Genomic DNA, 61,461 nt, shown 5'->3' with positions numbered 1-61,461 from the left:
AACACGAGGCAGTTTTATCTTGACCTGGCAGTCTACGGGGCAGTTTTACCTTGATCAGGCAGCCGTCCATATTGTCCGGCTATAGACTCTGACCATTTGAACGTGAGAGTACTTAAGACCTGTGTGTGCCTTGCTTTCTTAAGTTGATTTAGTCTTCTAGTTTAATATTACTTGTCGTTAAGTAATTCCTGAAGCTACAGCAGTGTTGTGTGGCCTGTGGCTATTTTTAGACAGTGTAGAAATCTGTGATAGTGTTTTTTCCTGCATTTTGTAAGTTGGGTTTTTGATATTTTATACATTAAATATTTTATCTAGTTCATCTTTGTGTTCTGCCACAACTGTGTTCGCTGATTAAAAGGTCGTATGTAGATTGGATGAGTGTTAATTACAATAGTATCACTAGCTTCCCTAGACATTAAATTCGAGCCCTAGTGGGTCGTTGTGTTAAGTGTTCATCCACTTAGGCCGTAAGGCATTTGCATATGACCCCGAAAAAAGAATCCGGGGACGTTCTCCTTCTATTTGGCTGATAGATAGGTTAACGTTACAAAGTGGGAGCTCGCCGAGATTTAATCTGTCGTTCCAGTTGTTGGTTATATCAGTTGAATACTAAGGTTAGTTGGATTTAGTTGTTTTAATATCCAGTAGCGCAGTGTTCTTACAACGCGCGCTCAGGCTAGAGTATCTAGGTCAAATAAGCAGACGTGTCACGTCCTACATTTAGAGGTCAAGTACACGGCCCAACTCACCGTGTTAAGTTAGTGAACCTAGGCTTGTTGTGATTTGAAAGTTAGTGTTATGGAGTCTTTTTTGGCTAATCCTACTTTTGAAGAGGTCGAGAAGTTGAGTAGAAAAACTTTGATTAGTGTTGTTAAGGAATTGAAATTGGATTATTCTGTTACGCAGAAGTCAGAGGTGTTGAGAGATAAAATTTTGTTCATTTCATTAATGAAGGAGTATTTGATGAAAGTTTGTTGGCTGGTGTGTTGCTCCGCGAGGAGAAACCTCTAGAGAAGGTAGAATTAGAAGCTAGAATTACTTTAGAGAAGGAGAAAGTTGCTTTAGAGAAGGCTTTAAAAGAAAAGGAGTTTGAAACTAAAAGTGCTCTAGAGAAACAGGAGTTAGAGGCCAAAATTGCTTTAGATAAGAGGAGGTTGGAATTAGAGTTTGGTCAAGTTAGTGATGTCACTTCTCCGGTAGATCCAAAAAAGTTGTCGGTAGGGCAAGTGATTGCCAAATTTGGGAAATTAGTTCCTAAATTTGATGAAACAGATTTGGTCGTTTTCTTTAACTCATTTGAGAGTTTAGCGAAGACATGTGAATGGCCGGAAACTTCCATTACTGCTTTATTGAGCTCTGTCCTTACTGGGAAAGCTGCAAAAACATACCAGGCACTCTCTCACGACGTTCAAAATAACTATAGTTTGGTCAAGACTGCCATTTTAAAGGCCTACGCACTGACGCCCGAGGCCTATCGGACAAAATTCCGAACACTCCGCAAGTTACCCACACAATCATATGTGGAATTTCTCTTTGAAAAGGAGAAAATATTTTCAAGGTGGCTACACTCGGAGGAAGTTTCTGAGTTTGAGAAACTCAGGTCACTTATCCTAAGGGAAGAATTCCTATCGTCCCTGCCTGAAGAGATACGACTACACATACTGGATAACAAGATAACTGACATCCAGAAGGCTGCTGAGTCGGCTGACACATATATGTTGGTGCATAAGAAACCACCAGTGTCAGGAAACCGCCTCAACCCCGTGCTTCCCCTTTTTGGCAGCAATCATCCTGTTGGCCAACATTTGAAGGCATCACAGTCCAGAGAGAAACCAAGATCAACTCTCAATCGTCGAGCAGTATGCCAGTTCTGCAAAAGGTCTGGGCATCTTGTCAAGGACTGTTACAAACGTCTTCAGAATAACAGAGAGGTGGTGCGTACTTCCGCGCACTATGCTCTATCCCCTCAAGCAGCCAGTTCAACTATGAACTCTAGAATTCAAAAGGACTCTAACCCTAAGTGTCCGCAAGAAGGTAGTCAAGTCTCCACACATTATGTGCAGTCACATTTTGACTGTTCTCGCCACCATCCAGTTTCTTCCGAGTCTACCGATCTCGAGGGATCGAGAAAAGTTGACTTTTCATCTTTTATTGCCGAAGCCATCATTAGCAAACCAGGTGATCCGTTGTCTCAGCGGAATATCACCGTCCTAAGAGACACCGGAGCGTCACAATCACTCCTTTTGAAAAGTTCAATGGACTTTTCACCAGAGACGAACACCGGAAGGATTTCCATTATCCGGGGAGTGGGGACAGAATCTACTGTCGTCCCTCTACACAAGTTCGCCTTGAAACATCATCTCGTCGAAGGTGAGGTCATTTTAGGTGTGATAGATAGTATTCCTGTCCCAGGAGTACACCTACTTCTAGGGAATGACCTTGCGGGAAGCAAAGTATACCCCTGTACGGTTTCAGACCCTTTGTCAACAGTTCCAGATAATGATTATGAACTGTATCCTGCATGTGCGGTGACAAGAAGCCAGACCAAACAATTGGCTGACACAACGTCTGAACCACATCTACCATCATCGTCAAGAAATTCGACTCCCAAACTGGAGTCTATGCTTCCAGAAAACACAAGTCTGGGCTTACCCCTGAGGATATCTCAGGAAGACATCATTAAAGCTCAACAAGTCGACGCGGAACTCAAAGCAACGGTCGAAAAATCTCTATCATCTGACGATGGAGAATATTTCTCCGAGAACGGCCTCTTCTTTCGTCGCGCTATACCAGTGAATGCCTCACCAGCCGAACCATGGTTGAGTAAAAACCAGCTGTGGATCCCTCCACCTTATCGGCATGAAATACTTAAGCTGGCACATGACCATCCAATGTCAGCGCACCCAGGTGTCACTAAAACGACGGCGAAGATCAAAGAACTGTTCTTTTGGCCCAAAATGAGAAAAGAGGTGTCGCGTTACTGTAGAAGTTGCACGAACTGTCAGTTGGCCGGAAAGCCAAACCAGACAATTCCTAAGGCCCCTTTGAGTCCGATTCCTGTATTAGAAGAACCCTTTTCAAAAATCGTCATGGACTGTGTAGGTCCCTTGCCTAAAACCAAGGCGGGCAACGAGTACCTACTTACCTTTATGTGTTCAAGTACCCGTTTTCCCGAGGCGATTCCCTTACGGAACATTAAGGCAAAGACTGTAGTCAGAGCCATGACCCGGTTCTTCACTACCTTTGGATTACCTAGAATCGTGCAAACAGATCAAGGCAGCAACTTCACCAGTCACCATTTTCAGGAAGCGCTAGCCAAGCTAGGCGTTACCCACATCACCAGCTCAGCCTACCACCCTCAGTCTCAAGGCGTACTTGAGAGGTTCCACCAAACCCTCAAAACCATGCTAAGGACATTCGCTAATAGTAACACCCAATGGGATGAGTCTGTTCCTTGGATTATTTTCGCCGCGAGGGACTGTGTCCAAGACTCTTTAGGCTACTCTCCTTTTCAACTTGTGTTTGGACATTCTGTCCGTGGCCCCCTGAAGCTGATACACGAACGTTGGACAGGTACCAGTGATCATCCAGTGGAAAACTTCGACGATTTTCACGTTCGACTGAAAGCCGTGTGCGAAATGGCTCACAAGAACTTAAGAAAGGCCCAAGTGAGAATGAAAGGACTGTATGATAAGAGTTCTTGTAAACGAACATTCAATCCAGGCGACAAAGTTCTTGTGCTAGTGCCTAATCTGAACAATGCGTTATCCTTGAGATATTGTGGACCCTTTACAGTGCATTCAAAATTAAGTGATTTGAACTATGTTGTCAATACGCCCGACAGAAGAAAGAAACAGACAGTGTATCATGTCAACTCACTGAAAAAATATTATGATAATTGTAACAATTTTCATTCCACAGCTAAAATTACTTTACCTGTATGTTCAAATGTTTCTGATGATGTGATACATGATAAATTGAAACCCCCAAAATTGGTAAATTCTTCCTTTTTAGATAATTTGAATGTCCACCTTATGCATTTGTCCACAGAGGAAAGCCAGAGATTGTCTCAGTCATTTGAGACATTTCCCTCTATTTTTGGGGATGTCCCCAAAGAAGCGAAAGTACCACCTCATGATGTAGACGTAGGTGACGCAAAACCCATTAAACAACACCCCTATAGAGTTAACCCGGAAAAAGCTGCTTTGATAAAAGATGAAATTGATTATATGCTCAAGAATGATATCATTGAGCCCAGTTTCAGCAACTGGAGTTCCCCATGTCTCCTAGTCCCGAAAGACGGTGGATCTTTCAGGTTTGTGACCGACTTTAGGAAGGTGAATGCGCTCACCAAAGCTGATTCCTATCCTTTACCTCGGATAGAAGACGTTATTGATAAAGTTGGTCAGGCTAAGATAATTTCCAAAATTGATTTACTTTCAGGATACTGGCAAATCCCCTTATCTGACCGTGCAAAAGAAATATCTGCTTTTGTAACCCCTAATGGTTTTTATAGATACAAACGTATGCCCTTTGGTATGCGAAATGCTGGTCAAACTTTCCAGAGGGTCATTAACTCTGTCATTGCTGACGTAGACCAATGTGAGGCCTACATAGATGATATAGTTGTATTTTCTAATACTTTTGAAGAACATATTGTTCAATTGACTAACCTTTTTAGAAAATTGTCTGAAGTTAATTTTACTGTAAACTTACATAAAAGTGATTTCTGTAAAGCTTCAATTACCTATTTGGGTTATCAAGTGGGAACGAACCAAGTTCGGCCCATTGAAGCTAAAGTAGATGCTATTGTAAGGTTACCACCTCCCAAAAATTGTAAAGAGATCAAAAAGTTCCTTGGGATGGCTGGTTACTATAGGCGGTTCTGTCAAAACTTTTCAGCTATTGCTGAACCTCTTACTGCATTATTGAAAAAGGGTGTTAAGTTTGAATGGTCAAATAATTGTCAGGAAGCCTTTTTAACCATTAAGTCATTTTTATCAAATGCTCCTGTTATGGCTGCACCAAATTTTAGCAAGCCCTTTAAACTTGCCATTGATGCTAGCAACTTAGCCATTGGCTCAGTCCTATTTCAAGAAGACAACATGGGAATTGACCATCCCATTGCCTTTTTTTCCAGGAAGTTAAATGAGAACCAAAAGAATTATTCTACTATTGAAAAAGAAGCTTTAGCTTTGGTTTTATCATTACAACATTTTGAAGTCTATGTCTCTTCTTCAACCAATCCAGTCAGAGTGTTTTCTGACCATGATCCCCTGAAATTTACCTCTAAGTTAGGACAGACAAATCAAAGAATATTAAGATGGTGCTTATATTTCCAAAATTTTAATCTGGAAATTTCACACATTAAGGGTAGTGATAATGTTGTGGCTGATTGTTTGTCAAGGATGTAAAATCTTGTTACACACATTGATCATATGACATGCTTTGTGGTTCATTAGGACCATAAACAGGTTTTGTTTGAGTGTCACTCATATGAAAATGAGTGGTGTGAGTTTTGAATTTTTTTCAAAATTCCAATCCTGTTGAATATTTTGTTTATTTTCAGGTGAACCTTAATTAAAGGTGGTTTTTGATTATATGTAATCTTTTATAATAATATGTCTCACATGACTCAGTTGATATTGTAGCTAGTCATTGAAATAAAGGTCTTACCCTGGCGGGTTTACCACTTTTAATATCCTCATGGAAATATTGTAATACTCTTTTTTGAGGGATTTTGATGTATAATTACTTTTTGAAGGGTTACTCCCCTTTCACCAATTGTAAAAGTTGGAGTTACTTCCCTTTTATGTTTAGGGATATTTTCATCTGGTATTATGATTTTGATTGCCTACATTTGTAAAACATTTTTGTTATTTCATTGCCAGATTGGTCCCTTATGTATGTTTTTGTGGAACCTATCTGTCACTTCCAAAAAGGGAGGGGATGTGACCTACTTAGGTCGAGTCATTTTTATTTTGACATTGTATAATTCCTTATATGGAATGATGGTGTAACACCTGGGGTTTTTCCACTGACTTATTAAGGTGTTTGAGACATAGAAATTTTCCATTAAGATCTGATTGAATGATTCTGATCAGATGATTATCCCAACCAATGGCGACATGAGTTGAGGATAACCTCCCCTGTCACAGAAGTCTTTAATTGCACTGCACACTCGCAACACGAGGCAGTTTTATCTTGACCTGGCAGTCTACGGGGCAGTTTTACCTTGATCAGGCAGCCGTCCATATTGTCCGGCTATAGACTCTGACCATTTGAACGTGAGAGTACTTAAGACCTGTGTGTGCCTTGCTTTCTTAAGTTGATTTAGTCTTCTAGTTTAATATTACTTGTCGTTAAGTAATTCCTGAAGCTACAGCAGTGTTGTGTGGCCTGTGGCTATTTTTAGACAGTGTAGAAATCTGTGATAGTGTTTTTTCCTGCATTTTGTAAGTTGGGTTTTTGATATTTTATACATTAAATATTTTATCTAGTTCATCTTTGTGTTCTGCCACAACTGTGTTCGCTGATTAAAAGGTCGTATGTAGATTGGATGAGTGTTAATTACAATAGTATCACTAGCTTCCCTAGACATTAAATTCGAGCCCTAGTGGGTCGTTGTGTTAAGTGTTCACCCACTTAGGCCGTAAGGCATTTGCATATGACCCCGAAAAAAGAATCCGGGGACGTTCTCCTTCTATTTGGCTGATAGATAGGTTAACGTTACAGTATGGATTCACATAGTCAGACATTCATTGAGAGTAAACATCTGGTAAGACGCGTATGGGCTTACACATTTGATACAAATGCCGAGCCTATGCCTTTATTCGTGCTTACACATTTGGTACAATCACCGAGCTTATTTAAGGTATGGGACGGAGTAGGTTAAGCGGTAGAGCGCTGGGTTGCTAACACGTAAGTTTTGTGTTCGAGTCCGAGTTCAATTCTCTAGAACGTCTCTAAGTCCAACCAACTCTGATGGGTATCTAATTCGTGTAAGGGAAAGTAGCAGCGCTTGTTCAAAGTGCTGACATTACTGTCTCTTCATGTGTCGAGGTTAACAAACATCAAATGTCTTTCATCTGCCCACTAGATCGCTAGTTCTAAAAAGGATTCTTTACTCTTTTTCCGACCTTATTTGATATTACAATGTTACATACACCTGATGTCACATGACATGTCGAATTTTCTCGCGTTCACACAGATTTATTGTTGCAATAGAAAACTAAGATAAAGCAACAGTAGTAGTAGAGGCGTAGCGAGGTTGGGCGGGGGGTGACACCAAGGCGAAAAATAGTAAAATATATAGAGAAAAACTTAAGGGGGTGCAAATCAAAAGTTTGAGAGGGGGGGGGGGGTTACACCATTAAGTGCTGCACCGGGTGAAACCCGACCTCGCTACGCCACACTGAGTTGTAGTATCCGAGAACTCACTTGGGCCGTATTCAAGCAAGATCACATAAAAAGGATTATAATCCTAGCGACGCTAATGATCAGTTTTTGGTATAAGCCTTTGTTTATTTCGCAACGTCTATTGTTTGGGTTGTGGGATATGTTGTAACTCAATTTTAAACAACTTATAATGCAAACATTGTATTTATTTAATTTTTCTGCGATTAAAACGCTCAACTACTTATTTTTTAATCTTTTATAAGTTTTTCTACGATGAAAATGCAATAGTATTTAATTTTTAATCTAATTAAACATTAGGTTCGTCATTAAACGTTAAATAAAACATAGAAACATTTCATTAATAAAGGGGAGATAACGACATTAAATACTAGTGTTAACAGTGTTGACAGGCCTTTGAAGATGAACTGTTGGTCAAGGTTAGGTGGTTTCAAGCCTGAGAATCGACCACGGTCCGTGAAAGGGCAGATCATTTGTCTTTTAGAGATGGCAAGTTACACCACAACCACAACCACAACCACAACCACCACTACCTACACCATCACCACCACCATCACCACCATCACCACCAACACCATCACCCCGTTTACCACCACCAAACTCTCATACCCCTATCTCCACACCCTACATTAAAAACCAACCCCGCAACATTTCTGTCGGCTTGTTTGCAATACCAACACTTTAGATAAATGGCAACTGATATTCTAAAAACATAAATAACGTATACAAAACTTGTTGATAATATGTCCAAGTTAGAATCGGCGTGGTCGAGTCGGTAAAGCTCATGGCTACTAAACTGAAAAGTCTCGAGCTCGAATCCTAAGGGCAGATGAGGCTCGTTAGGTGGGGTCTCTCCACTCTTCTAGGAGAAACAACTCCAAAATCAAACATGCTTTGTAGTTTGTTCTTGGTTGAACAAAGGCTATGGAAGCAAATCCACAAAAAGAAAAGCAGGAGACAATGGCCTCAATGGCGCATAACCAGTAGACACGTATCCTTAATTGTGTTGAAGGGGATCCACGAACAAATTAAGAACGAAGAAGAGGAAGAAAACGAATCTATAAACACATTTTATTTACACAGTTAATAATATGAACATTGAATTCGCAACCTAAATCAAATCTATAGTAAAAATTCTTCTTTAGACCCAATGTAGGTTGAGTTTCCGAAAAATAATAATGAGGTGGTGTTCCTAATCAAGATGTGTCTTGAATTCTGTGTGTTTGTATCTGTCTCAGCTATTAAAAAGATACATCTTGAATACTGTGTGTGCTTGGATCTATATGTCGTGCAGAGGTTTTTCCAGAGCATCTCTTCAGGGGGGAGGGGGGGGGGGGGGGGTTCTCTGACCCCCCCCCCCCCCCCCGAAGAAAGTCTACCCCCCCCCCTAACCCTATTCCGAATGAAATGGAGTGTGCATAGAAAACATGAAAACATACTTTTACCAGTATACCCCCCCCCAGGAAAATGTTGTCCGGCCCCCCCCCCCCCCCGCGAAAATATCAAGTGCCTCCCCCCCCCCCCTTTCCAGGAAGATACACTGCTGTCTTGACAATATGCTAAATTTAAAGCAGTTTTCTTAGAAAAGTATCATTTTTCATAAAAATAGCTATATGTGTTATAAAATGAAAGTAGATGTGCAAATTGATCAGTACATAAAACTTGAAAAGGTCATATCATAACATATTTGTAACACTGCCTCAGTAGCGATGTGGTGTGATGTCACCCACTGAGGTGGAGTGTTTTAAGGCCTGACCTTGAGAGACAATAAGGATCTGTATCCGTAGCAGGCTCTTCTGACCGTTGTTTCCGGGCTAGGAAAGCTGCCATCTTCTCCACTAGATGATCGAGTTGCTCCTTCGTGAGCGTCAGCGGCGTCTCCTGGCGAACAGCTGCCGTTAGCGCGTCAACTTTGAGAGTCCTGTTAGCTGTTGCAGTGATGCGACTGGGGACTCAGTTGTCCCGTCCAGCATTTTAACAGCTTTCAGGACGTCCCCCGACTTCCGGCTGGCTTCCCTGGGATTAGTCGTCACGTGTGTTGTCTGGATGAGTAATTAATTAATGCTTGCATACGATTACAATATTTTCAAACTAGCTGCATACCCGTGCTCCGCCACGGTAAATCATTTTAAAATGTACCAACTTGGGAACATGACAAAGCAAAGAAAAACATAACCACAACACAACCACAACACAACCACAACACAACCACAACACAACCACAACCACAACACAGCCACAACCAAAACACAACCACAACACAACCACAACATAACCACAACACAACCACAACACAACCACAACACAACCACAACACAACCACAACCACAACCACAACCACAACACAACTACAACCAAAACACAACCACAACACAACCACAACACAACCACAACACAACCACAACACAACCACAACCACAACCACAACCAAAACACAACCAAAACACATCCAAAACACAACCAAAACACAACCAAAACACAACCAAAACACAACCAAAACACAACCAAAACACCACAACACAGCCACAACACAGCCACAACAGAACCACAACACAACCACAACACAACCACAACACAATTCGAATGGTATTGAATCGGACAACTCAAACCTCTTACATAGCGTAAGCTAGTACAAGTACATGTACTAGTACTAAAACCAGGCCTTTGACAAGTCCAATAACAAATCTATGGCATATAGCCCTAAAACAAATGTAAACAAACGATAGGTTACATCTCTGAATACACTAACACATGTAGGATATAACATAAATACACGGGTGTCATGTAATAGAAGGTTACGGCCAGTATACAATACTGACAACAAGTATTATAATCTATATATATATATATATATATATATATATATATATATATATATATATATATATATATATATATATATATATATATATATATATATATATATAATTCTCTTCTTGGATACCCTAGAAAACACCAAGCTGTAAGCGCGCCTAGCAGCCCCCTCTCTTCCTCTCTAGGCATATCTCTACCACCCCCACCCTCACATGGTCTGGTGAGCTGCGGTTCACGCTAAATGTTTACAATCGTAGAGCCGGGTTTAGTGACGGCTATTAGGGGCAGATATTTTAGTTTGAAACGATTTTAAACTTAGGGGAGGTAACTAAGAGGAGGCTGCTTTCACGGTGGGGAGGGGGGGGGCTGTAGGGTAGGGGTTGTGGGAAAGGAGGGTGGGGGTAGTATCGTCCTTAACGACCAACTGATAGTGTTTTAAAGCAAATATTTTCATTGGCAGCAACTAAATAGCGGCATATGATACGCCGCGGGTCGGCTCGTTATAAATACTCCACCTATCTAGTCCATTACATGCAGAACTAGTAGGAAAATATAAACACACGTAATATAAATATAATTAACTCTCCATATCTAGTCCGCACAGTGCGGCACTAGTATGATAAAAAAAGCAAGTAATATAAAAGTACAATACCCTCATTATGTCTATATAACTAAGTTTACCTATGCCCAAGTCAGCAACTCAACGGTCCTAGTCTTTCGCAGCCTGGGGTTTGAATGCCGCAGACACAGGCGCGACTACCCAGAGTTCCAGAGGTCACATGACATGGGAACACAGGGAAACATCGCTCACCGAAGAGCATACAAAATAACAGTTAATTGTAAATTATCTCCCCCACCCCTCACTTGACAGGTAACCCGTGGTATGTGTTACATATTATATTGAACAATTAAACAAAATACAAGCAATCGACACTATAGATAAATCTAGCTAAGTCTAAATCGAAACCAGTATAAATTTAATTAAGGTTAATGCAAAGGAAAGGGCTGGATTAGGGTTAGGGCTAGGATTTGGATTTGGATGAAGGGTCACTTCCCTCCCTCCATCCCAAAAAACTGCCATCCTCTGACTAAGTAATACTCGTTTGAAAAAGACATGAAAACGAATTCTGTCAAGATAAAATAAATACGAAAACATCTTCAAAAACAGTGAAAGATTAGAAAAAAAAATTGATACGGTAATAAACGCAATTCTTAAATATTTAGATACATTGCACAATAAAATAAATACCTTGAGAATTTAAATTTAGCATGAACGTCCTAAAAACTATAACCTTTAATGTTGCTGAGAGTACAACCTTTTCTTGAAAACTGAGCAAAATTGATTGATAAAATTAGCATTGAGTGTGAGGTACACAAAGATATTGATGACACAACACGTTGTACTGAAGACATTGGCGACCTCCCACATGAGAATACCGAGGTTGTTGTAGGTTCCCAGCTGTACACCAGGAAGAACGTGATGGACCACGATGGTGACGAAAAATCTGGGAATGTTGCAGGCGGTTTGGATGATAGCCAGTAGAATCACGACTTTAACTAGGCGTTTCTCCCGTGCTGAGAGATTGTTGACATTCTTGCAATCTTGAGAACTCCGGATTCTTGATGACGACTTCAAGGAATAGATCATCCAAACAGTGCAGAGGATGATCAAAACTTGGGACGTCACGGACAAGACCACGCCTTCCATGATGTTTATGATGAATTGCGACTTCGCTGATTCGACAGTAAGATGCAGTTTTATTTGCATGTAGTAAGTATCCGTCCCGTTTTCGTCCTTTTCGCCAGTGCTGTAGCGGCCCCATTCAAAATGGGGGAATGTGTATACTGGAACAAGCATTGCGATGTGTACGACACAAATTGCGATGATGAACATGACACATTTTGTTTTTGTAAACACCTGCCTTACACGAAACGGTGAGACGACACAGTAGCATCTTTCTAAAACAATGATGGTAGTTATCCAGCAGGATATGAAGTAGCCCACATACCTCGCCCAGCTAAAATAAAATCTACCGATATACCAAATATCGATAAGATTTCGTGGGTATATTATAGCGACTAAATATGAGATACACCCACCCAGTTGTAAAGCCGATACCACAAGATCTGTAAAAGATAGCGCCCAAAGTCCAACACTCATGCTGTCCTTGAGACCAAGTCGAATGAAGACGAGCACGTTGACGCTGTTGGACAAGACGCCTGCTAGAGATAGCACACCATGGAGGATGACGCTGAGTGCTAGCATTATGACATTTAACATGGAGTTGGATATCATGAATTCTCTTGTCTCATCCACCCATTGCCTTACTTGCTCATTAAAGTCCAAGGATTTATTGGCCATGTCAGCCATTGGTGTCATCGTATAGCACATTTAAGCTACAACTTTATAAAATAAAATAAAATTAGTTATATTTCGTGAGAAGTACGATTAGAAATTAAAAAAAAAAATTTTTAAACATTTTCTTAATATACATGAAATAAAAATATTCAAAAATTTTATATATTAACTAGCCGTCCCGGTCAGGCCCTGCTTATGTCAAAAACCTTTCTGTTAAAGACCATTACCTGTGTGTTTATTAATCATCATAAACCCGGAATAGCCCACCCAAACCACAACCAACCAAAACCTAAACAACAAAACGTAAACATAACGCTAACACAATTACAAATACAAACGAAAACAAAAACCTAACAACAAACCCAACCACAACCACAAACACCAATAAGAACACAAAGAAAAAAAACAAAAAAGCAAACGAAAACAAACCAAATCCAAACGCAAAACCAACCACAAACACAAATACAAACCCAAAAAAAACACAAACGAAAACGAAAAAAGAAAGAACAAAAACGAACCAAATCAAAACGCAACCACTAACGCAAACCCAACCTAAACACAAAGAAAACACTAACGCGAACATAAACGCAAAGTGCTCACAGTCTAGCCCGGGGCAGAATCGCCTGTTTCGGCTTAATAATCGACTATGGTACCCCAACTTATTCATAGTCTTTTGCACTCACTTAAACGAACGTAGGTGCCAAACCAAACCAAATGAACAATTATAATACTCCAAGCTTATTCGTAAAATACCTACAACATTTGCACTTGATCAATCCCCGCTAATTATGTAATTATTTTTCCCAACACCAAAACAAAGTAATAAAAAATAAATTCTTTTCCACTAATGCAATGTTTTATAAAGGGAAGTAATTGTGTTTTCCTAATTTATTTAAGGGAATTAAGTGCTAAAGGACTAAATATAAATAATTTTCAGACATAATTTGAATTTTTGTAAAAGATGATAATTTTTTAAAATTGTCTTTAATGAACATGCCGATAATTATTACTATCAGTTTGAAAATTGAAACTTTTTTCCCAACACTTTCAATAGTAATTTTTTAACTTATAAATTTAGACTATGAGCACGATAATAATATAACACCTAAATCCATCGAAGTATGTCAACGACAAACTTATTACAAACATACAGAATTGTGCTTTATTTATTAGATAAACATTCGATTTCAGTTTGTTATCGTAAATGGTAAAACAAATTTATTATAAAACCAAAATGAAATCTAAATAGTAAAAAATATGTTTAGCTTGTAAAGATATCTGGCGCTAATTGTAGATAGCAATGGTAAACAGCCTAATATTGATACGACACGCAGTGATTTATAAGTATAACTAACTACCTATTTTTTGGTACTTTGTCCACATATATTGATAATGTATAACGCCTAGGGTCTCACCTCAAACCAATACGGTTAACGATTACAACAATGTGTTATATGAGCATCATCCCTATCAATTCTTGTATTGAAAATATTGACGCGTAAAGACATATCTCCATATAGCCGCCAGTCTGCTTAATGTAATTAATGTCTCATCGTAATAAAAAGGCCCTATGTTGTATTTGTTGAACATGTTGTTTTTTTTGAGAGAATTACTTCGTCTAAGTTAATTAATTGCATTTACAGAGGCATACAGGTGTATAGTAAATGGTATTGATTATATAACTTGAATTGTTTTAAAGTAGTCAGTTTATTTAGGTGCCGCCTCTTGGAATAAAGTCATTATAGTTTTCGTGGCAAGATATAAAATTAAAAATTACATTTCATAATGATACATGTATTGATTATATAGGTAGATTGTGTTAAGGTGTAGAAAATTCGTTTTATATTATTTTAACGTTAACGAACAATAGCCGGCGTATACTTGTTTAGAGGTTTTAAACATTTGTAATTAAAGACGCATGATTTTAGCGCGTGAATTGTATTTGTGTTTGATAATTAATGATGTAAGAAGGAAGTAAACATTTTAGCTGTTAAACAAATAAAAAAACTAGGTTTTAGAATGAGTATCTTCTATAACGTACGTGTTGTTAGAAACACGTATTTAACGAAATAATGCTTCTATTAGTCAAATTTCATATCTTATAAAGTTCGACAAATAAACTGCAACTAATTATTTAGATATATATCCAGCTAATCACAAGCATATAACGTATGTATGTAATCTCAGATAATAGATACCAGAAATAAAATTAGAAATAGTGACTTGAATATTTACACGACATGAAGAATATCCAAATATCTTAAGAATATTCAAGTATCGATAACGTTCACAGATAGCCTAGTTAAAAAGCATATTTCTTTTTTAAAAATTCTGACTGCTTTAAAGTTCCGATGAAAAATGACAAAATATAACCTAGAGCTTCAATATTTATAATAAATACTGGTATTTTCAAATAACAAGAAATTTATAATAATAAAAGTATCAATTTTAAATAACTTGAAAAATTCATAACACATAAATTATAACAATCTAATACCTTAAAGAATATGTTTCTGTTCGTACGTGTAAGAAATGCGTTAACTTATATACTTTAATAAAATTCTTGACTGTTTTTTAACAGCATTTATAGGTTTGTCTTAATAAAGTTAAGCTTTTCTTTTTTTTTACAATAACTATCCAAACCTAACATTAGACTATTCAGTAAGCCTTTGACGTTAAAACGCAAATGAAAAGGCCAGTAGCACTTGTAACACATAAAAATGTCTCAATTCATCTACAAGTAGAGCTTTTAAAGTAGCGTTTGACGTATTGTATATTGTAATTTTAAAACCAAATTTATCAAAACAAATATTTCTCCGCAAATTAAAAAAAAAATATAAAAACAACAATTTTTGTTTAAATTATTTTCGATTATTATGTTTTGTGATATTTCGGCGTAGAATGATTTGTAAAATAAAATCTAAAATAAAGCTTTCTTTTCTGCTACGCCTGTAGCTGTATAAAATACGAGGTATAATTTATAACAGGTAGTTAAGTAAATTGAGATAGTTTACCAAGACTACACAATAGACGGAGAAATGGTCTTTTTCCGAAAATAGCAAGATAGTCGGGTATCAACGACTTTAAATTAACCAATCTCTTTAATCGATCACCGGGCATTTTCGGATCGCGTTCAAAGAAAATGATTAAACAGGAATCACGAAATTGCCTTTCCTACCCGAAACTTTCTAGACTGGCTTTGAATTTTCTTGGACTGCGAAGACGAAATAGCTTCAAAAAAAAAAAGTAAAATTGCATGCAATTATGTTTCACCGATGATGGTAGCATTTCGATCTTGTATGAATTACAGCGTCAAAGATCTAAGGTTCTGCGCTTGTTTAGTATTGATCGAGAGGCACTAGATATTATAGTCTGGGAAGTCGAGAACTTACGCACTGGTCACTCTACAAAACAAATAGAATCTTCTTTCTAAAACGTGATGTATCATAAGATTTCAGATTGACTCAACAATAACCATCACGTATTTATCTTTTGATTCATCGCTGTGAATTATAATGTGGTGCGGGATTCCCTTCAAGACAAGGAAGTATTACGTGTCAACATGAATGCGAAATCTAGACCGTTGACTTCGATTTCAGCCTGCTTTTAGTTTTGGGTTTGCTTCCATAGCCTTTGTCCGACCAAGAACAAACTACAAAGCAGCAGTTATTTGTTTGTTTTTAATTTGGAGTTGTCTCTCCTAGATGTGCTGTTGTCCCCCAACTATCCAGCCTCATCTGCCCAGGGTTTCGAACTTGGGACTTTTCGGCTTAGCAACTATCGACTCCGCCTATCAGACACGTCTACCGAAATGGAAATTTTCATTCAATTAACAGATGTTCACATAATATATCTAGCAAGAAATAGCGATTACTGCTACAGCTTGCCATGATTTGTATCATGTTTAACATTACTCGTCGTTATAAAACATGGGAATGTTATCCACAATTTTGACTTCAAAGAAGAAGATGTGCTTGTTTTGTTTCCATTTTTGCTTGACTAAAAAAATGTGTACATCTTTAAAACTTTACCTCTTTCTTATAAAATGTGGGTGGCTTGCATGAGCAAAAAGATGAATCAAATTTAATGCAATTACAAGTGAAAAAACTTGAAACATTTTTATACAAAAAAATTCAGTAATCTAACAAAATATAATCATTTAAAATAAAAAAGAATTAATACATTTCTAAATATTGAAAAAAAATGATTGACTAATTTTATTTTTTAAAAAATTTTACAATCTTTGAAAAGGAAACCCAATACAATTTGGAAAAAGAAATCAAGTTAAAAATCTTGAATATAACTTCCAAATATAATAAAGAAATCAAAGATCACAATTGGAAAACAGCCCCCCAACATGAAAAACATCTAAATACGTAATCTTAAAACAAATCTTCAATTCCAAAATGAAATCAAATTTTACAACACTGAAAAAAAAAACCATAAAAAATTTCAAAACGAAATCAAAGACAAGCATCAGATGCCGAGTTCTTTGAAATAGACGAACTCTACTTTATCTACTATATGTCTTGTCTACAAACGTGAAATGATGATGATGAGAAATTAAAGACAGCCAAAAATACTAAGCAAGACTTTAGCCAGGAGATGTCTGAACTAACAGAACTAACCAAATTTCATCCACAAACGAAGACTGATAAAAAAAGTAAATGGAAGTTAACAAAGAAAAGCAGACACCATTCATTTTATTGGCTAAAATTACATGATCGTAAGACACAGTGATGCTAAAATTATCTCAAGACCTCCGCCATTGGAAGGCCGATATTTTAGAAACAATCAGATGCATGATGGAATTTACTTAAGAACAAACAAGGTGTATACACTGGTGCATGATGGAATTTACTTAAGAACAACAAGGTGTATACACAGGTGCGTGGTGAAATTTACTTAAGAACAACAAGGTGTATACACAGGTGCGTGGTGAAATTTACTTAAGAACAACCAGGTGTATACACAGATGCATCATGGAATTTACTTAAGAACAACAAGGTGTATACACAGGTGCATGATGGAATTTACTTAAGAACAACCAGGTGTATACACAGGTGCATGATGGAATTTCCTTAAGAACAACAAGGTGTATACACAGGAAAAAGGAAAATACATATGGTACGATGCCTTAATTTTGTATTGGAATAAATGACACGTTCATAAACAAATCAAGACGCTTTATTGGAGCACTTAAACTCAAAGTAAAATCAATCATAGGCCTACCTAATAATCGCTAAGATTTTAGTTCGCAGTTATAAGAAAAACAAAACTTTTAGGCTAATTTTGTTTAAACCAAGACGTTTAGATTAATTTTGTTTAGACCAAGATGTTTAGATCAATTTTGTTTTAGAAACAAGACGTTAAGATTAATTTTGTTTACACCAAGACGTTTAGATTATTTTTGATGAAAGAAAGGACTAGCGAAGTGAAACGAATCTAACAATGAAGGTGGATCACACAAAACTAACGAACTTTTCTCGCGCTTAAATAATATCTACTTTTTTCTAGTTAAGTAAAGAATAACTTGCAAGCTAAGTGTGATGTATTTGTTTATATAAAGTGTGTGTGAGAGTGGCCTCCCCTTTGTAAGTGGTGTGCCAGCGAGAGAAAGACGTGTGTAAGCAGTGTGTGATATGGTCAGCAGAGGGTAACCTGAGTTTGTCTTAAGAAGGAGGAGTGTTTTGTAGTTGAAGGTTATCTGTGTTTCTCGGTTGTACTTGAAAAGATTATATTTTATTGTGATCAATGAACGTTGGACTCTGTGTTTAATTGTGTTATGGCTAGTTCCCAACAGAAAGACGTCAACTGAGCATAACACTAAGGCATAGCCCCTTTTAGGTAACAAATGCAATTATTTATTTCTATTTACATTAAACACTGAGTTCCAAGGTGAACCTTTAAAACATTTGATGCTCCTGATTCATGGAATTATCAAACGATCGATGGCAATGTTTCCCCCAATCAATCGACGGCTAGAGAATCTTCTCCACTGCAGATCATTTAAGTACAGATTCGCTTGGTCAGGTAGGAGGCGACTAGTACACTAGCAACAACCAGTTCCAAATCTGGAATAAACAGGATCAAATTATTGCAAGTCCATATTGAAACTAAATCTATATAATACAAATCATTATAAAAATACAAAATAGCCAGTTTAAATTAAAAAAAAACTAGTTCGACAAAATCATGTACCTACTATAGCATCTACTTTATGCTAATAAACTGCATTTATTTCTGTATTTAAATTACCTAGCCAGTATACAGCAAGGTCAGCCAACTTACCTCCCCCACCCGGAAATAAATTAAAGAAAATCGTTGTGGACATACCAAAACGCAACTGATTCGATCCATCGAGTTTTTGTCTTTGAGAATGTTCAGGATCTGTTGATAGAGTCATCATATATATATATATATATATATATATATATATATATATATATATATATATATATATATATATATATATATATATATATATATATATATATATATATATATATATATATATGAAGAGTTGATTTTCAAAACGCGATAAGCGCCATTTTTGAAAAAAATGAGATAACGTGCCCATATTGTAAAGCTAGTCAGTTACTATTAGGAAAACTTAATTTTAATCTTCACGGCGCAAAATTTTCATTTTATTTCTATTTTGTAGCTTAACAAAAGCTGGATATACCTCATTTTGCAACGAAACGCAAATTTTGGGACAAAAAAAAAAGCATCTTTTTATGCAGTTTCATTTCAAAAACCATTCTAGTCCTATTTATATGAGGGTTATGAACCTAAAGACAAGCTGTACTCTTCAAATTAAAGTCTCTCGTTAGAGACTTGCATCATTTTGAAAATTGTTCAAATAACCGAAATTACTCACTAAAAACACTTTAAAGTAACAGAAAAACATGGTACAATTGTAGTGAGATGATAACACTGGGAATATAAGTGGGTCTTAATAAAATAATAAACTAAAATATTGGACATCAGATGTATTATTAGAAAAAAAATGGATATACAGCGTTTTGTAGCTTAACAAAAGCTGGATATACCTCATTTTGCAACGAAACGCAAATTTTGGGACCAAAAAAAAGCATCTTTTTATGCAGGTACATTTCAAAAACCATTCTAGTCCTATTTATATGAGGGTTATGAACCTATATTGACAAACAGTTTTAGCAAATTGTACAATGGCTTCGTGTAGGAGAAAAGTTCGATTTTCTAGAAACCCAAATTTTGGATATATTGCATTTTGAAAATCAACTCTTCATATATATATATATATATATATATATATATATGGTTCCATGACAAATGATCTCAGGACAAATGATCTCAGGACAAATGATCTCAAGGACAAATGATCTCAAGGACAAAAGATACCAGGACAAAATATATCAGGACAAATGATATCATGGACAAGATATTTTGTCTGAGATCATTTGTCCTGAGATCATTTTTCCTGTCACCATATATATATATATATATATATATATATATATATATATATATATATATATATATATATATATATATATATATATATATATATATGTATGATATACTATATATATGTGTGGGTGTGTGTGGGTGTGGGTGTGTTTGGGCGTGCGTGCGTGTGTGCGTGTGTGTGGGTGTATGTGTGTGTATGTGTGTGTGTGTGTGTGTGTGTGTGTATGTGTGTGTGTGCGCGCACAAAACCAATGTAATCAGCACATACTATAACTGCAGGCTACCCTTGACGTCACGGATGATCTAAAAAACGATACGAGACTTTTCAGTCTCACAATGTCTTGTATATGGTAACATCTATTTATAAAACTTTCTCAACAAGATATATGGAATTATCTGAATACATCGGGCACTGTCTACTTTCATTAAAATATTTATTGTTCTTATATATTACTTGACATCCATATAAATATGTAGAGGCAAAGAGAAGATTGATCTAAACTCCACTTTATATTGAATAAAAATTGTTAATTATATTAAATATGGTTCTGTAAATAAATCGTAATGTTAATAAATATGGATATATAGTAATACATAGTAATATTAATATCATTGATTTTTCTCTAAGAGAGGTAACATTTGCTGAACTCCGAAAGATAATAGTCTCATGTTTGTTTCCCCTTGACCACAAACAGACTTTTCAAAAAGGTAATTTATGAAACAATAAAAAATTTTTTTTTTTAAATTAGAGTTTAAAATTAAAATGTATATTAATTAACTGCTATTAAGAATATTTCTCCTCTAGTTTTATTAATAATGATAAACTTTATGTAACTATAAACCAAATAAGATTACGATAATATTTGCAGCAAGCCTGGAGAATGGCATAAAAACTACACTCTATGAAATGTTCAAATATAAAATGTGACTATCCAATTGGCTCATCCTTTTTTCAAATTTCGGTATTTTTCTGTTTTTTCCCCTTTTGTTATTTGGGCAAACGAACTTAGCTGATGATGATATTAATGTGATGTTTATCTCAGTGGCGTAGCGAGGTCGGGTGTCACTCGGTGCGGCACTTAATGGTGTCACCCCCCCCCCCAGAGGCGTCCCGGGGACAAACTTTCAAGTTTTTGATTTGCACCCCCCCCCCTCAAACTTTCGATTTGCACCCCCCCCCTCAAGTTTTTGATTTGCACCCCCCCTCAAACTTTCGATTTGCACCCCCCCCCCCCCCATCACATTTTTCTCTATATATTTTTACTACTTTTTGCCTTGGTGTCACCCCCCCCCCCCTAAATTGTGTCACCCGGTGCGGTCCGCACCCCCTGCCCCCCCCCCCCCTCGCTACGCCCCTTGTTTATCTGATGATGATGATAATATGATGTTACCCACATCCTGCCTGGGGATCGGCTAGCTTCAAGTATTTGGTAGTCAAGGAAATTATAAACATTTTTTTCGTTGAATAAATTAAGATTTCAATAGCAACTTCTAGTCCGCCTATGTTAACGATGTGGGTTATTTGTTTTAGTAACAAACACACATCAAAAGAGTGGCAAGGATAACTTCTTATTGGAGAAACAATAATAGAATTCATAGTTGACTTTCAAATGTAGTGTCAAAAAGTGTGATTTAAATTTTAATGTGTTCTTGTACATTGACAATTGTGTTATCAAATACCATACATTTTTTAAAGCGAGGTAGCCTCGGCTAAACTGCGAAACAAAGTGATTTCGTTTGTGTTACCCTTTGACAATAATTTACCAAAACGAAATACTCCTGACAACTGAATCAAGTAGAAACTCCTGACAATTGAATCAAGTAGAAACTCCTGACTATTGAATCAAGTAGAAACTCCTGACAATTGAATCAAGTAGAAACTCCTGACTATTGAATCAAGTAGAAACTCCTCACAACTGAATCAAGTAGAAACTCCTGACTATTGAATAAAGTAGAAAATCATGACAATTGAAACAAGTAGAAAATCCTGACAATTGAATCAAGTAGAAACTCCTGACAATTGAATCAAGTAGAAACTCCTGAGAATTGAATCAAGTAGAAACTCCTGACAATTGAATCAAGTAAAAACTCCTGACAACTGAATCAAGTAGAAACACCTGACAATTGAAACAAGTTGAAACTCCTGACCTCTGTGCAGTTGGCTCCGTTTAACAGATCCTGATGCTTAAGTATTTAAAAAAAACTGCTTTCAATTTAAATATAACTATTATAACCCTATACATAACCCCTAGTTTTACCCAAGCTATACTATAAGTAATACGTAAGACAATGCTAACTGTTCCATACCATCAGGATCGTGAGCCTCAAAGACGTTGCTAACCACTTGCCCGATCTCTTGACCATTATCCATGATTTTGGCAGTGAGGCGAAAGTTTAGGGTAGGTACGGCAGGGAACCAGATCTTGATATGGTGACCGGTGGAGCAGTAGCACTTCGGCTCTGTACGTGAGCCGTTCCCACAGGTGCTCATCTGGCATGGGTACGCGAACAGTTGGCACTTCTGTGGAGACAAGGGGCGTGTTTACATAAAGTATATTTTGGATAGTCTTTGGATCATATAGAGAGCAAAGTATACGCATGACATTTTTTTTTTTAGCTTTGGGATCATGAAGAATTTTCGAGAGCAAAAAGCATTAGCTAAACACACTAACTAGAAATGTCACAAACACACTAATTAGACATGTCACAAATACGCCAACTAGAAATGTCACAAACGCGCCAACTAGAAAAATCACAAACACACTAACTAGAAATGTCACAAACACACTAACTAGAAATGTCACAAACACACTAACTAGAAATATCACAAACACACTAACTAGAATTGTCACAAACACACTTACTAGAAATGTCACAAACACGCCAACTAGAAATGTCACAAACACACTGACTAGAAATGTCACAAACACGCAAACTAGAAATGTCACAAACACACTAACTAGAAATGTCACAAACACACTAACTAGAATTGTCACAAACACACTTACTAGAAATGTCACAAACACACTGACTAGAAATATCACAAACACGCAAACTAGAAATGTCACAAACACGCCAATTAGAAATGTCGCAAACACACTAACTAGAAATGTCACAAACACACTAACTAGAAATGTCACAAATGTCTACCCACCTCTTGCCAGGATGACGATTGGCTACAGTCCGCACTTGATTCACATTGAAACAAAGTGACGTGGGTGCACGCACTCTCTGGGCGTTCAGCTTTGTCTTCAAAGGTCCCAAACACATAGCCAGTAATCTTGCAAATGGCGTCGCTGTTGCATTCTTTCTCAAAGCCTAAAATACTCATTTCAAGGGAACCAGTGCTATGCATGGGAGCTGGGTAAAACAACATCAAATACTCAGTTCAAGTGAACCGTGCTAAGTACGGCATTTGGGTAAAACAACATCAAATATTTAGTTCAAGTGAACCATTGCTACAGCATTTGGGTAAATAAACATCAAATACTTAGATCAAGTGAACCGTGCTAAGTAAGGCATTTGGGTAAAACAACATCAAATACTTAGTTCAAGTGAACCATTGCTACAGCATTTGGGTAAATAAACATCAAATACTTAGATCAAGTGAACCGTGCTAAGTAAGGCATTTTGGGTAAAACAACATCAAATACTCAGTTCAAGTGAACCGTGCTAAGTACGGCATTTGGGTAAAAAAAACTTCAATTACTTAGTTCAAGTGAAACAGTGCTATTGAATTTGGGTAAAACAACATCAAATACTTAGTTCAAGTGAAACAGTGCTACTGTATTTGGGTAAAACAACATCAAATACTTAGTTCAAGTGAAACAGTGCTATTGAATTTGGGTAAAACAACATCAAATACTTAGTTCAAGTGAACCGTGCTAAGTAAGGCATCTGGATAAAACAACATCAAATACTCAGTTCAAGTAAACAGTGCAACAGCATTTGGATGAAACAACATCAAATACTTAGTTCAAGTGAACCGTGCTAAGTACGGTATTTGGGTAAAACAACATCAAATACTTAGTTCAAGTGAAACAGTGCTATTGAATTTGGGTAAAACAACATCAAATACTTAGTTCAAGTGAACCGTGCTAAGTACGGCATTTGGGTAAAACAACATCAAATACTCAGTTCAAGTGAACCGTGCTAAGTACGGCATTTGGGTAGAACAACAGCAAATACTTAGTTCAAGTGAAACAGTGCTATTGAATTTGGGTAAAACAACATCAAATACTTAGTTCAAGTGAAACAGTGCTACTGTATTTGGGTAAAACAACATCAAATACTTAGTTCAAGTGAACCGTGCTAAGTACGGCATTTGGGTAAAAAAAACTTCAATTACTTAGTTCAAGTGAAACAGTGCTATTGAATTTGGGTAAAACAACATCAAATACTTAGTTCAAGTGAAACAGTGCTACTGTATTTGGGTAAAACAACATCAAATACTTAGTTCAAGTGAAACAGTGCTATTGAATTTGGGTAAAACAACATCAAATACTTAGTTCAAGTGAACCGTGCTAAGTAAGGCATCTGGATAAAACAACATCAAATACTCAGTTCAAGTGAACAGTGCAACAGCATTTGGATGAAACAACATCAAATACTTAGTTCAAGTGAACCGTGCTAAGTACGGTATTTGGGTAAAACAACATCAAATACTTAGTTCAAGTGAAACAGTTTTATTGAATTTGGGTAAAACAACATCAAATACTTAGTTCAAGTGAACCGTGCTAAGTACGGCATTTGGGTAAAACAACATCAAATACTCAGTTCAAGTGAACCGTGCTAAGTAAGGCATTTGGGTAAAACAACATCAAATACTTAGTTCAAGTGAACCGTGCTATTGAATTTGGGTAAAACAACATCAAATACTTAGTTCAAGTGAACAGTGCTACAGCATTTGGGTAAAACAACATCAAATACTCAGTTCAAATGAACCGTGCTAAGTAAGGCATTTGGATAAAACAACATCCAATAAAACTTGCTTTTATGACAAACTGACGTAGATACAGAAGCGTAGCAATGGAGGGGGTACATATGTCCCCGGGCGCTGACCCTAATGAGCACATTTAATGAGCTTAAAAAATTAAAAGGTCATTTTAGTTGCAGTTTCGCTTTATAATTTTTAAAATATATAAATAGGGGGAGGGGGGCGCCAAATTGAAATTTTGTTCCTGGGCGCCGAAAAGGGTCGCTACGCCTCTGCGTAGATAATATCGAACATGTATTGTGGGAAGAGAGTTAGCACTGGAATCATTTAATTTAAGAACTAACGTCTCAACTATGGCTAAGTTAAACATAAAGGACGGGTTTAACTTTGAGGGCTGGGCTAGAATTATGGCGAGGTTTAACTTTTAGGGCTGGGCTAGAATTATGGCGAGGTTTAACTTTTCTTTTAGGAATGGGCTAGAATTATGGCAAGGATAAACTTTTAGGAATGGGCTAGAATTATGGCGAGGTTTAACTTTTAGGGCTGGGCTAGAATTATGGCGAGGTTTAACTTTTAGGGCTGGCTAGAATTATGGCGAGGTTAAACTTTTAGGAATGGGCTAGAATTATGGCATGGTTTAACTTTTAGGAATGGGCTAGAATTATGGCGAGGTTTAACTTTTAGGACTGGGCTAGAGTTATGGCGAGGTTTAACTTTTAGGGCTGGCTAGAATTATGGCGAGGTTTAACTTTTAGGACTGGGCTAGAATTATGGCGAGGTGACAGGACAAATAATCTCAGACAAAATATCTCAGAAAAAATATCTCACGGACAAATGATCTCAGGACAAAAGATACCAGGACAAAATATATCTGGACAAATGATACCAAGGACAATTGATCTCAGACAAAATATCTCAGACAAAATATCTCACACCTAAATTTTAATAATGTAGTTGATGATTTTAGTTGATCTGAATTTTTTTTAATTGATTGTCATATGTTTTTTTTTTACTATGGTTAATATTGTTTATATGCCTATATAGTAACTAGCTGCATCCCGTGCTCCGCCACGGTAAATCTTTTTTAAATGTACCAACTTGGGAACAGGACAAAACTAAACACAACACAAACGAACGCAAAAAAAAAAACACAAACGAAAAAACAAACACAACACTCATAACATAAACACAATTTAAATGCAATCATAAAGGCATATTGCTCACAGTCTAGCCCGTAGCGCCAAATCGCGCCCTTTACGGTGATTTGCACCCCCCTCAAACTTTCGATTTGCACCCCTGCCCCCCCCCCCCCGCCCTAAAACTTTCGATTTCCACCACCCCCCCTCGCAAATTTTTTCCAACCCACTTTGGCGCCCCGTAAGGTTGGCACCCGGGGACATATGCACCCCCCCCTCGCTACGCCTCTCCTATAAAACCCCTAGCTTGTCCGCAAACCGAAAGATAGAATAATAATTAGTAAACAGTATAAATAATAGGCAGTATTTAAAATATCCGTGTTTTACCTACAATATTTCACTTTATCCATTCACGCATTTTTTTAATTTTAAAAATTTACAATAGAGTTTCATAACTAAAACCATTGCGCACCGAATGAACGTGATGACGCGTCTAAAATAGTGCTTAATAGTTGATTAAAAAGTATAAGTAGTAAACATTACATTCAGTGAATAAAATAAATAAAAAATAGCCTTTTATCAATCAATGCTAATTATAATATTCCAACAATAATGTACTCTTACACGTCTGCATAATTTGCATTCACATTTTGCTAATTATATTATTCCAACAATTATTCCGTCTTGCAGATTTTGCAATGTGCGTGTATTTAATATTCTCTTTACTTTATGCAGAATTGTACAAACAGTGGAAATTATAAAATAGCTCTATGCCGCTATATAAACAAACCCTACTCTAATACTTATAATAAGACACTGCGGTGCACTGAAAAGCACAGCATGGTGCGTAGTTTACTTTTATAGTCCCAAAATCTATAGCGATGACGGACGGACGGAAGGAAGGAAGGAAGGAAGGAAGGAAGGAAGGACAGACACAGCCCGCTTATATTATAGATTGTAAGAAATGTTTGCCGTATAAATTTGTCATATTGCACTAAACATTTTAAAGTTAGTATTAGTAATATAGTATACGAAGATTAAAGAATTTTTTTTTCGATAGACAGCGTAGGCGAGCTTGCCAAACATGAGACAATCCAACCACGTCAGGTGGACAAAACTAGATCAAAGAGGATGAAATAACAATAAAGACACACCTTCGTATCAAGGTGGCCGCCCACTTTGACGGCAGAGACATGCCTTAAGGGAAAGACATCCACCCTCCATTGACAATACAACTAACATCTAAAGTCAATAGTTATGCGTCGGTCACGCCTTAGCGATCAGTGACAAATGCTTAATTAAACGACAGCGGTCATCGCGGAGCTAAGTTAATCGTAGCGTGCATCAAACAAAGCAGTATTAGTGGTGATTACTCAGCTAGCGCCTCTTTCGTTACCTCGCAGAAAGGTTTTAGGACATTAGTTTCTGGTGAATTTATGTTTGCCATTTAGCAACATGTCGAGCAAGAGTTCACACAATAGATGATCACATAGTATTGAAGAGGTGTGATCATATTGATGTACCTGCCAGCAAAGAAACGTAAACGTTATGTTTGTGTTGACGATGCTATAAGAACAATAGTTTAACGTTACGAACCTGGAATGCGAGTGGTGGAAGCCAGCGTTGTGTCTGAAATTAGCAATAAAAACAGAAAGTGATATTTCAACGCCAACGGTAGACAAAGGTACAGATTATAGTCCAAGTAAAGACAGAACAGACAGAACCTAAATGCATCAAGTCAGACAACGCCTGTTTTTACCCCCCTCTACATGTTTGCACTATACCCATTCAAGGAAGCTACTATTTGTCTGTATCGTCGTCCCTGTAATTGTGTCGCCTGTGTGGTCGAATAATAGTCCTTGTTGTGTTTATGAGGCTAGCGGTCAGATCCTTCGGGGTTCAGAGGTCAAACCAGCCCGCGACTTCCGTGCAAAAGCTGTGATAGTGGTCTGCCATGAAAGCCCTGGACTACTACTAAGTTTAACTTTAGTGTAGGAATAGTGTTATGTTTAACTTTATTGTAGGAATAATTTTATGTTAAACTTTAGTGTAGGAATATTGTTATGTTTAACTTTAGTGTAGGAATATTTTTAAACTTTATTGTAGGAATATTTTTATGTTAAACTTTAGTGTAAGAATATTTTTAAACTTTATTGTAGGAATATTTTTATGTTAAACTTTTGTGTAGGAATAGTTTTATGTTTAACTTTAGTGTAGGAATATTTTTATGTTAAACTTTTGTGTAGGAATATTTTTAAACTTTAGTGTAGGAATATTTTTATGTTTAACTTTAGTGTAGGAATATTTTTATGTTTAACTTTAGTGTAGGAATATTGTTATGTTAAACTTTTGTGTAGGAATATTTTTAAACTTTAGTGTAGGAATATTTTTATGTTTAACTTTAGTGTAGGAATATTGTTATGATTAACTTTAGTGTAAGAATATTTTTAAACTTTAGTGTAGGAATATTGTTATGTTTAACATTAGTGTAGGAGTATTGTTATGTTAAACTTTCGTGTAGTTATATTGTTATGTTTAACTTTAGGAGTTAAATCGTTGTCTAGTTTAGCGTTGGAGCTTCAGTCAGATTTCGGTTAAGTTTAAAAAGAACATCACCTATATGAATTGTGATATCAGCCTTTTATTCTCACCATATTTTTTTCTGAATTAAAGTCACTTACATACATTATAAAATCTGTCCTACATTTTCTGTATCTGAGTACACTTACATCTATATATATATATGGAGGAAAGGAGGGTTTTAGTGTTTTAAAGCAAATATTATTAGTGACAGTATTGGTACTGTCGAATTCACAAATTATGAACTACTAAGAAGTAGAAAATTAAACTAAATAGAGGCGTGTGATACGCCGCGGGTCGGCTCGTACAGTATAAAATATGTTCTACATTTTCTGTATCTGATTACACTTAAATACAGTATAAAATCTGTCCTACATTTTCAGTATCTGAGTACACATACATACAGTATAAAATCTGTCCCACATATTCACTATCTGACTACATGAAACTCACATACTGGGTAGAAAACCAAGGCAGATGAGCAGAACAAACTTGAACATTTTCTCCATGAGTTCACGTCTGGTAACCAGAGTTGTCGCCCACCAAAATCTAGAAAAACTGTAGCAAAGAATTTAAGTTTTCATTTGGTCAGCACTATGTCCAGCCGCCATTATTATTCCCTGGCGTCAGTCAGGTAGCCATCTGAGCTGGGCCGACTTATGGACTTTCTACTGACACGAACCCAGATTCGAAGGAGATGATGTAGGCCTATAACTATTCTGATATTCTGTTGAAGTGTCTTTAAGTGAGAATAGACATAGTTCTAGATTTTAGAGTATGACAATTTTTTTTGAACATTTCTTTATGTTAATTATGTCAAATTTAAAACCTTAATAATTGTCACTTGTTATCTATTATATGGTCAGTATCGATGGAATTCTACCAGCACCTTCTGGTGAGTCTATAGATTTATTCCTCTAGCGTGGTGGGCCTATATATTTATCCCTCTAGCATGGTGGGTCTATAGATTTAATCCTCTAGCGTGGTTGGCCTATAGATTTATTCCTCTAGCATTGTAGGCCTATAGATTTATTCCTCTAGCATGGTGGGCCTATAGATTTATTCCTCTAGCATGGTTGGCCTATAGATTTATTCCTCTAGCATGGTGGGCCTATAGATTTATCCCCCTAGAATGGTGAGCCTATATATTTATTCCTCTAGCATGGTGGGCCTATAGATTTATTCCTCTAGCATGGTGGGCCTATAGATTTATTCTTCTAGCATGGTGGGCCTATATATTTATTCCTGTAGCATGGTGGGCCTATAGATTTATTCCTGTAGCGTAGTAGGCCTATAGGTTTATTACTCTAGCATGGTGGGCCTATAGATTTATCCCTCTAGCATGGTGGGCCCATAGATTTATCCACCTAGCATTGTGGGCCAATAGATTTATTCCTATAGCATGGTGGGCCTATAGATATATTCTTCTAGCATGGTGGGCCTATAGATTATTCCTCTAGCATGGTGGGCCTACAGATTTATTCCTTTAGCATGGTGGGCCCAGAGGCGTAGCGACCCTTCCCGGCGCCCGGGGACAAACTTTATATTTGAGCGCCTCCCTTGGGGGCAACCTTTTAATTTTCAAGTTGCACCCCCCTCCCCCCTCCCCCTCTCCTCAAACGTTCAATTTGCACCTAAATTGAGATGTTAATTTGTTTTTCTAACCCATTTTGGCGCCCCCTAAGGTTGGCGCCCGGTGACATATGTACCATCTCCCCCCCCCCTCTCGCTACGCCTCTGGGTTGGCCTATGATGTACATGCCGTTATGATAATATATGGATTAGCATTAAGTTAGGATTAAGTGATGTGATTAACTTGTCTGATGATTAACAGTTGTGCTTTAAATATATAATGATTATGTCATATACTTGCAGTGTCTGAAGATTAAATGATGCTGTATTAGTGGTTTAGTTTAAGTGTGGGTTTAATTAGTTTTTGTATTTTTGTGTTGATAGATTTAATAATTAGGGAATAACGGTTATTTATTCTATACAACTCATTGTGTAGCCTTATTGTACTGGAGATAGAGATATCAAGAATAACGCTTATTTATTCTATACAACCAATGAGAATTATTTCTACAATGGATTAAAAGCCTTAGCCTAATGTGTTTATAATATTTTAGCAACTGAGTTTTAAAGAATGCAGCATTCGTGGCTAATTAAATAGTTTACCCAACCAGTTGTTCCTTCTTCGATATAATATTATGATGTTTTTATCCTTGATTTGTGATGTTTTGCTTATCGGGCGCCATGCACCATGATCAAGTAAATACGAGTCATTGGCGCGGTTTGTTCAATGAAAAAACTTTTTGGTTCGAGATTTCGGGAATTTCCGGAGGTCGCTTGAAAAAAGTGTTTCTGTACAAGGACGCTTTAGGGCTGGTAAGTAGGTCACCAACCAGTTCTACGGCTCAATTAAACCTGCATGAGCCATAGAACTCGTTGGTGACCTACTTACTAGCCCTTTTGTTTTCGCGTAACAACCAGCGTTGGATTTTGTCATATGAAGAAAAGGAACTGTCTCAAAATGTCAACATCATAAGCAACCCTCAGATTTAAACATTTTTGCAGTGCATTGTCTATACTGCTCATATTATAAACTGTTACGGGTCAGTTGTAGGTTAGATTAGAATAGGATAGAATGATCTAGAATTAGGGGAGAGTGAGTGTGTGAGTTGAGTTTACCCTAGAATATTGTTAACCCCGGTGTGTTTGTGTATTGTTATCCTAAGGTCGAATGCGGTATAAAAGCTGGAGTGAATGATTGTCAGGGGTTAGTTGCTAGCGATTAGGACGAGGGCTATTTTTGAATATATATATTTTTGACGGAATAAAAGTAGTGAACATAGTCACGAAGAGTTGTTGTATATCTGAAACCAACCTGAACGTAACATAAACTTACAGAATTATTTAAAACAATTTTATATTTTAAAAAAAAATTGACTGGAAAAAGAAAAATTATCAAATTAATAGAAATACGCTGATTGAGCTGCAGTACCACAGCTGACCCGCATCTTCATCAACTACTGGAGGAAGCAGCAACAACAACCACCGTACCAGCTGACCCGCATCTTCATCAACTACTGGAGGAAGCAGCAACAGCACGAACCGTACCAGCTGACCCGCATCTTCATCAACTACTGGAGGAAGCAGCAACAACAAGCACCGTACCAGCTGACCCGCATCTTCATCAACTACTGGAGGAAGCAGCAACAGCACGAACCGTACCAGCTGACCCGCATCTTCATCAACTACTGGAGGAAGCAGCAACAGCACGAACCGTACCAGCTGACCCGCATCTTCATCAACTACTGGAGGAAGCAGCAACAGCACGAACCGTACCAGCTGACCCGCATCTTCATCAACTACTGGAGGAAGCAGCAACAGCACGAACCGTACCAGCTGACCCGCATCTTCATCAACTACTGGAGGAAGCAGCAACAGCAACCACCGTACCAGCTGACCCGCATCTTCATCAACTACTGGAGGAAGCAGCAACAGCACGAACCGTACCAGCTGACCCGCATCTTCATCAACTACTGGAGGAAGCAGCAACAGCAACCACCGTACCAGCTGACCCGCATCTTCATCAACTACTGGAGGAAGCAGCAACAACAACCACCGTACCAGCTGACCCGCATCTTCATCAACTACTGGAGGAAGCAGCAACAGCAAGCACCGTACCAGCTGACCCGCATCTTCATCAACTACTGGAGGAAGCAGCAACAGCAAGCACCGTACCAGCTGACCCGCATCTTCATCAACTACTGGAGGAAGCAGCAACAGCAAGCACCGTACCAGCTGACCCGCATCTTCATCAACTACTGGAGGAAGCAGCAACAGCAACCACTGTACCAGCTGACCCGCATCTTCATCAACTACTGGAGGAAGCAGCAACAACAAGCACCGTACCAGCTGACCCGCATCTTCATCAACTACTGGAGGAAGCAGCAACAACAACCACCGTACCAGCTGACCCGCATCTTCATCAACTACTGGAGGAAGCAGCAACAACAACCACCGTACAAGCTGACCCGCATCTTCATCAACTACTGGAGGAAGCAGCAACAGCAAGCACCGTACAAGCTGCCGGAGGTCCGCGTGCAGCGCATGCCAAGCGAGCTTGACCACCTGCTGGTGCGCGACTTGTTCTTGGACTACGCCTTGATCTTCCCCATGATGTTTATCGGCATCTTCAGCTTCCCCCGCCTCGGCCAGGGGTCAGCAACCTTTTGAGCCGGAAGAGCCAAAAGTTACAATTTTAAAAAGTTCCCAGTTTTTAAAGAGCCACTAAAATTTTTATATCAATAGTATGGTATTTGATTAGGATTAGAGATATAAAGTTGATTTTTTATTTTAAATAAATAGCTTTAAAAATGAAAGAATAATTAATACTTAAAAAACATACTAATATTTTGCACAAAACATATTTAAAGTATTTTAGCTAGATCTGCTATAATATAATTAGTAATTAAACAATATAACTGTAGGACTATCCCAATCCAATTTAGAACCCAATATCTGTTACTTTTCTTTCTTTTCGACACCACCAGCTTAGGAGGTGTCTCTTATAGCTAGGTAGCCCTCAGCAAGGCCAACTCCGTCTAACTGGCTTGTGTATCGGTTTGATTACTGTATCGGTCGCTTCTGTCCTTCGGTTCTCACAGGGCTTATCTTCCACCCTAAAGAGCCCATGGTAAACTCGTACCCCACCGTCCAGTACCCAGCTCAACCGTAGAAAACTAAAAACTACGCCACTCAGGTCAAATTGATGCATACTGAACGATAGAGAAATGCAATAAAACAACATTCCCCATTTAACGTTATTCGAGAATATCGGCACTTAGGCGGTTGGAAGAATGGAACTGTCACCAATGTGCTGGCCACAGCTTTGTGGCTGGGCCTGGTACCCAAGTGGATTTCAGCAGTCTATTTACTTTCTACCTTACTTAATCCCTCTAGACTCTAATGAGTGTTTTTATCGTATTTAAAGTTGTTTTTCTTTATAATATATTTAATAAGTTTTAAAAATAAAAAAATATTTATAAATATGTGTGCATGGAACTGGAGAGCCGCATCTTGACATCAAAAGAGCCGCATGCGGCTCGCGAGCGGCAGGTTGCCGATCCCTGGCCTAGGCCATTGTTGAGGAGCGGGAGACGAAAACCATGGTCTCAACCCTACTCGTGGCTGTAATTTTAGCTGTAATGGTCTCACTCTACTGGTGGTTGTAAGTTTAGCGGTATTGGTCTCACTCTACTGGTGGTTGTAAGTTTAGCGGTATTGGTCTCACTCTACTGGTGGTTGTAAGTTTAGCGGTAATGGTCTCACCCTACTCGTGGCTGTAAGTTTAGCTGTAATGGTCTCACCCTACTCGTGGCTGTACGTTTAGCTGCAATGGTCTCACCCTACTCGTGGCTGTAAGTTTAGCTGTAATGGTCTCACCCTACTCGTGGCTGTAAGTTTAGCTGTCATGGTCTCACCCTACTCGTGGCTGTAAGTTTAGCTGTCAAGGTCTCACCCTACTCGTGGCTGTAAGTTTAGCTGTAATGGTCTCACTCTACTCGTGGCTGTAAGTTTAGCTGTCAAGGTCTCACCCTATTCGTGGCTGTAAGTTTAGCTGTCAAGGTCTCACCCTACTCGTGGCTGTAAGTTTAGCTGTCATGGTCTCACCCTACTCGTGGCTGTAAGTTTAGCTGTCAAGGTCTCACCCTACTCGTGGCTGTAAGTTTAGCTGTAATGGTCTCACTCTACTCGTGGCTGTAAGTTTAGCTGTAATGGTCTCACCCTATTCGTGGCTGTAAGTTTAGCTGTAATGGTCTCACCCTATTCGTGGCTGTAAGTTTAGCTGCAATGGTCTCACCCTATTCGTGGCTGTAAGTTTAGCTGCAATGGTCTCACCCTACTCGTGGCTGTAAGTTTAGCTGTAATGGTCTCACCCTACTCGTGGCTGTAAGTTTAGCTGTCATGGTCTCACCCTACTCGTGGCTGTAAGTTTAGCTGTCAAGGTCTCACCCTATTCGTGGCTGTAAGTTTAGCTGCAATGGTCTCACCCTACTCGTGGCTGTAAGTTTAGCTGTCATGGTCTCACCCTATTCGTGGCTGTAAGTTTAGCTGTCAAGGTCTCACCCTATTCGTGGCTGTAAGTTTAGCTGTCATGGTCTCACCCTACTCGTGGCTGTAAGTTTATCTGCAATGCTCTCACCCTACTCGTGGCTGTAAGTTTAGCTGTCAAGGTCTCACCCTATTCGTGGCTGTAAGTTTAGCTGTCAAGGTCTCACCCTACTCGTGGCTGTAAGTTTAGCTGTCAAGGTCTCACCCTATTCGTGGCTGTAAGTTTAGCTGTCAAGGTCTCACCCTATTCGTGGCTGTAAGTTTAGCTGTCATGGTCTCACCCTATTCGTGGCTGTAAGTTTAGCTGTCAAGGTCTCACCCTATTCGTGGCTGTAAGTTTAGCTGTCAAGGTCTCACCCTATTCGTGGCTGTAAGTTTAGCTGTCAAGGTCTCACCCTATTCGTGGCTGTAAGTTTAGCTGTCAAGGTCTCACCTTATTCGTGGCTGTAAGTTTAGCTGTCAAGGTCTCACCCTATTCGTGGCTGTAAGTTTAGCTGTCAAGGTCTCACCCTACTCGTGGCTGTAAGTTTAGCTGTCAAGGTCTCACCCTATTCGTGGCTGTAAGTTTAGCTGTCAAGGTCTCACCCTACTCGTGGCTGTAAGTTTAGCTGTCATGGTCTCACCCTACTCGTGGCTGTAAGTTTAGCTGTCATGGTCTCACCCTACTCGTGGCTGTAAGTTTAGCTGTCATGGTCTCACCCTACTCGTGGCTGTAAGTTTAGCTGTAATGGTCTCACCCTATTCGTGGCTGTAAGTTTAGCTGTAATGGTCTCACCCTATTCGTGGCTGTAAGTTTAGCTGTAATGGTCTCACTCTACTAGTGGCTGTAAGTTTAGCTGTAATGGTCTCACTCTACTAGTGGCTGTAAGTTTAGCTGTAATGGTCTCACTCTACTGGTGGCTGTAAGTTTAGCTGTAATGGTCTCACTCTACTAGTGGCTGTAAGTTTAGCTGTAATGGTCTCACTCTACTGGTGGCTGTAAGTTTAGCTGTAATGGTCTCACCCTATTCGTGGCTGTAAGTTTAGCTGTAATGGTCTCACTCTACTAGTGGCTGTAAGTTTAGCTGTAATGGTCTCACTCTACTAGTGGCTGTAAGTTTAGCTGTAATGGTCTCACTCTACTGGTGGCTGTAAGTTTAGCTGTAATGGTCTCACTCTACTGGTGGCTGTAAGCTTAGTTGTAATGGTCTCACCCTACTTGTGGCTGTATGATTAGCTGTATATATATATACATATATATATATATATATATATATATATATATATATATATATATATATATATATATATATATATATATATATATATATATATATATATATAAAACATCATGTACCAGAAAGTAACGAGGTAGGCCAATATTAGGAGTGCCTAGGGACAGAAAAACACAAAACTCTTTAACTGACAACCTTAAGATTAATATTAATTAGATTCTAACTACGATCTCTAGATTCAAACGAATCTAACATTGAACGTGTGACGTAAGTAATGAAGAAAAATTTTCAATATTAATTACACGACTCCATGTTTTTTAATTTATTAATTATTAACCAAAATAACGACATTTTGAGTTCCTAATTAAATTATTAATTAGATTAACGTATCTAATTGCAAAATATAATTTTACAAAACAAATATTTTGTATTACTTATATTTGTTTAACGATTGCCAGAAACCGATTCATTCATCAATCGAATCACTCATCAACCGAAAATTCATCAAATACCTACCAACTTGTAGCCTATCAAATACCTACCAAAACGCAACTGATTCGATCCATTTTGAAACGTCCTTCGAGAACACTCAGGACCAAGAGTGATTATAGGAACAAAACCCTCTGTTGATAGAAATATACTCCAAAATTATATAATTTTAATGATGTATATTTATATAGAGTTTCATCAAGCAACCTTCTCTTGTTACGCTTGACGTTAGTGTTGTCTGTCCGTCTGTCCGTCTGTCCATCTTTCCGTCTGTCTGTCTGTCTGTCTGTCTGTCTGTCTGTCTGTCTGTCTGTCTGTCTGTCTGTCTGTCTGTCTGTCTGTCTGTCTGTCTGTCTGTCTGTCTGTCTGTCTGTCTGTCTGTCTGTCTGTCTGTCTGTCTGTCTGTCTGTCTGTCTGTCTGTCTGTCTGTCTGTCTGTCTGTCTGTCTGTCTGTCTGTCTGTCTGTCTGTCTGTCTGTCTGTCTGTCTGTCTGTCTGTCTGTCTGTCTGTCTGTCTGTCTGTCTGTCTGTCTGTCTGTCTGTCTGTCTGTCTGTCTGTCTGTCTGTCTGTCTGTCTGTCTGTCTGTCTGTCTGTCTGTCTGTCTGTCTGTCTGTCTGTCTGTCTGTCTGTCTGTCTGTCTGTCTGTCTGTCTGTCTGTCTGTCTGTCTGTCTGTCTGTCTGTCTGTCTGTCTGTCTGTCTGTCTGTCTGTCTGTCTGTCTGTCTGTCTGTCTGTCTGTCTGTCTGTCTGTCTGTCTGTCTGTCTGTCTGTCTGTCTGTCTGTCTGTCTGTCTGTCTGTCTGTCTGTCTGTCTGTCTGTCTGTCTGTCTGTCTGTCTGTCTGTCTGTCTGTCTGTCTGTCTGTCTGTCTGTCTGTCTGTCTGTCTGTCTGTCTGTCTGTCTGTCTGTCTGACTGTCTGTCTGTCTGTCTGTCTGTCTGTCTGTCTGTCCGTCTGTCCATCTTTCCGTCTGTCTGTCTGTCTGTCTGTCTGTCTGTCTGTCTGTCTGTCTGTCTGTCTGTCTGTCTGTCTGTCTGTCTGTCTGTCTGTCTGTCTGTCTGTCTGTCTCTCTCTCTGTCTCCCTGTCTCTCTGTTTTCAAAAGACTCACTTTTGGACTGTTTGTGGTGGACTGTGTGGTGGACTGTGTGGTAGACTGTGTGGTGGATTGTGTGTGGTGGATTGTGTTTGGTGGGCTGTGTGTGGTGGACAGTGTGTGGTGGACTGTGTAGTAGACTGTGTGGTGGATTTTGTTTGGTGGATTGTGTGTGGTGGATTGTGTTTGGTGGGCTATGTGTGGTGGACATTGTGTGGTGGATTGTGTAGTAGACTGTGTGGTGGATTTTGTTTGGTGGATTGTGTGTGGTGGATTGTGTTTGGTGGATTGTGTGTGGTGGAATGTGTGTGGTGGACTGTGTGGTAGACTGTGTGGTGGATTTTGTTTGGTGGATTGTGTTTGGTGGACTGTGTGTGGTGGACAGTGTGTGGTGGACTGTGTGGTAGACTGTGTGGTAGACTGTGTGGTGGATTTTGTGTGGTGGATTGTTTGTGGTGGATTGTGTTTGGTGGGCTGTGTGTGGTGGACAGTGTGTGGTGGATTGTGTGTGGTGGATTGTGTTTGGTGGGCTGTGTGTGGTGGACAGTGTGTGGTGGATTGTGTGTGGTGGATTGTGTTTGGTGGGCTGTGTGTGGTGGACAGTGTGTGGTGGACTGTGTGGTAGACTGTGTGGTGGATTTTGTGTGGTGGATTGTGTGTGGTGGATTGTGTTTGGTGGGCTGTGTGTGGTGGTCAGTGTGTGGTGGACTGTGTGGTAGACTGTGTGGTGGATTGTGTGTGGTGGATTGTGTTTGGTGGGCTGTGTGTGGTGGACTGTGTGGTGGACTGTGTGGTGGACTGTGTGTGGTGGACTGTGTGGTGGACTGTGTTTGGTGGACTGTGTGTGGTGAACTGTGTGGTGGACTGTGTGTGGTGGACTGTGTGTGGTGGACTATGTGTGGTGGACAGTGTCTGGTGGAGTGTGTGTGGCGGACTGTGTGTGTTGGACTGTGTGGTGGAGTGTGTAGTGCACAGTGTGATGGACTGTGAGGAGATCTGTGTGGTGGACAGTGTGGTGGATTTTGTGTGGTGGATTGTGTGTGGTGGATTGTGTTTGGTGGGCTGTGTGTGGTGGACAGTGTGTGGTGGACTGTGTGGTAGACTGTGTGGTGGATTGTGTGTGGTGGATTGTGTTTGGTGGGCTGTGTGTGGAGGACTGTGTGGTGGACTGTGTGGTGGACTGTGTGTGGTGGACTGTGTGGTGGACTGTGTTTGGTGGACTGTGTGTGGTGAACTGTGTGGTGGACTGTGTGTGGTGGACTGTGTGTGGCGGACTATGTGTGGTGGACAGTGTCTGGTGGAGTGTGTGTGGCGGACTGTGTGTGTTGGACTGTGTGGTGGAGTGTGTAGTGCACAGTGTGATGGACTGTGAGGAGATCTGTGTGGTGGACTTATTTAATTCAACTTTAGCTTACGCTCCTTTGTCATTTCGCAAAGTGGCTGGCGAAGTTCCTAATTTAAAAAAAACATTGTTTTGCCAATTTGTGATTTGGTCGTAACATATACACATTTAAGCAACCAAAGCGGTGTGGGAAAACAGATATTTTCAGCAGCTCCTGTGACACAGCTAATGACAAATTGTATACACAAGAATATCCATTAGCAGTGAAGAGAATGGCATCAGACACTAACATCTGGCTCTTTTCAACATATTGCCCAGACCTTTCCAAGACGCAACTATCCTATCGCCCATCAGAGCATGTAGACATGTATGTATTTGATTTCATTAGGGAACAACATAGTTATTTCATGCTGAAGACTAACATTTAAATATCTGTCGAGGTCCTTGCCTCAAAAGCTGAAGCTTTTCATTATGTAGAACTTAGGAAATCTATTTTTTTTCATACTTAAACATGAATTAACCATCTTCTTCTTTAAAGTCAAAATTGTGGATGAAATTCCCATGTTAATAATGACGAGTAATATTAAACATAATGCAAATCATGGCATGCTGTAGCAGTAATCGCTATTTCTCACTAGATATATTATGTGAACATCTGATAATTGAAGGAAAATTTCCATTTCGATAGACGTGTCTAATAGGCGGGGTTGATAGTTACTAAGCCCAAAAGTCCCAAGTTCGAAACCCTGGGCAGATGAGGCTGGATAGTTTGGGGGCAGCAACAGCAACACATCTAGGAGAGACAACTCTAAAAACAAACAACTGCTGCTTTGTAGTTTGTTCTTGGTTGGACAAAGGCTATGGAAGCAAATCTAAAAAGAAAAGCAGGCTGAAATCGAAGTCAACGATCTATATTTTGCATAGAGGTTAGCGCAACATACTTAATTGTGTTGAAGGGAATCCTGCACATTATAATATACAACGATGAATCAAAAGATATACATGTTATGGTTATTGTTGAGTTATTGTTATTGTTGAAATGCTTCTCGATCAATACTAAACAAGTGCAAAATTTAGATCTTTAACGATTCAATTCAGACAAATTCAAAATGCCATTATCATCGGCGAAAAATAATTACTTGCAATTGTTTTATCTTTTGTTTTGAAGCTATTTCATTCTTGCAGTGCAAGAAAATTCAAAGCCAGTCTAGAAGGGTTCGGGTAGGAAAGGCAATTTCGTGATGCACTTTTCAATCATTTTCTTTGTATGCTTTCTGAAACCACCCGGTTATCGATTCTAGAGATGTGTTAATTTAATGCTCTTGCTACTCAACTATCTTGTTATTTTTGAAAAACAAAAGTTTCTCCTTCTATTGTGTAGCCTTGTTAAACTATCTCAATTTACTAAACTACCTGTGCTAGATTATACCTCGTGTTTTATAGACACAGACGTAGTAGAAAGGAAAGCTTTCTTTTAGATTTTATTTTACAAATCATCCTACGCCGAAATACAACAAAACATAATAATTACTTTAAACAATTTTTATATTTACAATTTTTAAAATTTTAATTTTTAAATTTGCGGAGAAATATTTGTTTTGATAAATTTAGTTTTCAAATTACAATATAAAACACGATAAAAGCTACTTTAAAAACTCCACTTGTAGATGACTTGAGACATTTTTATGTGTTACAAGTAATCTTTTTAACTGGCTTTGTAATTTGCGTTTTAACGTCAAAGGCCTACAAAATAGTGTATTGTTAGGTTAGAACAGTTACTGTTAAAAAAAGAAAATCTTAACTTTATTAAGACAACTTGTAAATGCTGTTAAAAAAACAGTCAAAAAAACAGTCAAGAATTTTTATAAAGTATATAAGCTTACGCATTTCTTACTCTTAGAAATAGAAAACAAATTTTTCAAGGTATACGAATGTTATAATTTATATATTATGAATTTCTCATGTCATTTAAAATTGAGAATTATATATTATACATTTCTCGTTATTTGAAAATACTAGCATTTATTATACATTTTTGAAGCTCTAGGTTGTACTTTGACATTTTACATCGGAACTTTAAAGCAGTCAGAAATTTATAAAAGTAATACGCTTTTTAACTAGGCTATATGTGAACATTTAAATATTCTTAAGAGATTTCGACATTCTTTATGTCGTGTAAATTTTAGTGCATCTATTATCTGAGATTACATACATACGTTATATGCCTGGTATTAGCTGGATATATATCTAAATAGTTAGTAGCACTTTATTTGTCGAGCCTTATAAGATAATAAATTTGACTAATAGAAGCTATACTTCGTTAAATACGTATTTCAAACAACACGTACGCCATGGAAGATATTCATTTTAAAACGAAGTTTTTTATTTGTTTAATAAACAAACACAAAATTAATAAAAACGTTTTAATAACTAGCTTTTATGTAATAATGCACTAAAAAGTAGAACATGAATTATACACTACTATTTAAATAACTATAAAAATTATTAAGGCAACCAATTAAGTCAAATTTAATGTCATGTTGCATTGTCTTCATGGCTTGACCCACGTTGAAACAAATCTGTCAGTTTAAAGTCTCCGAAGTTTCGCACGGGCGTTTCGATCTAGACAGACAGACATACTGACGATAGAGAAAGTGAGTTAAATAAAAGCTTGTAAAAAAAGTTCATAAAAAACGTTTTAATAACAAGCTTTTATGAAATCTATATATATAAAATGCAATGTATGTGTATCTGTATGTGTGTCTGTTTGTCTTTTAAGCCACAAATTTTGAGAAGTTGTTTAAAATATTCCTGGGGAGGTTTCTGTGAAAAAAAAATCAAATTCGCACTAGAGTTGCATGACAAAAAAATCATTGCGCACCTATTGAACGTGATGACGCGTGTCTAATAGCGCGGAATAGTTTGATGAAACAGCCTACTAATTTGGACACAATTTTAATTAATTCATAAACAATTTATCATGCAACCAATTAAGTCAAATTTAACGTCATGTTGCATTGTTTTCATGTCTTAACCTATGTACCAACAACGAACCGTATCTGTTAGATAGAAGTGTGAGAAATTTAGACAGATGACGACAGACTGACGAGGAAGTGAGTAAAATAAACGCTTGTAATAAGTTTACTTCCGTCTGGGATTGTTAATAATTTAACACCAATACAATTCACGCGCTAAAATTTAAGCGTCTTTAATTACAAATGTTTAAACTCTAAAAATGTAAATGCCGGTTATTGTTCGTTAACGCTAAAAATAATATAAAACGAATTTTCTACACCTCAATACCATCTACCTATAAAATCAAAACATGTGTCATTATGAAATGTAAATTTTAATTTTATATCATGCCACGTAAACTATAATGACATACCAAAACATCAGAGACTGCACCTAAGTAGAATAACTACTTTAAACAATTGAAGTTATATAATCAATACCATTCACTACACACCTTAATGCCTCTTTAAATGTAATTAATTAACTTAGACAAAGTAATTATCTCAAAAAACATGTTCAACATATACAACATAGGGCCTTTTTATTACGATGAGACATTAATTAGATTAAGAAGACTGGCGGCTATATAGAGACCTGTCTTTAAACATCAATATTTTTAACACAAGAAATGATAGAGGGGATGCTCATATCGCACATCGTTGTAATCGTTAACCGTATTGGTTTGAGGTAAGACCCTAGGCGTTATACATTACCAATTTATGTGGACAAAGTACCAAAAAAGAAGGTAGTTAGTTATACTTATAAATCACCGCGTGTCGTATCAATATTAGGCCGTCTACCATCTACAATAAGCGCCAGATATCTTTACAAGCTAAACATATTTTTTTACTATTTAGATTTCATTTTAGTTTTATTATAAATTTGATTTACCATTTACGATAACAAACTGAAATCGAATGTTTATTAATATATGTAATTTTTCAATATTTTTATTTCATGTATATTAAGAAAAAGTTTAGAATATTTTTAAAAATGTCTAATTGCACTTCTCACGAAATAAAACTAATTTTATTTTATTTTATAAAGTTGTAGCTTAAATGTGCTATACGATGACACCAATGGCTGACATGGCCAATAATTCCTTGGACTTTAATGAGCAAGTAAGGCAATGGGTGGATGAGACAAGAGAATTCATGATATCCAACTCCATGTTAAATGTCATAATGCTAGCACTCAGCGTCATCCTCCATGGTGTGCTATCTCTAGCAGGCGTCTTGTCCAACAGCGTCAACGTGCTCGTCTTCATTAGACTTGGTCTCAAGGACAGCATGAGTGTTGGACTTTGGGCGTTATCGTTTACAGATCTTGTGGTATCTTCTTTACAACTAGGTGAGTGTATCTCATATTTAGTCGCTATAATATACACACGCAATCTTCTCGATATTTGGTATATCGGTAGATTTTATTTTAGCTGGGCCAGGTATGTGGGCTACTTCATATCCTGCTGGATAACTACCATCATTGTTTTAGAAAGATGCTACTGTGTCGTCTCACCGTTTCGTGTAAGGCAGGTGTTTACAAAAACAAAATGCGTCATGCTCCTCATCATAATTTGTGTCGTTCACATCGCAATGCTTGTTCCAGTATACACATTCCCCCATTTTGAATGGGGCCGCTACAGCACTGGCGAAAAGAACGAAAACGGGACGGATACTTACTACATGCAAATAAAACTGCATCTTACTGTCGAATCAGCGAAGTCGCAGTTCATCATAAACATCATGGAAGGCGTGGTCTTGTCCGTGACGTCCCAAGTTTTGATCATCCTCTGCAGTGTTTGGATGATCTACTCCTTGAAGTCGTCATCTAGAATCCGGGGTTCTCAAGATTGCAAGAATGTCAACAATCTCTCAGCACGGGAGAAACGCCTAGTTAAAGTCGTGATTCTACTGGCTATCATCCAAACCGCCTGCAACAGCCCCAGATTTTTCGTCACCATCGTGGTCCATCACGTACTTCCTGGTGTACAGCTGGGAACCTACAACAACCTCGGTATTCTCATGTGGGAGGTCGCCAATGTCTTCAGTACAACGTGTTGTGTCATCAATATCTTCGTCTACCTCACACTCAATGCTAATTTCATCAATCAATTTTACTCAGTTTTCAAGAAAGGGTTGTACTGACTATAACATTAAATGTAATAATATCATCAACATTAACGTTTAATTTAAATTCTCAGATTATTTACTCTAGAGTGCCATGTCTCTGTGTGTGTAATGTAACACGTCCTCAGTAAATATATTTGTGGGCTAGTGTACGTGTGTCGTGTGTATGTGTGTGTGTGTGTTATTCCGAAGGTCAAGAATCAAGATTTTAACAATGAGAACTTTTAACACTGTAACGCAAAATGGAAGACCTAAAGTAGGTGTAAAAACGTGCATTTTATTTTTATTTATAAACAAGGGACATAACTAGAAAAATGTTTTTGTTCTAAATTGTAAGTATGAGTTACGTTTCATGTTTCAGTAAAAGTAGCCGGAAAATGTGGTTGTGTTGTAGAGTTCAAGAATCGCTACCAGAGTTTCTTCCAGGCATCTCTTCGGGGGGGCGAAGCCCCCCCGAAAATTTTTTACCGCCCCCCCGAACGAGATGAAATTTATATAATTTATATAGAAAATATATACTTTTAACAGTGTCCGCCCCCCCGAAGAAAGTCTACCGCCCCCCCGAAAATTTCAAGTGCCCCCCCGGAGAAAAAAGTCTGGAAGAAACACTGATCGCTACTGCATGACGTGTTTCAGTCCATCCAGCTCTAAAGGGTACATGGCTCATATAAGGGAAAGTAAAGGTGTCTGGGCAAGGTGTTTACTTCAACCTTTCTTCATACGCCCAAATAAAGAAAGTGTAAACTCCATCTTTCATTTGGAATATTAGGTCTGAACGTGGAACATTTGTACTAAACAAGACTTTAAAATATTCAAAAAAAATTTTAATATCTCTCTTCAGTGAACACCCCCCCTCCCCTCCTGTTAAACTCAGTTTGATATTTTTTTATTATTTATACTAGCGTACCCGTCCCCCGCGCGTTGCCGCGGGGATAGAAGAAAGTATGACAAAATATATTAGAAGGATTTCACCAATACGTTACCAATCATAAGTTCTTAGACGCGTGACCTTGTTTTCTAAAACTGTTATTTAAATGTAAACAATGCCTGCGCCTGGATCATAATTATCGGGTTTACCTACACTACCAAATGAAATCCTTGAATGTTCGTTAATCACTCACCGAAATAATGATGTAGAACATACTTCTTGACCACCCATGTATCAGAAACGTAGAAAGGCACCCTCGGGAGCCCCCCAATAAAACTACCGCAGAGGCGCAGCGTAGGGCTGTTGGCTCTTTAAAAATAGCAAAGTGCCAATTTGCTAACAGGATAACCCAGAGTGCCACATATCATCCAGAAACAATGAAGCAGATTGCATCATTCACTAAAGTTACACAAATCAAAAGGGTTTTTTAACATATTCATTTTTTTTTTTAGTTAAAGTGTAATAAAAATCAGTATGACTGATGCAATGTGTTAGCGTTACTAATGGTATATTATTAGAAGCTCGATCTCAATTTCTGATTGGATCGTCTAAAAATAAATGCTAATTGCATCACTTCTTATTTCCATTAAACGATAAAAAGGATTGTTTACCCTATTTTAACAGCTTACGTGCAATTTAATAAAGAAAATTAAAAATAAAATATTTTTATTCATAATTAAGAAATGGATAATAATGATCAAACACATACAAAATAAATCTTTTAAAATTACCAAACAACATTACAGTTGATGAAAAAATTAGAATGATGATAAAGGAACGTGCAAATTATAACAAAGTGATTATAATGAACAAACAAAAAAGTGTTACATTAACTCTACTAAATATCACATCTCAGCGGATCAGGTTTAGCGATGTGGCAGTTGAAATGTAACAATCAATAAAAATAGGCAATAACGTTGACATTAGTTTAATTAGCAAAAGTTGTGTGACAGTATTTAGAATCACATGAACATTTAAGAAAATCATTTGAATGATTCATTTGAAAACAATGAATTCCTGTTATTCGATAGGCTAGCATACATTTTATTATACAAAATGGAAACAAAAGTTGAAAAATTAGGTCACGTTGTTTAAAACAGCATTATGGTTGTTTAAAAACTTTATCTGCAAAGTTTTGTAAACAAATAACTATGGTATGTAGGACTGTCAGAAAATAGATCACGGAGTTCCTGTACAGCCAATCATTGTTTGTCTTACGAAAGTGAAACATCGGGTTATAACTTAATTAATTTAAACTTTATGAAAATAAATAGAAACGTAGTCTTAAACCCATAAAAAATATATTTTCAAGCTGTCTGGATTTGCAACTTTTATAACAAGGATTCTAAAAATATTAAATTTCCGTATTATTTTTAGGCTCAAGTTTTTATTTTTTTATTTCTTTTACGACCGCTATGAAGTCAAAATAAATAAACCGGGAGTGATCTCCCCTAAACTTTCTCGAATATTTTTATATAAAATAAGAGTGGATGGGAACTCGGGCTATTTTTAATCCATTTTAAATACTTAAAGCTTTAAAAATAGAATAAAATCTCATAGACAAAAGAATTGCACACCAAATGAACGCTAAATTAAAAAAGTGCATAATAATGCGCAATATTATTAGTACTTAAAAAATTTATATTAGTTTTTGAGAAATCGGAAGTAGCGTAAATTACTACTTCCGTTCAACGGAAATGAGTGAAAATTTAACAGAAGGTAGAGAATTAGATCTTTTACTTACATGTGAAATTTCGTTTATCTATCTGAAATAGTACTCAAGTTATAGGCTTTTGAAAATTTCAAAGTAGAAAAAGTACAACTTCCGGTTATCGGAAATCGCTCAAAAGTTGATACGGATCTACGATTTTGATAAAATACTTATATATGAAATTTCATCAACCTAGCTGTAACGGTACTCAAGTTATCGTGTTTACACACACACACAGACAGACAGACAGACAGACAGACATACACACAGACATACGGACAAGATTGCAAAATTATGTTTTTCCGTATCAGTGAGATGTAAAACGTCGAGATTTGTAAAAATCTCGATTTTTTTTTTTTTTGCACGATTACAATACTTTCTCTATACTTCGTATATACGAGGAAGTAAAAAAAAATGATTGTATCCATGACAACAATATGATGTAAGGATCCTCGTCAACTAGATGGCCTCCATTCACACAGGGCTTAACAAATCAGTTAGACGTTTTAGACGCAATGTACTCTTGTCAACCCTTTAATATTTCTCCGAAATGGAAGTTGTTTTTTTTTTTTTTTTTTTTTTTTTTTTTAAATCGCGCACACATAATTGTTCTAATTAAAGAGAAAAATGTTAAATAAGGCAATTTAATAATAAATGTAAATGTACATGTGACTTCACTTGCCCTACAGATCACCAGGTTTAAAAAGGGAACTTTTCTTTACTTTTTACATGTGACTAATTTTATTTTTAAAAAGCATGCACATTTATCCGAAATAAAAGATTTGTAAAACTATAATCGTAACATACTAAATTCACCAACTGATTTTATTTTGCAGAGAGATGTTAACGTGCCAGAATCAACTATTGTATAACATAATTGAAGTAAACATTTTAAGATGCCAAACTGACCAAATTGTGTACAAAATTAGGTAAAACTGTAATGCTTACCGGCATTGTTTTTCAATGCAGTGACTATATACGTTGTTGCATAATGGAAATATTTGGAATAATATTTCAAGCCTATGTACTACCTTTACACAACAAACTTTGTTAACACAATTAAACTTCAGAATATAGGAAAAAGTATCAATGCGAGCTATATGTCCAATGGAGCAGGTAAAGCAGAGTTTACAGGTTCTCTCTGTATAAAATATAATGTGTGGTCAACACTATGAAAAGCCGCCGTTTTATTTTCCTAACAGGTTTGGCTAGACTCAAATAAAAAGACAAATAATTTTTTTCTATCTTTTGACAAATTATACATAAAATTATTATAACTTATCACTAGAATTAATTCGAGGTAAGAGTTATATTTTCCATGTTAAAAATCAAACGGAATTGACGTTTGAAATTAGAGTTGAGCTTGAGATAAACCAGGATGTTGCTGGCACAGCAGACGGTGCCGAAGATGTAGGTGACCTCCCACATAAACATACATATGTTGTTGTAGGTGCCAATCCCTGCACCCGGAAGCAAGTGATGCATAGCAATGGTGGCCATGAATCTTGGGATGTTGCAAGCCGTCTGGATAATGGCCAGTAGAATCACGACCTTGACCAGACGTTTCTCTGCAGCTGAAAGATTGTCGGTTGAGACACGATTTTCGGATGCGGCCAGTTTCCGGATTCTTGAAGACGCCTTGAGCGAGTAGATCATCTAGAAAGTGCATTGGATTATCAACTTGAGACGTCACGGAAAGAACGACCCCGACAACAATGGTGTTCATAAATTGCCATTCCGCCGTTTCTACAGTAAAATGCAGCTGCATTTGCAGGAAGTAAATGTCAGTACCATTTTCATCAAGTTCACCGGAGATGCGTAAATTCCATTCTAAATAAGGAAACACGTATATCGGAATGAGCATTGCGATGTGGAACAGAGCCATTACAGAAATCGATACGACACATTTTGTTTTTGTAAACACTTGCTTCACGCGAAATGGTGCAACGACGCAATAACATCTTTCTAGGGCGATTATTGTAGTTATCCAGCAGGAAATAAAGTACCCCACATACCTCGCAAAACCTAAGTAAAAACTGCCGATAAACCAAGGATCAATTCGGCAATATGGGTATATAATAGCGACCAGATATGCTATGCATCCAGCTAACGGTAAAACCGATATCACGAGATCTGTAAAAGATAACGCCCAAAGTCCAACACTCATGCTGTCCTTGAGACCAAGTCTAATGAAGACGAGCACGTTGACGCTGTTGGACAAGACGCCTGCTAGAGATAGCACACCATGAAGGATCACGCTCAAAGCAAGCATTAAAATATTCATCATGGAATTGGATATTCCGAATTCCCAAGTTTCCTCAATCCATTTTTTGACATCGACATTATAGTCAACAGAGCTGTTTGTCGCAAGCGCCATGTTGGTTTTCGTCTGAGAAAAAGAAATTCAAACAATTGTAAAGTGCCACTTTATTTTTTAACGAATACCCGGTTGTTTTGGTTTTTTTAACAGAATCTAAACACAGTATTCAAAATTCAAATGTCAGGATTGCATTTTTCATATGTAAAAATGATGCCGAGGAAAATGTTTCAAAAATATCAAAATTATGTTAAAAAGAATTGCCTCATGGAGAAATATAATTTCAGAAGCAGTTTCTAGTTTCTCTTACTAACAGGCTCAAATATGCAGTTTTCTAATGATTATTTTTTTTATTTTGTGATTTATGATTTAGACCTACAAGTTTTATTTATTTTGAAGGCTTGAAAACTTTATTGGCTAATATACACCAGACCGGAGTGAAGAAAATAAAATTATGACATCTCAAACAGGTCAAGAATTTCACATTATTTTAGCAACACCTCATTTACTCAGAATCTAAACACAGTATTCAAAATTCAAATGTCAGGAGTGCATTTTTTCATATGTAAAAATGTTTTCGAGGAAATATCAATTATCAAATTTTTTAAAATAGAATTTTCTCATGGATGAATATAATTTAAAAATACAGAAGCAGTTTCTAATGCCTCCCTACTAACTGGCTCAACTATGCAGTTTTCTAATGAATTTTTTATGATTTATGATTTAGACCTACAAGTTTTATTTATTTTGAAGGCTTGAAAACTTTATTGGCTAATATACACCAGACTGGAGTGAAGAAAATAAAATTATGACTTCTGAAACAACTCAATAATTTCAAATAATTTTAGCAACATCGCTTTTACTGTGCGTCATTGTGTTTTTAAAGTTTAAACTTTCAAATATTTTCTTTTATCGGCTACTCGTTTATTTACGATTCGTTTTATATTAAATTTTAACTCCGAGCGATCAGATTTATTTATTTCTCTACAAAATTAGATAATTTTTTAATAGGTATGATTTTTATTAAATTGTATTTTTTAGCGTAGTATTGTAGATGAAATTATACCTAATCAATTAATTTTCCTCCGGCGCGCTAGTAACGTAAAGAATACGATAGAGGTAATTCTTTTCTTTCTCCCCACAAGATTATTTTTCTCGAGTGTGGATCATTTTCCTACAATTTGAGAATAATCATTTGATTATAAACACAATTTAGTTTTCTAAAAATAGATAACCGGACATTTATCTTAACGTAAAACGTCATTTGTTTTATAAAGGTCGTTGAACTAAGTTCAAGACTTTATTAAATTTGTTCTAATTTTTTTTCACCGGCAAAAACATTGAAGTTCATTCACCTCGCTTAAAAAATGTTTTAAAAATATATCAGAGGTTAAAAGGTCAGACATTTAATTTCACTTATCTGATTTTGATTATAACTTGGCTTAATAATTTTCTTGACCGTAAATGATAGTGTTGAATCCTGTCAGCGCTTTACAAATATTCAGTTCATATAGAAGCTTCAGCTTCTGCTGTTAGGTGGGTAAGTTTTAAATAAGAAAATATGATAAAATAAAAAATAGACATATTATTTTTCGATAGCGATGAATGAATATTTTTATTTCTCGATTTGTATTGTTATAGTGATTTTATTTTAGAATTTATTTATAATATAATTATTTTTTGTTTAAATATTCGCTTTATTTGTACTTGTCTTATAGTTATTTAGCTCACATCAGCAGTTTGTTATCGTCTATAAACATGCCATGAATTACATATTTCTTAATTGATGGAACATCATGTAGGACTACATACCACGTTAATATATAAACGACGTATTTTTTACTTCTTTGTTTGTTTGTTTGTTTGTTTGTTTGCTTGCTTGCTTACGTGCTTGCTTGTTTGTTTGTTTGTTTGTTTGTTTGTTTGTTTGTTTGTTTGTTTGTTCGTTTGTTTGTTTGTTTGTTTGTTTGTTTGTTTGTTTGTTTGTTTGTTTGTTTGTTTGTTTGTTTGTTTGTTTGTTTGTTTGTTTGTTTGTTTGTTTGTTTGTTTGTTTGTTTGTTTGTTTGTTTGTTTGTTTGTTTGTTTGTTTGTTTGTTTGTTTGTTTGTTTGTTTGTTTGTTTGTTTGTTTGTTTGTTTGTTTGTTTGTTTGTTTGTTTGTTTGTTTTTTGTTTGTTTGTTTGTTTGTTTGTTTGTTTGTTTGTTTGTTTGTTTGTTTGTTTGTTTGTTTGTTTGTTTGTTTGTTTGTTTGTTTGTTTGTTTGTTTGCTATTATATGCGCATTATCATGTTCATTAGGTGCGCAATAGTTTTCAGGCCTGCAACTCTATTGTACATTTAAAATTTTAAATGCTGAAAAAAATTGCATAAAAACGTTATAATAACAAGCTTTTGAGTAAAAATGCACTAAAAATGAGAAAATAAAGAATTATTATTAAATTTTAATAAATAACTACTATTTAAATTACTGTGAAGAAAAGTGTGGGTATCTTCCTAAATATTAGTAAAAGTATCCAATAGATAATATAGTGACCTACGCTTTCTTTATAGTAATTGAAATAGTAGTGTATTATTACGTATTTAAAGAGAAGCATTTGTTTTCTCGTTTTCAGTGTGTTATTACATAAAAGCTTGTTATTAGAATGTTTGTATGCATTTTTTTTTTATTTTTATTGCAAATTAAAACTTGTTTCTATAGAGATTTTTTAATATTTATTTTGACTTTTAAATTTTACTTTATAAATATTTTCATTTTACAGCAGATTTTTTGAAAGGGTTATTCATTTTAAAATCCCAATACCACACATACTAATCTATATAAACCGGGAGTGATCTCCCCTAAACTTTCTCGAATATTCTTGTATAACACTACGGGGGGGTTGGCAACTCAGTATACAGATATAATTTTTAATTCATTTTTAATTACTTAAACTTTTAAAAATAGAATAGAATCTCGTAGAAAAAAGAATTGCGCACCAAGTGAACGCCAAACAATATGTATATAATAGAGCGGAATATTATTAGTATTTTATAAATTTCCATGCGCTTTTTGAAAAATCGGAAATATGTAAATTACTACTTCCAGTAAACGAATATAACTTAAAATTTGACGGGAGGCAGAGAATTAGATCTTTTAATTATATGTGAAATTTCATTTATCTATCTGAAAAGGTACTCAAGCTATAGGTTTTTGAAAAATTGAAAGTAGAATAAGTTCCACTACCGGTTACAGGAAATCGCCGAAAAGTTCATACAGAACTACAAATTTGATATAAAACTTGTATTTTAAATTTCATTAACCTAGCTGTAACACTACTCTGGTTATCGTATTCACAGACATACAAACACACATACACACACAGAGAGAGACATACAGATTAGATTGCAAAACTATGATTTTCCTACTCAGGGAGATGTAAAACGTCGAGATTTTCAAAATTCTAGATTTTTTTTACAATACTTTCTCTATACTTCGCAAACGAGAAAGTAAAAATTACTTAAACGTTAACACTGTGTTTTTCCTAATAGTCTCTTTCCAATGAAATATCTTATTGGTAATCGATTCTCTTCCACACAGAGCAAAACGTCATGACGACAGTTTGTCTATGAAATCGATTTTTGTATACATTCCGAACACCCACCAGTTTTATTTGCGCATTCGCCGAACCCTTCTTAATAGTTCTATAGTTCTCCCTGACAAAAATCCGATCGTCGGGTGTGTGTTATAACATCAGCCAGACCCATAAGACTTTCTCACCAAACCCCTAGGGTTCTATCGAACCCAATTTAAGGAACACTGTTCTTAACAGAGTTGTTTTTTTTTTAAATCCAGCCTCCCTCTTCTCTGGTTCAATCGATCCATCCACAGTAATTGGTATCTCTCTATTTTTCTGTCGTTCTTTTGTCTACTGTCTGTTGTGCTTTTCTATCGTTCTTTTCGAAATTTAGACCACTTCGACCAAAACGATTTCCTTCAGACTTGACACGTAAGCAATGTCAAGACAATTAATAGACAGGCAATGTGACATAAAGTAAAACATTTTTTTTAATAGCTAAATATGAAATATATAAAGCAAAACAAAACAAAAAAGAAAAAATGTTATTAATTTGCATCGAATATATACTAACGCTCTTCTATTAAAATATTTATAAACAAAGTGTGGGTTGCTATTAAAGGTTAAGTAAGACTACATAATATACAAAGTAACACAACCATTTCTTATTTTGTTTAAAATCACTAGTTTATAGTACTAATTAGTTCTTGTCTTGACTACATAATCAATAGTTTACGGTGTTAAATGCCTTTGTTAGTTTCTCATTACGCTCTTTTAATAAATTAGCTGGCGAAAAAAAAATCTTTAATCTCATTCTTATTTCTTGATTGTATTGTTAAAAGCAACCCACCAACACACTTATAAGTTCTACGTGTCAACTCGCCATGCATTATTTAAATCATCAACATACACCTGTCGCATATTATTATGATAGGCGATCGTATGTTGTCAGTGCGGATGATAGAAGTGTTCGGTGATTTCACATACGAAAATGGTGAGGGTTCGGTACCTTCAAAAAGATAAAGATTCACTGTGTAAGGGAAAATAAATCCAGAAGACTGTAATGCTTGGCGAGAGTTGAGGAAAAAATTGAATATTATAAGATTTTTATCAATGAGTTTTTTAATTTAATAAAATTCAAAACGCTTTTTAAATTTACGTTGGTTAATAGCTTTAAATATAAACAGTTAACAAACACAGAGGATGAGTTTTAAGTATGTTGTTGTACGGAGTAAAAGAGGGTAACAAAGGAAGCGACTGGTCGAGTGACAGCCCTGTGGTGACGTGTATGTTGTTGTACGGAGTGAAAGAGGGTAACAAGGGAAGCGACTGGTCGAGTGAAAGGGGGATGGCTGAGAGGACTGCAGTCAGGGGCCCTTATTAGGAGCCCCAAAATTTACTGCTTAATTGTTGGTTTTCTCTTTTAAAACTAGTTTTAATGTTTGCATCACAAGCTTACATATTTTTTATAAAATATCTAACTAACACACACACACACATGCGTGTATATATATATATATATATATATATATATATATATATATATATATATATATATATATATATATATATATATGTATGTATTCACGTGAAAAGCTTCTTCTCAAATAGAATAAATATGATGGCTAGAGTTGAATGCGAAGTATGTTTAATTAATTATACCATATCCAACCTCTTTTGTATTCTCCATTGAAGACTGTGCGTAATGTAAGTAGAACATTATAAAAGTATAATTGTTTTTGGACTTATAAAAATTCTATGTTTAAAAATTGCTTTCTCGCAACAGAAGGCGGAAGTGTCGCTAGGTGGGTCACACACTGCGAAAGGCTCACCCAAATGTTACACGCCAAGCGCTTGAGTGGAACCCCCAGGGAAAACGGAAGAGAGGGCGCACAAGACAGACCTGGAGGCGGAGTCTTCTGGAAGAACTAACGACAACAGGGATGTCTTGGGAGACAGCAAAATTAATAGCCGGGGATCGGACGAAATGGAAGAAAATGTTGGAGGTCCTATATTCCATAAGGAGCAAAGAGAACCAAGTCAAGTAAAAAAAAACTAAAGATTTCGGCACCATTATAATAATTTTAGTAGAATAAATTCATATCTTTAAAACTGTTTTCGAGTCATCTATAAATGAAATCGTTACATATATTACACGAAATCAAAAGGAGAATTATAATGTACATTTTAAAATATTTTTTATGAAAGAAAAAATAGAGAAATATAGAAGTTATGCAGAAATTGTTTGTTATAATTCTTGCTGTATCTGAATTTCTTGAACTTTGATTGAAACTACACAGACAGATGAGACTCAATAACCCATTTAGGAGAAAAAACACCTACACGGGTCTAACCTTACAATCTACACAGGTCTAACCTTACACTCTACGAGGGTCTAACCTTACACTCTACGAGGGTCTAACCTTACACTCTACACGGGTCTAACCTTACACTCTACACGGGTCTAACCTTACACTCTACACGGGTCTAACCTTACACTCTACACGGGTCTAACCTTACACTTTACACGGGTCTAACCTTACACTCTACACGGGTCTAACCTTACACTCTACATGGGTCAAACCTTACACTCTACACGGGTCTGACCTTACACTCTACACGGGTCTAGCCTTACACTCTACCCGGGTCTAGCCTTACACTCTACACGGGTCTAACCTTACACTCTACACGGGTCTAACCATAACTCTACATGGGTCTAACCATACACTCTACATGGGTCTAGCCTTACACTCTACACGGGTCTAACTTTACACTCTACACGGGTCTAACCATACACTCTACACGGATGTAACCATACACTCTACATGGGTCTAGCCTTACACTCTACACGGGTCTAATTGTAAAGTTTCCACTATTCTAATCGTAAACTCCACATATCACTTCTAACACTAAACTGTAATCTGACTTTAGACTCTAATCAGGTCTATCCTAAACAATAGGCTAGTTTAACATTGTCCACTCGACAGATCTAATTTTTCACACTTTAAGGACCTTACAGCACAATCATGGCCTTGATTATAATTTTAGAAAAATGTGAAAGAAACGACCGTAACTTTTCCAACACAATGGCTATTTTTTTTTGACATACTAAAAACAAACGCAAGTGAAAATCAAAGTCTTAATATATATATATATATATATATATATATATATATATATATATATATATATATATATATATATATATATATATATATATATATATATATACATATATATATATATATACATATATATATATATATATATATATACATATAAATATATATATATATACATATAAATATATATATATACATATATATATATATATATATATATATATATATATATATATATATATATATATATATATATATATATATATATATATATATATATATATATATATATATATATATATATATACATATATATATATATATATCTATATATATAAAGCAAAGTGGTCAAGTGCCCGAAAGGGCACTTCCCGGCGCCGCAGGCGCGTCAAATTTGGCACGATGGTGCCTTGGGGCAATAGAACACAAGGGCCAGTGACGGTTGGCGAAAAAGTCCACGGAGAGGGGGTCAAAACTGACCTCGACTGACCGGCGCCTTTTATGAGCTATATTACGAAAAAAATTTCCTCCGACGACCCCCCTTGAAATTTCGTGAGGTGGTAGAAGAACGCCTTGGGGTGTCACAAAAAACTCGCCATGTCCGGGAAAAATTGGGAAATGGGTCAAAACTGACCAGTCGTAATTCCCTATATAATCTTTGTATTTTATGGGAAAAACAGAGGGTCATTTCAAAACGGATTTTAGGGCACTTACCCTGTTTACATCTGGCTAATTTTTGGAATGTTTATAGGTAAATGGCTTGACCGTAGGGCAGACCTGTCGGTTTGACTCAAAGCCCTCGACGAGGGCTAAAAAGTGACCGCGAGTGAAATTCTCTTTATATGAGCTCTATTACGAAAAAAAATTTCCTCCGACGACCCCCTTGATATTTTGTGAGGTGGTAGGAGAACGCCTTGGGGTGTCACAAAAAACTCGCCATGTCCGGGAAAAATCGGGAAATGGGTCAAAACTGACCAGTCGTATTTCCCTATATAATCTTTGTATTTTATGGGAAAAACAGAGGGTCATTTCAAAACGGATTTTAGGGCACTTACCCTGTTTACATCTGGCTAATTTTTGGAATGTTTATAGGTAAATGGCTTGACCGTATGGCAGACCTGTCGGTTTGATTCAAAGCCCTCGACGAGGGCTAAAAAGTGACCGCGAGTGAAATTCTCTTTATATGAGCTCTATTACGAAAAAAAATTTCCTCCGACGACCCCCCTTGAAATTTCGTGAGGTGGTAGAAGAACGCCTTGGGGTGTCACAAAAAACTCGCCATGTCCGGGAAAAATCGGGAAAAGGGTCAAAACTGACCAGTCGTATTTCCCTATATAATCTTTGTATTTTATGGGGAAAACGGAGGGTCATTTCAAAACGGATTTTATGGCACTTACCCTCTTTACATCTGGCTAATTTTTGGCATGTTTTTGTAGAAAAATGGCTTGACCGTAGGGCAGACCTGTCGGTCTCACTCAAAGTCCTCGACGAGGGCTAAAATGTGACCGCGAGTGAAATTCTCTTTATATGAGCTCTATTACGAAAAAAAAATTTCCTCCGACGACCCCCCTTGAAATTTTGTGAGGTGGTAGGAGAACACCTTGCGGTGTCACAAAAAACTCGGCATATCTGGGAAAACTTCGTAAAGGGGTCAAAACTGACCAGTTGTATTTCCCTATATAATCTTTGTATTTTATGGGAAAAACAGAGGGTCATTTGAAAACGGCTTTTAGGGCACTTACCCTCTTTACATCTGGCTAATTTTTTGCATACTCTTAGGTAAATGGCTTGACCTTTAGGGAAAACTGTCGGTTTGACTCAAAGCCTTCGACGAGGGCTAAAAAGTGACCGCGAGTGAAATTCTCTTTATATGAGCTCTATTACGAAAAAACTTTTCCTCCGACGACCCCCCTTGATATTTTGTGAGGTGGTAGGAGAACGCCTTGGGGTGTCACAAAAAACTCGGCATATCTGGGAAAACTTCGTAAAGGGGTCAGAACTGACCAGTCGTATTTCCCTATATAATCTTTGTATTTTATGGGAAAAACAGTGTAATTTCAACACAATTTTTACGTTACTTAACCTCTGTACATCATGCTAATGTTTTGCATACATTTCTATAGATGACTAGGCCGTATGGAAAAACTGTTGGTCAGACTCAAAGCCCTCGACCAGTGCTAAAAGATGACCGCGAGTGAAATTCTCCTTATATGAGATATATATAAATACATTGACGATCGATCCCCTAATATTATTTGAGGTCGTAGACCGACCCTGGTGGGTAACAAAAAAATTTTTCCCGTCGGAAAAAGCCATTGTATTCATTAAATGTGTTTATATATCGTATTTTCTTATATAAGTATAGTAACTTTGTTTAAAAAAAAGTAAACACAGACATACGTCATTCGGTTAATTTTCAAGGGAGGTAACCTTTTTAAATAGTTATTTTTCAAATAATTATATACTATTTTAAACAGAAACAGAAAATGACAAAGTATAGCATTTGTTGTAGAAAAAAATAAGTTGTTAATTAAACATCGTATCATAATTAAATAAAAAATTAATTTTAAAAGTCAATGTAATATAAATTATGAGATATACTGTTCATGGAACCTCTGTAGTTCTATGTCCATTTTCGTTATAAATTGCGTACTTTCGAATATTTTCTCTGAAAGCGGATGTTTAAGGACATACAACATCTTCTCTAAAATTATCATTACTGTTTAGATTCAAGCACTCCACGCCTCATCCATCACCAAATAATTAGTATTCAAATTATCAAATGTTTTTCAAAACCTAAGCGAAGCTAGGCAGTATGCCTAGTCTAATATATAAAGCTCAGTTCTGTAACGTGTGGCAAAAAAAAAAGTTTGTCGTTGACACTTCTACGGATTTAAGTGTTAGATTTTTTATCGTGCTCAAAGTCTAAATTTACGAGTCGAAAAATTACCATTGAAAGTCTTTAAAAACAATTTTCATTCTATTTACTTAGAAGAATAATTTTTAATTATGAACACGACATAAAATTTTTAAAAAGTGTATCGACGTTTATAAATTTTCTAAAATTGTGTCGGAAATGTATTGACTGCAAAGTTACTTCCCTTTAATGAAAAATAAATCCTTAAGAAGAGAGAATTAACATTTTATTACTTTGTTTTTGGTGTTAAGAAAAAAACAAATAATTACACAATTAGCGGGGATTGATTAAGTGCAATGTCGTTAGCTATTTTTAACACTGCCTTTTATTTATTCTATACACTGAACATACTGTTCAATAATTATTATTTTTTTTTAAAATCAATAACATTTAATAAGCCAGGTCCTACAAATCATATACGTTTATTTTTTTCCATTTACGGATAAGCTTGGAGTATTATCATTTTTGTTCACTAAATTGAAACAGGCGCGTCCGCCGGTGCCCCTGCACGGTTTGATTTGGCACCCTGGGCTATCATGTGAGCGCTATGCTGCATAGTTTTGTTTTTAACAGTGCGATAGACTATGGGTAAGAAAGGTTACTATAGTCTTTAAGTGAATCAAATCCGGGCGTCCTCCGGCACCCCGACAGGGTGCTATTTGGCGCCCCGGGCCTTCCGGTGTACGCTATGGTATCTACGTTCGCGTGAGTTCAAAAGACTATAAATAAGTTATGCACTATAGGCGTTTACTAAGTTCAATCAGGCGGTGACGTCATGGTGCGTCCTCTGGCGCCCAGACAGGGTGCTTTTTGGGGTCCCGGGCCTCCCGTGTTCGGTTTCGCGCCTACGTTCATTAAAGTGAGTGCAAAAGACTATGAATAAGTTGGGGTACTATAGTCGTTTATTAAGTTGAAGTAGGCGATTCAGCCCCGTGAGCACTTTGCGTTTATATTCGCGTTAGTGTTTTCTTTGTGTTTAGGTTGGGTTTGCGTTAGTGGTTGCGTTTTGATTTGGTTCGTTTTTGTTCTTTCTTTTTTCGTTTTCGTTTGTGTTTTATTTTCATTGGGTTTGTGTTTGTATTTGTGTTTGAGGTTGGTTTTGCGTTTGTATTTGGTTTGTTTTCGTTTGCTTTTTCGTTTGTTTTTTTCTTTGGGTTTGTGTTTGTGGTTGGTTTTGTGTTTGGATTTGGTTTGTTTACGTTTGCTTTTTTCTTTGTGTTCGTATTGGTGTTTGTGGTTGTGGTTGGTTTGTTGTAAGTTTTTGTTTTCGTTTGTATTTGTAATTGTGTTAGCGTTATGTTTGCGTTTTGTTGTTTTGGTTTTGGTTGGTTGTGGTTTGGGTGGGCAATGCCGGGTTTATGATGATTACTAAACACACAGGTGATGGTCTTTAACAGAAGGGTTTTTCACAGAAGCCAGAGCAGGGCCTGGCCGGGACGGCTAGTATATATATATTATGAATCTCAACTAATAAACTCAGAATAAATAATTGCTATTAAGGTTAGTGTCGACTAGCCCGCCATTCTACTTAAGAAATATCCCGGTGGGCCCCAACGAAAACATTCCCGGTTCGGTACCTTTTTATTTTATTTTTATTTAATTTTTATATTGCTTTTATTTTAAACATAAAAAAAAAAACGTATCGCTTGAAATTCCATCAAATTTCGGAAAATCATCTGACTTTTTTGGGAAAAAATACACAGTGTAAATTTAAAATGGGATTGTGTGCCCCTTTTAAAATGTCCCGGCCTCTTGTACACAGCCATTTCACCCCTAGCCATCAGAAAAATGTTATCAAAGCAAACTGAGTGAAAAAGTAAATAAAACAATGAAATGAAGACAGCTTTATTTTTTTAAACAATTATCTACCTTGGAAGTATTGGTATACACGAATATATAGAGACAAAAACGTTAAAATTACAAAAGCCATTCAGCAGACGTTAAAATAACGCGTTGGTTTGTTTTGTCATAAATTTGGAATTTATTAGTTGTCCAATCCTTTAAATGAAGTTCAAGTTTTAAGATGAAAAAAAAACGTATGCTAATGACGCCCGATCTTTTGTGTCAGGAAGGATGGATTAAATTGATGGAACAATGATTTCTGAAAGTGTAAAGAATGATGTATTAAATTAATGTAAAAATGATTACTGAAATAGTGTCAGGAATGGTGTATTAAAATTATATAAGAATGAATTCTAAAATAAAGTTAAGGAGGATGATTTCTGAAGTGATATCTGAAGCACTTTCTGTTAAGTTTGTCTATGATATTGTCTATAGCGATGTTAGTTGTGATGAATGAAATGATGTGATGTCAGGAATGCTTTCTGAAATTACATCTTAGGTAATTCTTGTAAATTATGTCTAAATTGAAGCCTGAAGTGATTTAAAATGGGAATAATGATGTGTAAATTAATGTCAAGAACAATGTCAAGATGGATATCATTAATGCTGATGGAAGTCACATAGTCTTTCAGACCACGTCTAAGATATTGGAAGTTACAAGTCACATAAAATACTGCATTAAGCGTGTGATATATTTTACATACAAACGCCGAGAATGTCATAAGACATAAGTGATGTACAGCTGTTACAGAAAAAACTATTTGGACAATGGCCAGTGGATAAAACGTCAAGACTGGAAGATTGCACGTAACACCCGCATCACCTTTTGCCATGCGATATCAAACACAGATTTATACAGAACACTAATGCTGGAGCTCTCATGATAAGCATACCCCGATAAAGTTGTGTGCTTTACATCTTACTTTTTTTCTACTATATTGACTCTTAGTTGAATAATAACTGCATTAGAATGAATATCTTATAGTT

At 36.8% G+C, this 61,461-nt stretch overlaps 2 protein-coding genes across 2 annotated transcripts; both read right to left on the bottom strand.

The window, feature by feature from the left end:
- Nucleotides 1-11,524: 11,524 nt before the first annotated feature.
- LOC131941852 (uncharacterized) lies at nucleotides 11,525-12,610 on the bottom strand. The gene has a single exon (XM_059301414.1). The coding sequence runs from the start codon at nucleotides 12,608-12,610 to the stop codon at nucleotides 11,525-11,527; it is 1,086 nt and encodes a 361-aa protein (XP_059157397.1).
- Nucleotides 12,611-17,276: 4,666 nt separating this feature from the next.
- LOC131941823 (uncharacterized) lies at nucleotides 17,277-30,968 on the bottom strand. The gene is made up of 6 exons (XM_059301371.1): nucleotides 30,869-30,968; nucleotides 29,151-29,251; nucleotides 23,196-23,401; nucleotides 22,349-22,562; nucleotides 18,926-18,979; nucleotides 17,277-18,663 (listed from the first exon to the last, which is right to left on the bottom strand). The coding sequence occupies exons 2-6, from the start codon at nucleotides 29,200-29,202 to the stop codon at nucleotides 18,599-18,601; spliced, it is 591 nt and encodes a 196-aa protein (XP_059157354.1). The 5' UTR covers nucleotides 29,203-29,251; nucleotides 30,869-30,968; the 3' UTR covers nucleotides 17,277-18,598.
- Between the last annotated feature and the right edge of the window lie 30,493 nt (nucleotides 30,969-61,461).

This window comes from Physella acuta, unplaced genomic scaffold (genome assembly GCF_028476545.2).
Source record: "Physella acuta isolate Inbredline_101_S28 unplaced genomic scaffold, ASM2847654v3 ptg000374l, whole genome shotgun sequence".
NCBI classification, from domain to species: domain Eukaryota; kingdom Metazoa; phylum Mollusca; class Gastropoda; family Physidae; genus Physella; species Physella acuta.
Note: the sequence above shows the minus strand (reverse complement) of the source record. Positions and strands in the feature narration are given on the sequence as shown.

What these genes read in the sequence shown, in the direction of transcription:
- LOC131941852 (XM_059301414.1), bottom strand. Translation starts at nt 12,610, where the DNA reads ATGACACCAATGGCTGACATGGCCAATAAATCCTTGGACTTTAATGAG.
- LOC131941823 (XM_059301371.1), bottom strand. Translation starts at nt 29,202, where the DNA reads ATGGAGAAAATGTTCAAGTTTGTTCTGCTCATCTGCCTTGGTTTTCTA. An exon ending in CTGCCTTGGTTTTCTACCCA is followed by an intron (nt 23,402 to 29,150) that starts GTATGTGAGTTT and finishes TGTTTTACCCAG; the next exon opens with CTCCCATGCATAGCACTGGT. An exon ending in AATCGTCATCCTGGCAAGAG is followed by an intron (nt 22,563 to 23,195) that starts GTGGGTAGACAT and finishes TTGTCTCCACAG; the next exon opens with AAGTGCCAACTGTTCGCGTA.